Consider the following 72,089-nt stretch of genomic DNA (forward strand, 5'->3'; position numbering starts at 1 on the left):
CTTCTACCACAAACCACCAATCAACTCGCGCCACATCACCAACCAAATTGCCTCCCACGCCGGTGAAGAAACCCCCACCCCACACACAACGCCGTGGAAAACGCCAAGCATGGGGTTGTATGGTACCTTTTTAACATATGTAGATTTTATTTACATTTACAGAAAAGCTGACAATAATTTGCTTAATAAAACAAACTGCTGACTTAATATGTCATCGCTAATCCGTCGGCAACCCATCGGTGAATATGCCGTTGCTGATCTGATGGTAATACTGCCATGGTAAAACGTCAATAATAACTTCTGTTGGTAAATGGTCATTAAGACCGCCGTCACTGATCCTGCGGTAAACATTGTAGATGAACACATAACCCGTACCTTGATTTTCAACGGATTCTCGACGATTAAAAGCTTTATGACCGTGTGTGATATATTTGGCACTTCAAAATATAGCATTACAATGTCAATATAGCATTATAATGATTAATATTGGGCATTGTAAAAAGGGAAATTGCTAACCTAATCCTTTCGAAACATAATTCTTCTTCATGTTAGAAAAAAAAATCTTCATTTTCGTTGAATGAAAAAACGTTCCATATCAAATTATTGTTATTGAACGAAAATGATTTCACATCTAAAATATCTTTAGAATCAGTGGCGAAGCTTGACCGAAAGTTTCGCGGAGGCGCAAAGTCATAGGACCCAATTTTTTTTCTTATCGCTATGTTTCGGGTTATATGTTCAAGTCCGCTATTCTAGTCGAGTCGGGTCAAACAATAGTAACTCCAAACAAAACTAAATAATCTTCATTTATTCAAAGGACTCGTTCTTACACATATAAAAAAACTAAATATAGTTTAACAAACAAAATGTCACACCCCCCAAATCCACACGCGGAGTACTACCGCTTGGGAGCGTGACTGACCAGGATCAAACCACCAATCATATAGAACAATGTAAATAGTAAAAGTAAATGTAATTAAACCAAACCAATCCATATGAAAGGTGTTCAAACATAAGTATAAATTCAACGTTTAGCGGAAGCATATGAGTAAAAGCCCAACATAAATAAAGTATGTAATGTCATAATGTTTAATCAAGCATTCACGATCCTTGTCCACAACGACCGCACCTCCCAGTGCAAGCTCCATGTATACCTAACGACCTGCAAGGCATGTAACAGAGAGTCAACAACTAGTTGAGCGAGTTCACAGTAAGTAAGTTCGTAAAAGTAAGTTCGTTTCGTAACGTGTGGCTCTACTGGGCCGATAGTATGTTCTATTAGTGGGGGCTTCCCATGTTTGCATATACACTAGACTATTTGTAACCATAAGTGTTCTTTTTAACCTGAGAACAGTAGTACGTACAAGGTTTACGTAGGTTTTACGTAAGTGTCCTTCACAAACCGAGGACAGTGGTACGCGGGGGTTTACGTAGGTTTTACGTAAGTGCCTGACACAACCCGAGGCAGTAGTGAGTATAAGTTTACGTAGGTTTTACGTAAGTGTCCTTCGCAACCTGAGGACAGTGATGTGTACAAGTATACGTAGGTTTTACGTATGTATCCTGCGCATCCGAGGACGATGGTAGATAGTCTAGTAACAGTGTAAGTACAGATCTATTCCTTCAATCCCATTCCCAACCCCGGGAATCCCATGCCTTGGTAAGAGTGTGAACTCACCTTGGTTTGCTCGGTATGTTATTGCTTCTAGTATTAATTAATGGCTAGGTCCGTTACACACGACCTAAGGTACATTGCACATAAACTCGATGTAAGTGTTTACGTTCAATTAGGGTTTACAATTCCTTGATGTCCAAACAACTGTGATCCGTGTGATAATTGTGTACAGAATGACATGAGATAGATTGTTCATACATACAGTATCATCCAGTAACATTCAGAGACATGCAGTGATATATACAGAAACATACAGTAGGCTTTAACACTGATGTTTGCAATAAACTCAGACACTTATTCATTTATTCATACATGAAATTCGGACCACACGAACTCATATCAAACTCGGAACTTTCGTATTAACCAAAGCTCGGATCATGCATATCAACAAAGAACTCGGACCATATATGTATGCATTACAAAATTCGGACAAGCATCATAACCACAATTCGGACCTTATATCATTCAAAAGTCGGACTACACACCACCTCACAAAAGTCGGACCAATCATTCATTCTTTACTAAAATTCGGACAAGGCATATAAGCATTATGTGACAACCCGTACTCTAGACTTATCTTGTGCAACGTTATATGCTCACGTGAACTATGTTACTTGAACGAATACATGATATGTTATGTGTTACACGGTTGTGTGATTTCGTGATTATATTGAATGTTGCATGTTACGTGATTTAATGTGATTGCATATGTTATTACTTGAACCGATTAGTGAAACATTTACAAGAACCTACTCGGTCCATATGGTTGGACTCGAGACCATGAGAAAACCCATGTGGGGGTTTCGGCCCACTTCCCTTCACACGCATATATACACACATTACCTCTAGGGTTTTGGTTTTACAAAACTTAGCAATCAAGAACACACACAAACTCTCCCTCTCGTTCGCAAACACAAGACGGCCGGACATCAACCTCGAATTCGAATCACCTCTACCCGATCGGTTAGTGTTTAATTGTGACCTATTGATTGAATGATTATAAGATCGCATGCTTTGAATGATTCTGTGTTAAATTAAGCTTTGTTCGATCGGCCGAACGTATTATTAACCGGCCGGATATGTGTTAATCTGATATGTTGTTATTTGGATATGCATGTTAACTGGATTGTTAGGATGTTGTTGTTGATCGGCTAGTCAATCGGCCAAACTTGTTTGATTGATCGGTCGGATAGGTTAGTTAATCGGCCACCATGTTACGAAATCGGATTTATTGTTGATGATATTTAATGTTAATGTCTTGTGGATCGGCTGTGATGTTTTGCAAATCAGATTATTAACGTTCATGGAACCGGAACTTAATATGATTAAGTGGTATTATTGTTCATATGGTTAAATTTAGGGTTCATAAGAATTTATGTTGTTATTGCCTGTTTGATCGATAATACTTAGTAGGATTCATGAGAAACTGTTAGTTGATTTGAATTATGGAAATTGTTAATTGATTGGCATAACTGATTGCATGAAACATGGAAACTGTTACAAGTTGTTAGGCACACGGATTGCGAGTCGAAACCGAGATTGCGAGTCTTGTTGCGACCCGGAACCCCACACAACAGCATGAGCCGAAACCATGGTTGCGAGTCCCGGTTGCGACACGTAACCAAACCATGACGAGCCGAGACCAGTCGTTGCGACTCGTAACCCCGTTGCGACTCGAGACCTGACTCGAGACCACCTAGTCTCGAAGGATATGCATCTGTCGAGATCTCCCTTGTTGCGACTCGTAATCTCTGTTGCGAGTCGAGACCATGCACGGACTTGCACACTGACACGAGCCCAACTAATTGGGCCGGATAACTGGACTTGTTTACACCTCGGCTATTTGGACTACTTATCTGATTGGGCTGATAGGTTGGGTGAATATTATTTGGGCCGGGTTATGTTTGGGCCGAATACTTAGATTGTTTATCGGATTACTGATACGTGTACATGTTTACCATAAATCCTTGCATGCTTGCAACGTGTTAACCTATGTGATACAACATACGTGCTATATGCGAACCTGACTTATGTAATAACCCTGTTAGGACGTGGTTGACCACTGTTAGTTCAAGAACTCTCTTTCTCTCTTTGTGTATCTGCCGAGCAACCCAAGGTGAGTTCACACAGCCAAGGCATGGGGTTCCCAGGGTGGGAATGGGATTGAATAAACTATACGTACATACTTAGTTAACAGAACATAATGATATGAGTCCTCAGGGTGAGGGTGGTGAATGATAAGATACGGCTAGACTAGTATACCAATTGAACTGATCTTCGCATACACGCCAGGGGTTGGCCGCGATATTATGACTGATCTTCGCACACATGCCTTGGAAAGGCCGCGACTATATACTAAAACTTCGCACACATGCCAGGGTGGCCGCGATACAAATATACATAGTCTAGAATACTTGAGAACTTTCCCTAATCTTCGCATACATGCCGAAAGGGGCCCGCGATACGAACCGATACTATACATGAGCAATGAACGAACTAATACGATGCATGATTAGATAAACGAACGCAATGTTTGCTATACTATGCTATTACTGAACTTACTTTCTGTGAACTCGCTCAACTAGTTGTTGACTCGCTGCTGCATGCCTTGCAGGACCTTAGGTACATTATGGAGCTTGCACAGGGAGGAGCAGGTCGTTGTGGGCAAAGGATCGTGAATGATGTTTCAACACTTATGTTAAATCATACATACTATTGTTTGGGTTACTTAAATGCTTCCGCTATACTTAACTACTTTATACGTTCAATATGATTGGTGGTTAGGATCCTGGTCAGTCATGCCTCCAAGCGGTGATACTCCGCGTGTGGATTTTGGGGGTGTGACAGATTGGTATCAGAGCCATTGGTTATAGAGAACTTGGTTTTAATATGGGAAAACGTTTTTATTAAAACCGGACTATAACCAGAACAGTGCTCTCAACGATCCACAACGACGCTTCGCTCCACGTGCAAGACTCGACATCCTAGGTAATAAGGTTTATGTTTATTGCCTGTTTGCTAGAACTGCCTAGAACTTTGCTCGCATTACGCTTAGATACACATGCTTTGACTACATGAGAACACCTACGTGCTTACACTTTTCTGTCATCGCCCTACTCGCGAACCACTCTTATTTACGTTACTCTTACTATGAAGATCATGTCTGGAAGGATTAACATGACTCAAGCCCAGCTAGAGGCTCTCGTTCAAGCTCAAGTTGTTGCGGCACTTGCAGCTGCTCAAGCAGGTAGTATACCCTGTAGACATAACTTATGCTAGGATCTTTAGATCCTACATTCCTAAGCTAGCCTTTGTATTTAAACTTTGCCCTATTCGTACACAATAGGTCAACCAGCGCAGCAAGTTTGCACCTTTAAGAATTTCATGGACTGTCGTCCAAATTCCTTCAGCGGCACAGAGGGGGCAGTGGGACTCCTCCACTGGTTTGAGAAGCTAGAATCCGTATTCGAAATGTGCGAGTGCCCTGAGGCTCGCAAGGTCAAGTTTGCCACCGGCACCTTGGAGGGAATAGCACTAACTTGGTGGAACGCCCAAGTTCAAATCTTAGGGTTGGCAGCTGCTAACGCCACCCCATGGAACGATTTTAAGGAACTCATCAAGAGGGAGTATTGCTCGCGTGAAGACATTCACAAGCTGGAAGACGAGCTGTATAATCTGAAAATGATTGGGTCAGAGATCGAAGCATATACGAAACGGTCAAACGAGCTGGCAGTTCTGTGCCCTACTATGGTGGACCCTCCATACAAGCGCATTGAGTTGTATCTCAAGGGTTTGGCGCCAGAGATTCAGAGCCACGTGACGTCGGCTAACCTCGAAAACATCCAGGAAATCCAACGCCTCGCTCATCGCATCACTGATCAGGCAGTGGATCAGAATAAACTGCCAAAGCGTGTCAACGCTACTGCTACAGTCACTTCAGCTGCTACTTCTGCTACACCCAGCGACAACAAACGGAAATGGGATGGGGATTCCGAACAGTCTCAAGCACAGCAGCGCAGAACGAACGACTACCAGAACCCGGGTCAGCAATCATCTGGCAGTCAGGAGCAGGGTGGATACAGGGGAGTACACCCACTATGTAACAAGTGTAACAAGCACCACAGTGGAAGGTGTCGCAAGGAACGTTGCCAGAGATGTCTCAAGATAGGGCATGAAGCCAAAGATTGCAGGAGCTCACGACCTGCAAACCAGAATCAGCAACTTCCACCACCCGCTCCTCAGAACCCACAGCAGCAGCAGCCACAGCGTGGAAATCGGGGATGTTTCCAGTGTGGAGCAGAAGGTCATTACAAGCGCGATTGCCCACAGTTGAACCAGAATCAGAACAACAACAATAACCAGGGCAATGGGAACAACAACAACAACAATGGCAACGAGGCAAGGGGTCGAGCTTTCATGCTAGGACAAGGAGACGCTGTTTGAACTCATAACTCGTTTTGGGATTTCCTTTATTATGTCTCTGTTACTCAAACAAAGTTTGGTTTGAACATGAATCGTACTGGGTTTTATGGACTATTTTAATTTACTATACTTTATGTTTGATATGATGGATGGTTTGATATTATTTGAACGCTCCTGCCGTATTTAAGGACCTTATGAACAGGGTGTGCAGACCCTACCTAGACGAGTTCGTCATAGTATTCGTGAAGTCCACTTCTTAGGCCACGTAGTGAGCAAGGATGGAATCCGTGTCGATCCATCCAAGGTAGACTCAACCAGAAACTGGCCTGCATCACGTACTACGGACGGTTTACGCAGGGATTTCTCGAAGATTGCTCAGCCACTTACGCTACTGACACAGAAGGGTGTCACCTATTGCTGGGGAGAGCCCCAGGGGACTGCTTTTCAGCGCGACAAGGTTATCGCTTTCGCTACACGTCAACTTAAGATTCATGAACGCAACTACACGACGCACGATTTAGAGCTGGGAACTGTTGTTTTTGCGCTTAAGATATGGCGACACTACCTGTACGGTACCAGGTGCACCATTTACACCGATCACAGGAGTCTCGAGCATATTCTTAAGCAGGAGGACTTGAACCATGCGTCAACGGCGATGGGTTGAACTACTTCGCGACTGTGAATGCGCCATCAAGTACCATCCAGGCAAGCCAATGTTGTGGCTGATGCCCTCAGTCGAAAGGACACCTTACCAAAGCGCGTGCGAGCGCTACAGCTTACGATTCAGTCTAGCCTTCCAGCACAGATACGAAATGCTCAGGTAGAAGCATTGAAGCCCGAAAACGTCAAGGCTGAAGCCTTACGCGGCTCACGACAGCAAATGGAACGGAAGGCAGACGGCGCTTACTATGTAACGGGCCGGATTTGGGTCCCACTTTATGGCGGTCTACGCGAACTTGTGATGGATGAAGCTCACAAGTCTTACCACTCAGTACATCCAGGGTCGGATAGAACGTACTACGACATCAGCGCTATTTATTGGTGGCCTACCTCGATCCCAGCATGGGAACGATACCATATGGGTCATCGTGGATCGACTCACCAAGTCTGCACACTTCCTACCGATTAAGGAAACGGACAAGTTCTCCAACTCTCGCAGATGCCTATCTTAAAGAAGATTGTTTCGAGGCACGGGGTGCCCACGTCCATCAATTCGGATCGCGATGCACGATTCACGTCAGAACTTTGGCAAGCAAGGCACAAACCATTCGACTCACGATTAAACATGAGCACAATAGCATACAAGCCGCACCATTCGAGGCATTGTACGGGCGTAGATGCCGGTCACCTCTCTGTTGGGTAGAGGTGGGGGATAGTCAGATCACGGGTCCAGAGATTGTAATGGACGCCACAGAAAAGATTGCACAGATACGACAACGCACGGCGGCAGCACGCGACCGTCAGAAAGCCTACGCGGGCAAGCGTTGAAAGCCATTGGAATTTCAGGTCGGGGACCATTCGAGATCATAGAACGTACAGGCAGGGTAGCCTATAGATTGAACCTATCAGCTGAACTCGGGGCAGTTCACAATGTCTTTCATGTATCGAACTACCGACGAGCGGTTACAGTTCGTCGAGGAACCAGTAGAAATCACGGACCGGGAGGTGAAGGTCCTCAAACACAAGAGAATCCCTCTTGTTCGAGTTCGTTGGAACTCCAAACGTGGCCCAGAGTACACCTGGGAACGCAAAGACAGGATGACAGAAAAGTACCCCCAGTTATTCGAAACCAATGCTACCACTACTGAGGTTGAAGCTACTACTTCGGAATTTCGGGACGAAATTCCAGATCAACGGGGGGAGGATGTGACACCCCAGGAAAAACCAGTGAACGATTGAACTTACCTAGCTTCCTCAGTGAGTGCATACCAAATTTCGGGACGAAATTTCCAATTAGTTGGGGATAATGTGACAACCCGTACTCTAGACTTATCTTGTGCAACGTTATATGCTCACGTGAACTATGTTACTTGAACGAATACATGATATGTTATGTGTTACACGGTTGTGTGATTTCGTGATTATATTGAATGTTGCATGTTACGTGATTTAATGTGATTGCATATGTTATTACTTGAACCGATTAGTGAAACATTTACAAGAACCTACTCGGTCCATATGGTTGGACTCGAGACCATGAGAAAACCCATGTGGGGGTTTCGGCCCACTTCCCTTCACACGCATATATACACACATTACCTCTAGGGTTTTGGTTTTACAAAACTTAGCAATCAAGAACACACACAAACTCTCCCTCTCGTTCGCAAACACAAGACGGCCGGACATCAACCTCGAATTCGAATCACCTCTACCCGATCGGTTAGTGTTTAATTGTGACCTATTGATTGAATGATTATAAGATCGCATGCTTTGAATGATTCTGTGTTAAATTAAGCTTTGTTCGATCGGCCGAACGTATTATTAACCGGCCGGATATGTGTTAATCTGATATGTTGTTATTTGGATATGCATGTTAACTGGATTGTTAGGATGTTGTTGTTGATCGGCTAGTCAATCGGCCAAACTTGTTTGATTGATCGGTCGGATAGGTTAGTTAATCGGCCACCATGTTACGAAATCGGATTTATTGTTGATGATATTTAATGTTAATGTCTTGTGGATCGGCTGTGATGTTTTGCAAATCAGATTATTAACGTTCATGGAACCGGAACTTAATATGATTAAGTGGTATTATTGTTCATATGGTTAAATTTAGGGTTCATAAGAATTTATGTTGTTATTGCCTGTTTGATCGATAATACTTAGTAGGATTCATGAGAAACTGTTAGTTGATTTGAATTATGGAAATTGTTAATTGATTGGCATAACTGATTGCATGAAACATGGAAACTGTTACAAGTTGTTAGGCACACGGATTGCGAGTCGAAACCGAGATTGCGAGTCTTGTTGCGACCCGGAACCCCACACAACAGCATGAGCCGAAACCATGGTTGCGAGTCCCGGTTGCGACTCGTAACCAAACCATGACGAGCCGAGACCAGTCGTTGCGACTCGTAACCCCGTTGCGACTCGAGACCTGACTCGAGACCACCTAGTCTCGAAGGATATGCATCTGTCGAGATCTCCCTTGTTGCGACTCGTAATCTCTGTTGCGAGTCGAGACCATGCACGGACTTGCACACTGACACGAGCCCAACTAATTGGGCCGGATAACTGGACTTGTTTACACCTCGGCTATTTGGACTACTTATCTGATTGGGCTGATAGGTTGGGTGAATATTATTTGGGCCGGGTTATGTTTGGGCCGAATACTTAGATTGTTTATCGGATTACTGATACGTGTACATGTTTACCATAAATCCTTGCATGCTTGCAACGTGTTAACCTATGTGATACAACATACGTGCTATATGCGAACCTGACTTATGTAATAACCCTGTTAGGACGTGGTTGACCACTGTTAGTTCAAGAACTCTCTTTCTCTCTTTGTGTATCTGCCGAGCAACCCAAGGTGAGTTCACACAGCCAAGGCATGGGGTTCCCAGGGTGGGAATGGGATTGAATAAACTATACGTACATACTTAGTTAACAGAACATAATGATATGAGTCCTCAGGGTGAGGGTGGTGAATGATAAGATACGGCTAGACTAGTATACCAATTGAACTGATCTTCGCATACACGCCAGGGGTTGGCCGCGATATTATGACTGATCTTCGCACACATGCCTTGGAAAGGCCGCGACTATATACTAAAACTTCGCACACATGCCAGGGTGGCCGCGATACAAATATACATAGTCTAGAATACTTGAGAACTTTCCCTAATCTTCGCATACATGCCGAAAGGGGCCCGCGATACGAACCGATACTATACATGAGCAATGAACGAACTAATACGATGCATGATTAGATAAACGAACGCAATGTTTGCTATACTATGCTATTACTGAACTTACTTTCTGTGAACTCGCTCAACTAGTTGTTGACTCGCTGCTGCATGCCTTGCAGGACCTTAGGTACATTATGGAGCTTGCACAGGGAGGAGCAGGTCGTTGTGGGCAAAGGATCGTGAATGATGTTTCAACACTTATGTTAAATCATACATACTATTGTTTGGGTTACTTAAATGCTTCCGCTATACTTAACTACTTTATACGTTCAATATGATTGGTGGTTAGGATCCTGGTCAGTCATGCCTCCAAGCGGTGATACTCCGCGTGTGGATTTTGGGGGTGTGACACATTAAAACTCAGACAACATCCCTTATAACAAAACTCGGACCAACACATGCATATTGAAATTCGGACCCTATGCATTCTAATAAAAAAAATCGGACCAAACTCCCCTCTTAAAATTCGGACAGTAGGATGCTTGGAAAATTCGGACCCTCCCTTCTTAATGAAATTCGGACTCTAAGGGACATATGTGATAAAATTCGGACTCCTTCATATACATAAGAAACTCGGACTCCTTCATATACATAAAGTTCGGACTCTTTTTCCTTAATAAAGTTCGGACCCCTTGTTTAATTAATAAAGTTCGGATAGCATCAAGTAAACAAAGCTCGGACTTTACATGCAATCAAGAGTCGGGCCAACTATCAATCATGCGAACATTCAACTTCATTGTAACAGTTACGTTTTTTACGATCAAGAAACCCTAGTTTTCATACATTCAAAGTGCAGTAATCTAATCAGCAAATCAAACATCTCTATCTTACAAGCATTTCATTGTCAAGCATTTGATTACACCACTAATCACAAACCATTTCACAATAATCAGAATTGACCAAAACACAGAGCCATTATATGTAGAACTAGGGTTTTGCATGAATCACATAATCAAAGATTAACAACAAGAAATCATAAAACGATTACCTTGGATTGATTCTAGATAAAGAGAGGAATCAAGAGTGATGATTGAGAGCTTGTGCCAATGATGAAGAAGATGATTGTAGAGAGGATTGGAGGATGTGAAAGTACGTATGTTGATTTTTGTGAGATGATTAGTGAAGGAGGTTAGGGTTAAGGGTGATTAAGGTTTCACTAACTACTTTACTCACCCCCAAGTATCATCTTTTACATAAAACACCCATCACAATATAATTTACAGTTTCATCACCAAGTTAATGTATTTGTCAACACTTAACACATAACCATGCACAATCACAATACACTTTATTGAACCAAAACGTATACAGTTACAAAGCAAACCAATTGTGCAAGTAAACAACTAAACAAACAGTGCACGTGTAATAAATGCGAAAGTGGAATCTCGGAAACTCGAGTTGTCACATTATCCCCAACTTGAAAGAAATTTCGTCCCGAAATTTAGCATGCGGTTACTGAGGAAGCTAGGTAAGTTGCATCGTTTACTGGTTTTCCTGGGGTGTCACATCATCCCCCCGTTGATTTGGAATTTCGTCCCGAAATTCTGTAGTAGCTTCAGCCTCAGTAGTGGTTGCACGGTTTTCGAATAACTGGGGATACTTGAGTTTCATTTGGTCTTCTCGTTCCCAGGTGAACTCTGGGCCACGACGGGAGTTCCAACGGACTCGTACAAGAGGTATTCTAGTGTGCTTGAGGACCTTAACATCCCGGTCCGTGATTTCAACTGGTTCCTCGACGAACTGCAACCGCTCGTCGATAGTGAGTTCCTTCAAAGGAACTATGAGGGTCTCATCTGACAGACACTTCTTCAGATTCGACACGTGGAAAACATTGTGAACTGCACCGAGTTCAGCTGGTAGGTTCAGTTTGTAGGCCACCTTACCTATTTTCTCGATGATTTCGAACGGTCCAACATACCGCAGATTGAGTTTACCTCGTTTACCAAAACGAACCACACCCTTCCAGGTTGAGACTTTGAGTAGCACTCGATCCCCAACTTGGAACTCGAGCGGTTTCCTGCGCTTATCAGCGTAACTTTTCTGACGGTCGCGAACTGCCGCCATACGTTGTCGTATCTGTGCAATTCGTTCAGTAGCATCAACTACAAGTTCTGGGCCTGTGATTTGACTATCCCCCACCTCCGCCCAACAGAGAGGTGACCGGCATTTACGTCCGTACAATGCCTCGAATGGAGCGGCTTGAATGCTGGTGTGGTAACTGTTATTGTACGAAAACTCCACTAAAGGGAGATGTTTTTCCCAGCTGTTGCCGAAATCGATAACACACACCCGAAGCATGTCTTCTAGAGTTTGAATCGTGCGCTCAGACTGCCCATCCGTCTAAGGGTGATAAGCTGTGCTCATATCTAACCGAGAGCCAAAAGATTTGTGCATTGCTTGCCATAGTTCTGAAGTGAATCGTGCATCCCGATCCGAAATAATAGAAATTGGCACTCCGTGCCTCGAAACAACCTCTTTCAAGTAGACGTCTGCTAGGGTAGAGAACTTATCCGTTTCCTTAATAGCCAGGAAGTGTGCAGACTTTGTGAGTCGGTCTACGATCACCCAAATAGTATCATTCCCATGCTGGGATCTAGGCAGGCCAGTAACGAAATCCATGGAAATTTCCTCCCATTTCCACTGCGGTATCTTGGGTTGCTGAAGTAGGCCTGATGGTTTCTGATATTCAACTTTGACCCTTGCACAGGTCAAACATTTGCTGACGTAGGTTGCGATGAGGGCTTTCATGCTTGGCCACCAATACGTAGTTTTAAGATCGTGGTACATCTTATCCGAACCTGGATGTACCGAGTAGCGAGACTTGTGCGCTTCAACCATCACAAGTTCTCGTAAACCGCCACATAGTGGGACCTGTCACGGCCCTCGGCCCCGGTTTGACTCGGTTCCAGAGCCGCGGGGTAGGAAACCTGCGGTATCTATTTTATGCGACAGCGGAAGTCTTTTAATTCAGGATCGTTTAATACTGAAAATGCCCGTTTAATATTTTACATAAGGTTTTTAGGGATATAATCCCATAATTTACAATAAGATGATTTCACAAGGAAATCTTTATTTCTTAAAACATGTTTCTTTTATTTATTCACTTTGAGCCACTTCTCAGAGCTTGTAGTGCTTCACGGCACTTTTCTTGGATCACAACAGATCACCTGAAACATGTTGGAAAAAGGTTTTGTCAGCGGGGAAATACTGAGTGAGTTCATTCAGGTTTTATACAAAACAGATTTGTTATAATTTACAGTATTAAGAGCGAGTATAATGTTTCTGATATCAAACCAACTACCCACGGTACTTTACCACTCGACCCATTGGCCCACCTGTCCAATGGTGTCTGTGATTATGGTCATATCACCCAATGGCTGCCCCAATGGTGACGATTATCAAGTAATGTATACAAACCCCACATACCGACTGTAATATGGTGATTACAAAGACTTAATCCCTGTAATTATAACTTTGGAAAATAATTTGGAGTTTTGTAAAACAGCTGATAAAAAGAGAATGACTCACATTGCAGATTTAACGAGCAAGATATAAGCCTACTGATTAGCCTGGATTAACCTATTTTAACAAGAATGCACACACACAAACGGGTTAGTAACTAATACAGCGGTTACGACAATTCACGAGATTAAACCCTCACAACGATTAACAAGTGCAATACTTAACAATTCAACGGATTCACAACGAATAACAGAGCATAGTCCGAATTCGAACAACACTTAAATATTCAAGTCGAAATCACGACGGATAATAAAGTATAAGCTCAATTTGAGCAGCATTCGGACAATCGTTGGATAGTTATAATCGATCGGACGTTGAATCGTAATAGCGATCGAGTTATTACCCTGATTGCGGCAGCGTTTCGATACCCGTGTGTGTTAATTGTACTGCTATTGCTATAACTCGACGTAAACAGTGAGTTTGAACGTCGTTTTAAGAACAGAAATCAAGTCCCAAGGTCGGCTATTTATAGTAATTTTTGGACACGCTTACGGACCGTAAGCCACTTCCCTTACGGTCCGTAAGGGAAGCAGTCTAAATATAGGGTAGCTAGGTTCGGGACTAGGCTTGCTGATTTGACACTTTTCTCAAACGAATTTTAGACAACAAGTATTATAGATAATCGTCAACTAGGGTTTTACCCCCCCTGAGTTTTAGGAGCCCTGATCCTGATTCCGATTATTCTGAAAATTTTAGGGTTAATGCAGAATTACTCGGGCGTCCCAATTAGGGTTTTCTTAATAGATAATTACCATCCTAATTATTAATTTTCATGAGAGTTGTTACATCCTCCCCACCTTAAGAAAAATCTCGTCCTCGAGATTTATTGGAATAGATGAGGATATTTCGTTTCATTTCTGATTCCAGCTCCCAAGTGTATTCTGGTCCTCCCTTTGAATTCCATTTGACCTTGACCAGCACTAGTCGTTTGTGCTTGAGAAACTTGACTTTTCTATCTTCGATCTGTAGTGGTTTCTCTACGAACTTCAGCTTTTCGTTTACCTCTACGTCTTGAAGAGGTACTACCAGGGATTCGTCTGATAAACATTTCTTGAGATTGGATACATGAAATACATCATGTACTCCAGATAATTCTTCTGGTAGTTGTAGACGATAAGCAACTGGTCCTATTCGTTGGATTACTGGAAATGGCCCAACGTACCTTGGACTCAGTTTTCCTTTCTTACCGAATCGTATTACTCCTTTCCAAGGAGAAACTTTCAAAAGTACTTTATCTCCGACTTGAAATTCTAAAGGTTTGCGGCGATTGTCGGCATAGCTCTTCTGGCGATCTCGAGCTGTTTTCAATCTTTCCTTGATCTGAGTTATCTTGTCAGTAGTTTCTTGTACAATTTCAGGACCTGATAATTGACTTTCTCCTATTTCTGCCCAACAAACTGGTGTTCTGCACTTGCGTCCATACAGTGCCTCGAATGGAGCAGTTTCAATGCTTGAATGATAACTATTGTTATAGGAGAATTCAATTAAAGGTAGGTGGCTATCCCAATTTCCACCAAAATCTATTACACATGCTCGGAGCATGTCTTCCAAAGTTTGTATCGTCCTTTCACTTTGTCCGTCTGTTTGCGGATGATATGCTGTACTCAAGTTTAGTCGAGTTCCCATTGCTTTCTAGAAACTAGTCCAGAAATGGGAAGTGAAACGACTATCTCTATCCGATACAATGGAGAGTGGAACTCCATGTAAGGATACCACTTCGTCTACGTACAATTTTGCTAACTTTTCCATGCTAAAGGTTTCTTTCATTGGTAGAAAATGAGCTGATTTGGTTAATCGATCCACAATTACCCAAATCGCATCATTACCTTTTCTGGTTTTGGGTAACTTAGTAACAAAATCCATTGTTATGAGTTCCCATTTCCACACAGGCATCTCCAATTGTTGTAGTAGTCCTGAAGGTTTCTGATGTTCGGCTTTAACTTGTGAACAAGTTAAACACTTAGATACGTATTCAGCTATATCCTTCTTCATTCCTATCCACCAGAAATTGTTTCTTAAATCTTGGTACATCTTATTATTTCCTGGGTGCATAGTATACCTAGATTTATGGGCTTCTTCTAAAATCTTATTTCTTAATTCTCCTTGCTTAGGTACCCAAATTTGTTTCTTGTGGAATCTCCAAATTCCATCATTTCCTTGTTTAATTCTTTTATGTAACCTTTCATTCCTTCAGCATCGTCCTTGATTGCTGTTTCCTGAACTTTCTTGATTTGTTCCATTAAATCTACTTGTAAATTTAATCTAAGAGCACGGACTCGCTTCTGCTTCTCATGATATTTACGACTTAAGGCATTTGCAACTACATTTGCCTTTCCTTCGTGATATTGGATATCACAGTCGTAATCGCTTAAGATTTCCATCCACCTCCTTTGCCTCATATTCAACTCTTTTTTCCCAAATATGTACCTTAAACTTTTATGGTTTGTATAAACAGTAAACTTACTTTCCATACAGATAGTGTCTCCAGATTTTAAGGGCAAAAATTATGGCTCCTAATTCTAAGTCATGATTCGTATAATTCTCTTCGTGCTTTTTCAATTGCCTAGAGGCATATGCAATTACCTTCTTGCGTTGCATTAACACACATCCAAATCCAGATTTTGAAGCATCACAATATACTTCAAAATCTTCTGTTCCCTCGGGTAAAGCTAAAATTGGAGCATTCATCAATCGGTGTTTTAAAATCTTAAAAGCTTCTTCTTGTCTAGATCCCCATTCAAACTTAACGGTTTTACAAGTCAACTTAGTCAAAGGTACATCTATCTTAGAGAAATCCTTAATAAATCTTCTGTAGTATCCAGCTAAGCCTAGAAAACTTCTAATTTCCATTGCTGTTTGTGGGACCTTCCATTTAGTAATTGCTTCTATCTTAGCAGGATCTATATGAATTCCTTCGTGATTTACCACATGTCCTAAGAATTGCACTTCTTGTAGCCAAAATTCACACTTTGAGAATTTAGCATAAAGCTTTTCTTTTCTTAACAAAGTTAAGAGTGCGTGTAAGTGCTCACAATGTTCCTTTTGACTTTTGGAGTAAATAAGTATATCGTCGATGAACACGATCACAAATTTATCCAAGTATGGTTTACAGATTCGATTCATCATGTCCATAAATGCTGCTGGGGCATTTGTTAATCCGAAGGGCATGACTGTAAACTCATAATGACCATACCTAGTTCTGAAAGCAGTTTTAGGTATGTCTTCTTCTTGTACTTTCAATTGATGATATCCGGAGCGTAAGTCTATCTTAGAAAAATACCTAGCGCCTTGGAGTTGATCAAAAAGATCGTCGATCCTAGGTAATGGGTATCGATTCTTAATTGTAACCTTATTCAATTCTCTATAATCGACACGCATTCTCATTGATCCGTCTTTCTTTTTCACAAACAACACTGGTGCTCCCCAAGGGGATGAACTAGGTTGTATAAATCCTTTGTTTAGTAATTCATCTAATTGCTTTTTCAATTCTAGCATTTCGGTGGGTGCTAATCGATAAGGTGATTTAGCTATTGGTGCAGTACCTGGAATTAAATGAATTCTAAACTCTACTTCTCTGTCGGGTGGTAACCCGGGTAATTCTTCTGGAAAGACATCTGGGTATTCTGAGACTATCGGGATGTCCTGAAGTTCTCTACTTTTAGCGTTAATGATTATAGAAATCATATACACCATTTCTTGTTTTCTCGAATAACTAGCCAATTTCATTACTGAGATAAATTTCAGTGGCTTTCGAGGTCTATCCCCGGTAATCAAAATCACTTCACCGGTGGGGGTTCGAATTTCTACATAATTCTTATCACATAGGATTCGAGCATGGTTGGCTACTAACCAATCCATTCCTAATACCACATCGAATCCAGCTAAGTTCATAGGTAACAGATTTGCAGAAAATTTATGGCCTAATAGCTCTATCTTTTCTTCTTGCAAAACTTTATCTATGTGAACAGAATTTCCTTCTGCGGTTTCGACTGTAAAAATCTGCCTAAGGGTGGTTAAAGGTAGTTTGAGAGCTTGGCAGAATGAAGTATTAATAAAACTTTGGTTTGCACCAGAGTCAAATAATACTTTTGCAAATACATCGTGAACTAGGAACGTACCAGCGATCACGTCTGGGATGAGTTCGGCTTCTTGAGTGGTCAGCTGGAATGCTCGTGCATTCTTCTTATTAACTCCCTCAGCTGGCTTTCCTTTGTTGTCTGCGGTTTTAACCAGTTTGGGACATTCGGTTTTGTAATGTCCTGTTTCTCCACAATGAAAGCAGACTATAGTTTTCTTTTTACAGTTTTCTTCACTATGGCCTACAGATTTGCAAAAATTACAAGTTGCATTGCATCTTCCAAAATGTTTCCTTCTGCAATTCCTGCAAAATGGCGGGGTCGAAGATTGCCCTGTTCCTCTTCTTTTGGAATTGGTGTTATTACCTATACGAACTCCTTGGGTAATCTTCTGAACCAAGTCCTTCTTCCTATTTTCTTCTCTTGTGCGCACTGGTTCATCAGTTAGGGTATTAGCTAATTCCACAGCATCGTCAATAGTACGAGGTCTCGCAGCTTTAACGATGTTACGGTTTCACTAATTAAACCCCAGATGTAACGGGATATGAGTACCGGTTCTGGCGAGGCCAGTGTTGGTACTACTCTAGCGTATTCAAAGAATGTCGAAGTATAACCGCGACAATCTACTCCCGTCATACGATGATTTAGGAACTTATTTGCCATTTGATCTTTTTCATATTCGGGACAAAATTTTCTTTCTACAAGACTCTTAAATTCTTCCCAGCTCATGGCATAGGCTACTCTTCTTCCTTTCGCCTGTAATACTGTGTTCCACCATTCTAGTGCCCCTTCTTTGAACAGATTTGAAACATACATGACCTGATCTTCCTCGGCACATTTGCTTATTGCAATTACTGCTTCGGTTTTCTCTAACCAACGCAGTGTTGCAGTTGCCCCTTTGTTACCTGCAAACTCAGTGGTTTTGCAAGCAAGAAATTCTTTGTAAGTGCAACCAGGCGTTGCAGCTTTCATTTTCTTAGGAAGTGGGGCTTGTCGTGAATCATTATCATGATTGTCATGATTACCACCTCCGTTTACACTATGGCTAAAATTGTCTTCCTGAGTACGTTTACTAGGAATGATTTGTTGTGATTCAACAGGTTTCCTAGCAGCAGCCATAATTGCTGGAATAACATTGGCTATCTCTTGAGTAATGATATTTTCAATATCTTGTCTAGTCATATACTGGTTTTCCTGGTTTTGCTCAGATTGATTCTCTTCATTAACTGGCTCATTATTAGCATTTTCCATCTGCTCATTTTGATAAATATCATCCTATTAGTGTCAAGTAATTGCTAATTTACTAAAACAATTACATGTAATCACATAATTTTATCACGACACATCTATAGCCAAAATTGTCGATTTCTCGACTTCTATTTTGTTTTATAGATTATATATGCATCCATACAAACTTGTTATCTTACAAAGTTTTATTTCCCATTTTACAAAGTTCTAGTTTTACTACTATGGCTATTATACAAACCTACTTCCTTGACTCCACTCTCTTGGTTGTTTAACTGGCATTTCTAGTAACGATGCTCCCTTTCATCGTACTTCCAGGATAGTTGTTCCCCCATCTCCCTGATCCTATTCCCTGTACCTATCAGTTCTTCACCAAACTGACGAAGTTCGGCTAGGTTTTCATTGCTCATTGGAGGATTGGGGATAGGTTCTGGATCAAATTGAGGAAGGAAGGTGTAGGGATTATTAATCATGGTTTGGAATTGCCAATCATTTGTCCACCATTCTTCCATTTCGCAGAATGGTCGGGTGTGGATTAAAGGTTCCGGAATAGCTGGTTCTAAGTTTAAGGGAAATTGGACTGTGGCTGGGTAAGGGTACAGATTATTGTGGATAGGGCTTATAACATCACAATTTGCCAATAGACGGTCTATTTCGTCTTGGAATGTGATTTCTCCCGGTTGTTTCGAGCTTTCTCCGATTTCTACTCCTTTTTGCCTAAGGTCTTCCCTTATTTCTATTTCTGGCTGTTTAGAACTCTCTCCGGTCTCTATTTCTTTCCCTTTACTCACAGGATTTTCTATTTTAGGTAGTCTCTTTGTTGGTTTCCTCCTGCGCACTTTCCTCCATCCTACATATCTTCTTTTCTTTTTAGGTTTGGCTTTTTCCAGCGGTGGAGCTTGGAATTCCAGGGGTTCCTCTATGTCAGCAATATAACCAGTAAAGTCGTGGGAGACTTCAATCGGTACTGGGTAGAGGTTGAGATTCTGGAATGCTTCCGATATCTCATTCATGCTGCATAGCATATATGCAAAATGCACAAAAATGCTGAGTTAAAACTTTGGAACAAAGTTTTATAACTAAACACTGAAGTTTTATTGCATATTAATTTGTACAGTGGATAACAAGAAAAGAAACACACTAGGATTTATTTATTTACTGGGTAGTAATTTTCTGCTAGACTAATCTCATTAGAAATTTAGAGGTTCGCATTTTCTGCTACAGTGGCTAGCATATAAAGATTTGCCCATGTTTCATCTAACTTATCTTCCCAAGGTGGATTATTGCCTAATTCCTGGATTGAATCTCACTTTCTTGGCTTGGGGTTTCCGACTTTTCCTAATAATCGAATTTCTTTTCTCTGGGGTAAGAGGATTTTCATATTGTGCCTTTCGGACAAAAATCCCTTCTTCTAGGTTTGCTGGGTATTTAGAGGAAGAAGTTCCTTTTTCCTGGGGTGCAGTATCTAATTTGTGGTAGATAGAAGAAAGCTTTTGTTTACCCATACTGTACTAACAAATAATTAGTTAATAAACACATAATCACAAAATGGCAACTAATAGAATTAAGTATTTTGTTAAATACTTAATCAGTAATAGGCTTAAATCAGTGGCTCGATCAGTGGCTCTGATACCACCTTTTCCTGTCGCGGCCCTCGGCCCCGGTTTGACTCGGTTCCAGAGCCGCGGGGCAGGAAACCTGCGGTATCTATTTTATGCGACAGCGGAAGTCTTTTAATTCAGGATCGTTTAATACTGAAAATGCCCGTTTAATATTTTACATAAGGTTTTTAGGGATATAATCCCATAATTTACAATAAGATGATTTCACAAGGAAATCTTTATTTCTTAAAACATGTTTCTTTTATTTATTCACTTTGAGCCACTTCTCAGAGCTTGTAGTGCTTCACGGCACTTTTCTTGGATCACAACAGATCACCTGAAACATGTTGGAAAAAGGTTTTGTCAGCGGGGAAATACTGAGTGAGTTCATTCAGGTTTTATACAAAACAGATTTGTTATAATTTACAGTATTAAGAGCGAGTATAATGTTTCTGATATCAAACCAACTACCCACGGTACTTTACCACTCGACCCATTGGCCCACCTGTCCAATGGTGTCTGTGATTATGGTCATATCACCCAATGGCTGCCCCAATGGTGACGATTATCAAGTAATGTATACAAAACCCCACATACCGGCTGTAATATGGTGATTACAAAGACTTAATCCCTGTAATTTTAACTTTGGAAAATAATTTGGAGTTTTGTAAAACAGTTGATAAAAAGAGAATGACTCACATTGCAGATTTAACGAGCAAGATATAAGCCTACTGATTAGCCTGGATTAACCTATTTTAACAAGAATGCACACACACAAACGGGTTAGTAACTAATACAGCGGTTACGACAACTCACGAGATTAAACCCTCACAACGATTAACAAGTGCAATACTTAACAATTCAACGGATTCACAACGAATAACAGAGCATAGTCCGAATTCGAACAGCACTCAAATATTCAAGTCGAAATCACGACGAATAATAAAGTATAAGCTCAATTTGAGCAGCACTTGGACAATCGTTGGATAGTTATAATCGATCGGACGTTGAATCGTAATAGCGATCGAGTTATTACCCTGATTGCGGCAACGTTTCGATACCCGTGTGTGTTAATTGTACTGCTATTGCTATAACTCGACGTAAACAGTGAGTTTGAACGTCGTTTTAAGAACAGAAATCAAGTCCCAAGGTCGGCTATTTATAGTAATTTTTGGACACGCTTACGGACCGTAAGCCACTTCCCTTACGGTCCGTAAGGGAAGCAGTCTAAATATAGGGTAGCTAGGTTCGGGACTAGGCTTGCTGATTTGACACTTTTCTCAAACTAATTTTAGACAGCAAGTATTATAGATAATCGTCAACTAGGGTTTTACCCCCCCCCCCCCCCCTGAGTTTTAGGGGCCCTGATCCTGATTCCGATTATTCTGAAAATTTTAAGGTTAATGCAGAATTACTCGGGCGTCCCAATTAGGGTTTTCTTAATAGATAATTACCATCCTAATTATTAATTTTCATGAGAGTTGTTACAGGACCCAAATACGCCCCGTTACATAGTAGGTGCCGTTTTCCTTTTGTTCTAATCACTGCCTTGAACCGCGTAAGGCTTCAGCCTTGACATTTTCTGGTTTCAATGCTTCTACCTGAGCATCTCGTATTTGAGCAGGAAGAGTAGACTGAATAATAAGCTGCAAGGCTCGTACACGCCTAGGTGTAGTATCTTTCCGACTGAGGGCATCAGCCATAACATTGGCTTTGCCTGGATGGTACTTGATGGCGCATTCGTAATCGTTAAGTAGCTCGACCCATCGACGTTGATGTCACACCCCAACCAATGGCGGAAACATCGGGATGAGACGAAGTGTGAAGATTGCTCGAGACATCATAACGCTATTTGTGACAATAATTTAATAATCCAAATTTCATTTCCAAACTTCAAGTAGTCATCAATACAAGATTCCAAATAACAACAAGTTTAATCAAAATAACAAACCAACATAACCAAAATTCGATACAACATATTAAACCTAACGTCTAAAGTGTGTATCTAGGCCTCGTGCTACCTCTTTCATTTCATCATCATCAACCTGTAACATGTTTAAAATACAATTCAATGCAAAAGCAAAGGCGAGTATACAAGTTTGGTACATACATAGCATAAGATAAAAGTGTGAACAATCCCTCATAGCAAGCATGCGATTCAAGATAAACATTAAATATGGCATGTGTCTAACCTATCAAACCAAGAAAACGCAACTTGCTCATGACATAACCAAAGTTTCAGTAGAGGCGGGTCGTTAATCCTATAGCGCTACATATGTCAAGGTTTGGCTCGTACGAAGTTAATGATAAGTTCAACACATAAGAATCACCCAAATTTAAAGTATCAAGTCATCACATATACAAGCATGTTATAGGAATGTTCATGTGTTTAGACAAAAGTTCATGTGTAAGTTTCAATAGGTAAACATGTTACACCCCAAAAGTGGTAAAAATAAAAGGGGGAAATACGAGTATACTCACGGTTTACAAGTGGTGACTTGAAATTCCGAGAGCAAGTTTGTAGATGAATTAGTTCGGAGCACCTTGTCCTTCTACACGGGAAAGCAAAGGTGTGTGAGTTTGGCGTATAACGGAAGATTATAGATTCGGAGTTTTTAATATATAGAAAGTAACATAGGTGAAAATAATCATCTTGTACACATAACTCTTGTTCTTGACACTATTGAAACTCAAAAGAGTTGGTATGATTTCATGGATTCTAAGATCCATTAGAGTCGTAACAAGGGCATGGTCATAGATGATGTAACGTCCACTTAACAAATAACTATTTAGTCATCATCAAGTCTTAGTTACTTAGATGTATACATATAGAATAACTTAGATATTATATAGTTTACAAGTCTTATGATTCAAGCATGAGGTAGGAGATTAATGTCTCCATTTAGGTACCTCTTTGTGTCATAGAATACATACATGAGGTAGGAAGAACAAGCTTCCATTTAGGCACCTCTATTGTTCACCACTACACTTGTTGTTATAAACAACAAGGAGGGTCATGAACATACAAGTATTAAGGTAATAACAACAACTAATCTATAGAAAAACATCAAGTAATGAGTGGATTCTTATGAAGGATAGCCTAGGCTAAACCAACCATCACACATACATCAAGTTTCACACTTGAACACTACTTGTGGGTAAATCCCTAATTAAAACAGAAAGTTTGTGAGGTTTTAACCTCTGATTTAAGTGTCTCAAACATGTTTTTAAGCTTAACCAACCATAAGAGAGGTTGTAAGCATTAGGACATTGGTGTGAGATGTGTTAGACACAAGTTGGATAAGAAATAACATGTTGTTGATTAATAGTAAACAAAACAGAAAGTTTTATTCCATTTCAGGGCAAATCCAAGCATGATTCTTCCAAGGAAAAACCAAGGATTCAAACCCAAGGACATAACAAAGCAATAGGAAGAAGAACCAAGTGATTTGGTTAAGAAATGAGCAAGTTACACTCACTTTAGTGAAGTTACAAGAATCTGTCCAAAACTCAGATTTACTGCAGATTGAGAGTGAATTTGTGAAGATTAGAGAGTTGTGAAAGTGTCAAATGGGTTGGAGAAGGTGGGTATTTATAATGAATGAGTTAGAAGGTGATTGGAGGTGATTAGAGGTGGATTAAAGGTGATTGGGTGAGGTTGGAGAGTTGGATTTCGTGCATGCAGCTCAAAGAAACACACCTTCTGCCGAAACAAGGGCGTCGCGTGACGTCTAGGACCCTCGCGTCACGCGGCGGGTAGGGGTTGTCTGACTTTCGTTTTATTACACTTAGGCCCCTGTAGTTTATATTTGGTTCCTTTAGGTGCAAAGTTGAGAGTTTAGGGACTTGTTTTGATATAGAAGCATAGTATAAGGTGTAGTTAAGCATGATAATCAAAACCAAAGTATGTTTAAGCATATAAATGTCATAACCAAGTATCGTTCTCGTTCAAAACACGTTCAATGCATAAGTTTAGATTAATTACAAGTTTCGCACATAGTTTCCAAGAATAATGATTAAACATCGATTGATTCACCAAATCGAACATACGAGCATACATAGAGTGTGTATAACATAAATGTAACAAAATACAAGCTTCATTAATGATCCAAGTCTCGGTTTGATAATGATTACAATGAAAGGAGCGATTACAAGAATACAAGGTTTCCAAAAATAGAATTACGAACAAAGCTTTCTATAAATGGAAAGTACAAAAGAGCCGGGCGTTACAGTTGACGCATGTTCAATTCCTTCTGCTTGAAGATATGCTCGAGACTCCTGTGATCGGTGTAGATAGTGCACTTGGTACCGTACAGGTAGTGTCGCCATATCTTAAGCGCGAAAACAACAGCTCCCAGCTCTAAATCGTGCGTCGTGTAGTTCCGCTCGTGAATCTTGAGTTGACGTGACGCATAAGCAATGAATTTATCCCGCTGCATCAATACACAACCAAGCCCCTGTATCGATGCGTCACAATAGACCACAAAATCGTCCGTGCCCTCTGGCAATGAGAGGATAGGTGCACTGCAAAGTCTATCCTTTAAGTGCTGAAAAGCGGTTTCCTGGGAATTACCCCAACGATAAGTGACACCCTTCTGTGTCAGTAGAGTAAGTGGTTGTGCAATCTTTGAGAAGTCTTTGATGAATCGCCTGTAGTAACCCGCCAAACCCAAGAATTGGCGTATTTCCGTTGGTGTACGCGGTGCAGGCCAGTTCCTGATCGAATCTACCTTGGATGGATCAACATGAATCCCATCCTTGTTTACCACATGGCCTAGAAAGTGGACTTCACGAAGCCAGAAGTCGCATTTTGAAAACTTGGCGTACAATTGTTCCTTTCGAAGAAGTTCCAAGATAAGTCGTAAGTGCTGCTCGTGTTCTTCCTGACTCTTGGAGTAGATCAGGATGTCGTCGATAAAAACAATTACAAACTTGTCTAGATAGGGTTTGCACACCCTGTTCATAAGATCCATGAAAACTGCAGGCGCGTTCGTTAGCCCGAATGGCATGACTAGAAACTCGTAGTGGCCGTAGCGAGTTCTGAATGCTGTTTTGGAGACGTCCTCATCCCGGACTCTCAGCTGATGGTAACCTGACCTTAGATCAATCTTGGAGTAGTAGCTCGACCCTTGCAACTGGTCGAATAAGTCATCAATACGGGGAAGAGGGTAGCGGTTCTTCACTGTGACCTTGTTCAGTTCGCGGTAATCAATGCACATCCTGAAGGTTCCATCTTTCTTCTTCACAAATAGTACCGGAGCTCCCCAAGGCGAAGAGCTAGGACGAATGAAGCCCTTATCCAAGAGCTCTTGCAATTGCTTTGACAGCTCTTCCAGTTCAGTTGGAGCTAAATGATACGGTGCGCGGGCTATTGGTGCTGCTCCAGGAGCTAGTTCAATCTGGAACTCGACCTGGCGATGAGGCGGTAGACCAGGTAAATCTTCAGGAAACACTTGAGGAAAATCGCGTACAACTGGGATATCCTCTATTCTATTCTCTTATGTTGATGCATCAGTAACAAGTGCCAAAATGGCAGTGTGACCCTTTCGTAAACATTTCTGAGCCTTCAGGAAGGAGATGATGCCAACCACAGCACCACTCTTGTCGCCTTGAACTTCGAGAGGTTCTTAACCAGAACAGGGAATACGGATGATCTTCTCCTTACATAGGATCTCTGCTTGCTGTTTGGATAACCAGTCCATACCAATGACGATGTCGAAACTACCCAGAACTATAGGAATGAGGTCGATAGAGAAGGTCTGACCAGCGAGGATAAGATTACAACCCTGAACTACGTGCGTGGCCTCTAGACTCTTACCACCCAAAATCCACACGCGGAGTACTACCGCTTGGGAGCGTGACTGACCAGGATCAAGCCACCAATCATATAGAATAATGTAAATAGTAAAAGTAAATGTAATTAAACCAAACCAATCCATATGAAAGGTGTTCAAACATAAGTATAAATTCAACGTTTAGCGGAAGCATATGAGTAAAAGCCCAACATAAATAAAGTATGTAATGTCATAATGTTTAATCAAGCATTCACGATCCTTGTCCACAACGACCGCACCTCCCAGTGCAAGCTCCATGTATACCTAACGACCTGCAAGGCATGTAACAGAGAGTCAACAACTAGTTGAGCGAGTTCACAGTAAGTAAGTTCGTAAAAGTAAGTTCGTAAAAGTAAGTTCGTTTCGTAATGTGTGACTCTACTGGGCCGATAGTATGTTCTATTAGTGGGGGCTTCCCATGTTTGCATATACACTAGACTATTTGTAACCATAAGTGTTCTTCTTAACCTGAGAACAGTAGTACGTACAAGGTTTACGTAGGTTTTACGTAAGTGTCCTTCACAAACCGAGGACAGTGGTACGCGGGGGTTTACGTAGGTTTTACGTAAGTGCCTGACACAACCCCAGGCAGTAGTGAGTATAAGTTTACGTAGGTTTTACGTAAGTGTCCTTTGCAACCTGAGGACAGTGATGTGTACAAGTATACGTAGGTTTTACGTATGTATCCTGCGCATCCGAGGACGATGGTAGATAGTCTAGTAACAGTGTAAGTACAAATCTATTCCTTCAATCCCATTCCCAACCCCGGGAATCCCATGCCTTGGTAAGAGTGTGAACTCACCTTGGTTTGCTCGGTATGTTATTGCTTCTACTATTAATTAATGGCTAGGTCCGTTACACACGACCTAAGGTACATTGCACATAAACTCGATGTAAGTGTTTACGTTCAATTAGGGTTTACAATTCCTTGATGTCCAAACAACTGTGATCCGTGTGATAATTGTGTACAGAATGACATGAGATAGATTGTTCATACATACAGTATCATCCAGTAACATTCAGAGACATGCAGTGATATACAGAAACATACAGTAGGCTTTAACACTGATGTTTGCAATAAACTCAGACACTTATTCATTTATTCATACATGAAATTCGGACCACACAAACTCATATCAAACTCGGAACTTACGTATTAACCAAAGCTCGGATCATGCATATCAACAAAGAACTAGGACCATATATGTATGCATTACAGAATTCGGACAAGCATCATAACCACAATTCGGACCTTATATCATTCAAAAGTCGGACTACACACCACCTCACAAAAGTCGGACCAATCATTCATTCTTTACTAAAATTCGGACAAGGCATATAAGCATTAAAACTCAGACAACATCCCTTATAACAAAACTCGGACCAACACATGCATATTGAAATTCGGACCCTATGCATTCTAATAAAAAAAATCGGACCAAACTCCCCTCTTAAAATTCGGACAGTAGGATGCTTGGAAAATTCGGACCCCCCCTTCTTAATGAAATTCGGACTCCTTCATATACATAAGAAACTCGGACTCCTTCATATACATAAAGTTCAGACTCTTTTTCCTTAATAAAGTTCGGACCCCTTGTTTAATTAATAAAGTTCGGATAGCATCAAGTAAACAAAGCTCGGACTTTACATGCAATCAAGAGTCGGGCCAACTATCAATCATGCGAACATTCAACTTCATTGTAACAGTTACGTTTTTACGATCAAGAAACCCTAGTTTTCATACATTCAAAGTGCAGTAATCTAATCAGCAAATCAAACATCTCTATCTTACAAGCATTTCATTGTCAAGCATTTGATTACACTACTAATCACAAACCATTTCACAATAATCAGAATTGACCAAAACACAGAGCCATTATATGTAGAACTAGGGTTTTGCATGAATCACATAATCAAAGATTAACAACAAGAAATCATAAAACGATTACCTTGGATTGATTCTAGATAAAGAGAGGAATCAAGAGTGATGATTGAGAGCTTGTGCCAATGATGAAGAAGATGATTGTAGAGAGGATTGGAGGATGTGAAAGTACGTATGTTGATTTTGTGAGATGATTAGTGAAGGAGGTTAGGGTTAAGGGTGATTAAGGTTTCACTAACTACTCTACTCACCCCTAAGTATCATCTTTTACATAAAACACCCATCACAATATAATTTACAGTTTCATCACCAAGTTCATGTATTGTCAACACTTAACACATAACCATGCACAATCACAATACACTTTATTGAACTAAAACGTATACAGTTACAAAGCAAACCAATTGTGCAAGTAAACAACTAAACAAACAGTGAACGTGCAATAAATGCGAAAGTGGAATCTCGGAAACTCGAGTTGTCACACAAAAGACCAAAATATTTATTTATAATGATGCGATATAAACGGAAAGTACATGGACGAAGAATTACAAGTCACCCGATGACCTTTAAGATTTTTGAATTCATCAATTTAAATTCAGTTAAGACAAAAATGAACCCTCAAGTTTTATTTCATATAAAAAATGTTTCAAACTTTATTTAAACTCACTTCAAATTTAGAAACGAGTATAAAAATTTACTAATAGTCATGTTCTTCAGGCTTTTTTTAACTCAATTCGAAAATATGTATAAATTCTTTGGACAATAAACTTGGTAGGGGCAGTGAATTTTTTTAGGCAAAATAATCGGCGGGCCGACCTATATATTTTTTAAAAATTTCAGACAAAAAATAAGAAAAATTACACTATTAACCGAACGTTGACGGAGGCGGGTGCACCCTCTCGCCCCTTAAAAGGTGCGCCACTGTTTAGAACCATGACGGCATGCGGCATGACCTAGTTGTTTAGTCGTACGGTGTTTGCTCCCCAATTAGTGGTTCTGGTTCAAATTCTTGAAAATACAAAGTTATTTAATATTTGGGTGTAATAATTGATTATATATAAATATGCCCTTAAGAACATATGCTATGAAGAACATAAGAACCTTGCAAAGTTCTTATGGAATTAAACATGTAATAATAATAGTATATGCATGCATTCAACATTAAATGACTATTAGTAAACCCTATCCTATCCTAAATATTTTGTCAACATATGAGTTTCTTTGAATATTTTCTATCATTAACAGGTGATATATATATTCGTTACGTAAAGAAGATATATATAAATTATACAAAATTAGTTAATGATACCGTGGACGCATGATATTCAGTTGTCAACAAGCAAAAATTGATACGATCCAACTTCATTTTTACTCTTATGCTGCCCAATTTCAAGGGGACGGCTAACAACCCTATATTGCATCTGTAAATTAACTAAGCTTCCACGTAATATTTTGTATAATTTAATATTAATCTATTAGAGTTTCAGGCTTTTAGCACACACAAACTTGTATAAACTAGCTTGTATTTTCATACATATAATTAAAATCACCATGCATGCATTTCACATGTAATAATCAAATCAAGACTTGCCAAACATCTGGTTTCTATATATACACATAATTTCTTCATCTTTTATATTGTCATATCTATTTTGAAAAGAAAGAAAAAATGGGTGCAAAAGTAAAGGAGATGCCAGTAGTAAGCAAGATGTTTTGCTCATCAACTCAGGTGGTTCTAGAGGTTAGAACACGACCCCGTGTTGTTGGTGGCGGCGGCTTTGTTGTCACTGATTTGCATAGCCAAGCGGTCGTGTTCAGGGTGGATGGTTGTGGTGTTCTTGGCAAAAAGGATCAAATGACTGTCACGGATGCTGACCAAACGCCTTTGCTTCTCATCCGTCATAAGGTAACAATAATGTATAAGTTATAATGGTTATGTACTTATGTCTTAATTCTTTATCATGTAAGGTTTTTCACTTTATGAATCTTTTTTTATATACACAAGGGAGGTATAGTTGAAGCTTTAAGCCTATGTAAACAATGGGGAGGTTACACTCAAGATTATGTAGGAACACAAAAGTTGGTTTTCACATTGAAAGATCCAAAAGCATGCTTTGCAAATAACCGGCCTGTTAGGGTTTCAATCGAACAAAAGGATGAAAACATCTATTGCAAGAACTTTTGGATAAAGGGTTACTTCCAAGATAAAGAATGTAATATCATCGACTCGGGAGGCGATGTCATAGCCCAGGTATATCAAAATCAATAAAATAAGTAAATAAAAATGAAGCAGAAGAACTCAGATTCCAAATGAACATGCATGCATTTTTTTTTATTTTGTGCGAGTAGTTTTTGTCTTTTTGACGATAAAAAAATATTGATTTGATTGATGTAACGACAGGTCGGGGTAACTAAGGAGATGAAGAAAATGGAGAATAAGGATTTATATCATGTGGTGGTGAAACCTGGGATTGATCAAGCATTTGTGGTAGGTGTGATTGCGATTCTTGATTACATTCATAATGGATCTACTAGATGTTAATTAATTAAGGGAAGTAAGATAAAAAGTTAAGATTTGATTGCTTGCATGGAAGAAATTCAAAGGTATTTTGGTGTTTGAATAATAAGATTACGTAAGGCTGAAGAAAAGAATTTTGGTGATGGTGTTTGGTTAGAATTTTGATGTTTAGAATTTATTTGGACAAGTGTATAGGAAATTTGAACCTTCAACTTTGTGTATATCCACGTGTCGAATGTAAATGTTTGTGTACCACGTAATTAACGACACATGTCCGTTAAAGTTTGTGAATATAATTTGAAAGTAGTGGGATGAGTGAATTCTCAAGTATGTATATAAACAAGCAAGAATTACGATTTGCAATATAAAATTTGTACGAATTTTATTTACTACATTTATATTTGGGTCTAATTATATAGCTTAATTAAGTAAAATAATGATATGTGCCCATCTGTTGTGTGGTTCATGCAAATGTGGTCACATGGGGTTTAGTCACAAGTTTCAACGACTTTCTTAGTGGAAGACTTGGTCTTTTATTTTCATTAGATAAACTACTACAAAACAAGGCTTTTGCGATCGCATTTTAGGTCGCAAAATGGTGGCAATTGCCCTTTCGTGACCATTTTCCCACCAAAAACTCGGTGAGAAAAACACCCGTGTCAAATGCCCAATTACCACCGATTTGCCCGCTCCTAGCTTTTGCGACCTAATTGTTGTGACCACAGAAAGGGTCGGAGATATTGCGACCGTGAGCTTTTTGCCACCGTTTCCCCACAACATGTAGTTTTTGCTACCATTGCTCCATGGTTTTTACCATCGCTCCATGGTTTTTGCCACCAACCACAGCTTGTTGACACCATTTTGAGACCAGGTGGCAAATACTTTTTGCACCACTGTTTTGCTGCTACGTCTCACAACTAGTTAGCTTTTTATATCATTTCTATTCTAAACTTGCAAAACTTTAATAAACACCCAAATCCAAACGATCAAAATAAAGTGTTCATAGCTATCTTCAAGCCACATTTTTAACATAGCTTCAATGTTCGTTATCCTATTGAGCATAACATCTTTCTCCACTTCATCCTTTTTTTTTTCTGTTCAGCCATCGAACTCCGCTATAATTCCTTAAACCTGTCTTTCTCTTCTTCCTTTTCCCTAACGAGCTCCTTGATAACGTCGTTCGACCTTTCAATCTACAAAACAGCCAATTCAAAACTGAAATAATTGATAAAAAGATAACGGGTCAAGTTAGCTAATAACTGAAGGATGCAAGTATATACGATGGTTCTGTTTTACATTAACTAAACTATATCTTTGGTTATGTCTAAATCCTAATGGAGCTGAGATCTATATTCACACTTGATGGATCTTACCAAACATCTTTCATACGTTTAGATCTGCATAATACATTCATTGGCAACAAGCTTAAACCCCTAAATGCATGAAACAATTGATATGACCAAAGCCTAAAAATCAAGAACTGAAACAATTTTGCCCTAATTTGTGCATACCTTGTGAGATCGAGAGCGGAGCAAGAAGCAGCACTGGTCGTCGGCGAATCAGCGGGGGGGGGGGGGGGGGGGGGGTTTCCGGCCAGGTCAACAGGTCTGCAATGAAAGTGTCCGGTTTACTCTAGATGAAGATATAAAGTGGGTGAAAATAATTACCTTCAATCAACGGATATCAAAATAAGTAGAACCTCTAAAGTTTTATTTAGGCGATGGTAGTAATAGGTGTTCATCAAACATCATCGTCGTCGCCTGAAGAAGGCAGTTTCACGGTCATCCCCATCACCGATAGGCCCTCTCTCTTAATTCCTGATCTCAAATCTCAATCCTCCTATCTCTTTTGATTTCTCTCCTCGTGTCTCTCTTTGTCTCTTCACTTTCCTGGTCATTGAGTAGGATAAGTGAAAGGCACTTCAATGATTTCGACAATTAACACAGGAGATGATTTCTCGATTTTACCCCTAAGCGTCTTAAAAGTTTGTACACTTTACAATTCTAACCCTTCCCAAAAGGCTTTGGCTTGTTTATACATACTTCTTCATAACTTGTACCTATGGCAAAATTACAATTTTGTCCATCACATTTGCTTTATATAGTTATATATAGATATATAGATAATGTACTCGTTTAGGCTCGCGTGTCTGTTTGAACATGATAAGTGAAGCTCGGGCCCCTTTACTAAATAAGGTTATTTTTAGGCTCGGGCTTGAGCTAGGATCCTTTCGAGCTTTTTTTTCGAGCCATTCCTACCCCTACAATTAGACAAAACAATTGTATTCCAAATTGAGTAATTATCTGCTTTTGGTGGGGGGGGGGTGTACAAGGTTAGTACCCTTGCCCCGACCAATCAAATCCTACCATGTCAAAGTTCTTAGAAACTACACTTAAGCCACAAAACACTGGCGACACCTTATCCCTGCCATAAATCCCACTCTTTTACCCCACCCACCAATCACACACACACACGCCATTCAAGAAATGGAGCCTACCTAAAACCCCATCTCCCATACTCTTTCACGGGTTCCCCTTAATGGAGAAACAACCCGCCAGCCCTACCCTTGTGGGTGGCGGCGGTGTTGTGGCACAACAAACTACCCGGGGAGGGTACCCATGATAGTGCCCCGTCCCCCCTTATGGCGTTTGCTTGAAGATGATTAATGAACATCATAAGTGCAAAACATGCCTCGTTTAAGTCGATCAGATTGCCAATCGACAATCACCCGGACCGATCAAATTGCCAGCCAAATTATCAGAAATCTAGAAAATCGTCACCAGGGATTATCATATTAGAACATGCTGTTTAATTAGATTCAAACATGTCATCTTACTCGATGTCTTGTCGTCTCAATCGATCGCATCTTCATAAATTCAGAAATCACAAGTTCAAACCAAGGACGATTTGTTTTTCGCAACCTCGTTCTTTTCTTTTCCTTTGCCACCTTTTAGGGGTGTTAAAAAAACTCGTGGCTCACAGCTCGCTCGAAAAAAGCTCGAAGAAAGCTCGGCTCGAAATTGGCTCGGTTGTTAACGAGCCAGCTCGGCTCGTGAGCCGGCTCCATAAGGTTTACATCCTTCATTTTTTTGTCCCACATCGCTTAGAAAACAAAAACTAAGGGAGTATTCCCCCTATAAAAGAAGGTAAAGACAATGTACAAAGTGAATCAACTATTTATACTTGCATATTTAGCCATATGGTTAAATTAAATGGCAATTATGGCCCTTAGTCTATGAAGAAATTAATTTTTAAGGGCTTTTTAAGTAGTAAATTTTGCGGTTTTTTCTTAGTTCGAGCTAGTTCGAACCGAGCCGAGCTAGCTCGAATTCTAATCGAGTCGAGCTCGAGCCTCAAATCTCAGCTCGATTTGAAATTCGAGCTCGAGCCAAGCCAGCTTGAATCGAGTTCGAGCCAAGCTCGAGTTGGGTCTAGCTTGGCTCGACTCGGCTCGTTTACAGCCCTACCACCTTTGTATTTTTGTAATTGGGTTTAACATATTATTGAGTTTAGTTGGGTCATCATCATCATACTCAGTATAGTCGAGTAACTGAGTTAAATTAAACTCAGTATTGAGTTTTGTTGGGTAACTGAGTTAAATTAAAAACCAGTTTAATTGTTGAAAGAGGCAAAACTAAACAGGAAGGTTGACGAGTTTAAAAACGTATTGGGTTTTATATTTAATTGGTTTTTCTTAAAAAATTATAATTCATATATAAAAATTTTATAAAATCTTGGGCCCTTGAAAAAGTGAGCCCTGAGTAGTGCCCCAACCCCGCCTTTGACCCGGTTGGCCCTTATTGCTTGCATATTTGCTTTATAAGTTTGACTAGGTTAGTTCCCCGTGTGTTACACGGGTTGAACAATTTAAACTATATAATAAATATTTCTTGCAAAATCCAAATTAAAGACGGAGACATTTATATATATTTGATAAATAATGAAACTAATAATAATAGTAAAAAAATCTCATACATGTGTAAGAGTCGTCTGTAAGAATTCATGTACCCTGTTTGAGCTCGAAAAAATATGTTCTTTCGTAATGTTTTAATATTATTATTTAATTTTAAAATAAAATTGGTATTGGGCTTGGTAAGAGCATGTTTGGTTATGTTTTTTGAAAGTTGAAACAACTTATAGACTTATTGGGGTTTTGGAAAAGTCAGTATGGAGTGACTTATTGACTTATTGGTTTTTTCCTCTCACATACACCCATATTGTCAAACATCATTTTGTAGATGCCAATGGGTATTGGGCTCACTAAGAGCATGTTTGGTATGCTATTTAAAAAAAATTAACATAGATATCGGGTTTTTTTTTATAAAAACACGTGCCCCTCGAAATCAGTGCGGTGGTCCTCCCCGCACACCTTTATCACCGCCCATGCATGTGTATACTCATTTAAGTAATCGATATACACCCTGTGCGGTGGTCCTCCCCGCACACCTTTATCACCGCCCATGCATGTGTATACTCATTTAAGTAATCGATATACATTTGATGATATCCTATATTTTTTTTTGTATTCAATTAACATTTTTCTATTTAGTATTATTTGCAATTATTAACATTTTTCTAAATGTATATATAGAGTATGGATGTTACTGAATTTTTGAAGAATAATTTTTAATTTTGACATATATATTCAAACTTATAATTATATAATGTAGTCATGAATTTTAATAAAATCCAAAAAAACGTGAAACCCTTTTCAAATTTCAATAAAAGGGTTATAATTATCAGATAAGAGATTCTTTTGTTTATGATACTAGAAAATACAATAGGATCATTATAACATTTATTGTAAACGAACAAATTTTCGAACTTGTTTAGTTTATTTTTTTTCATTGAATTTTAAGAACAGATGGTCGGCTTATCGAGTTACAAGCCAGCTCGAGTTATAAATGAGGCAATTACTTAGCTTAAAATTCAGTTGTAGTTAAGAGATTTCGAGCTGAGCTGACTTGTATAGGTTCAAGCTCGAGTATGGGTTGAGCTTGACATAACTCTAAGTCAACTCGTGATCAAGCTTAAGCCCAAAAGATTAAGGAAACCAAAAGTAAATTCAAATTGGATCATAAAAAGTTAACCAAAGCAGAAAATCGATCCATTTTCAATGCACCATAAGGCATAAACTGAAATTTTTTGGTTTGATTTTAGTTTAAGATAGAACCCGATTTAAATTAAATAGTGAAAAGTGAAAAGTCCCTAAATTGAAACGAGTTAGCGATTCTTAAACTTAGGACTATTGTTTATAGATAATTAAATTCATATTCATTTTTTTCCATGGAAGGTTAAATTTTATTTTCTATAGAATTAACTCTCATTTTCGTTTCTGTGTTTTGTTCAATTAGGCCATTTCAGGTCAAATTTCAAATTTATACCATTTCCATCCCTAACATTCTTGAAACATGTTAGTTCCGTCCACAACTGATAAAGTTAACTGCCATTTTCGTCCTTGTGGTTTGTTCAAATTATGCCAGTTCAGGCCATATTTCAAAGTTTCATTGGATGAAATTGGCATGTTTCTAAAATTTCAGGGACGAAACTAGTACAAATTTGAAATTTGGTCTGGATTGGCATAATTGAACAAACAAAAAAAAAAAACGCTAACTCGTTATAGTGGACAATATCAGATAATTGTACCCAAAATTGCCTGAATAATTGTAACCAAAATTGCCTGAAAGGTTACAAGTCATTGTCTCTTGTCCCCTTGAAAATGTCCACTTTATTCGATGTGTTTTTTGAAGTATTAAATCTTGAAAACATACTCATGACTTTGTTCTAAGGACGTCATATTCGCACTCATATCATTGACTTCTTGACTTAAGGAAGAATCGATTTCTGCATGTGGAAATTACCAAAAGCCAAAAATGATGTTCAATGCATCTTATTTTTAGTTATCGAGTTTAAAAACGAGTTAAATTTGTTTTAGACTTTTAGTTAATCGAGTTAAGCTTGAATTTAGACAATTCTGATTTTGAGCTCACTTACTCCCCCTCTAGCAATAATACCTAGATTAACAAAATAAAAGGAAATCAGTTAAATTATGTAATATTTGTAAGGGGGATAATTCCTGATACAACACAATGATAATCAAGTTTAGAATGACTAATACAACTCGTTTATTAAATAGGTCAACCGAACACAACATATTTAATAAAAGGGTCAACAGGAACACGACTTCTTTTTAATAAATGGTTTAACTAGTTAAACTGTTTCAGTTTTTTTAAATTTTTTTTGAATGGTTAAATATTTCCCTCCCGAGTATTGAACCCATAACTTGTCCTATCCAAACACCTAGAAGGGTTTCGATTTAATAAGCGTGTTTTACGCATTAAACTTGATACTTTGATTTTTTTTTTTTTACTTTCTGATTTACTGTTTATTTTCAGAATTGAAATTAATTTTCAGCAGATTCATTCATTAATTTTCAGAAGTGAAATCAATTATTTGCTTATTATTTTCTATCTAGATATGTAATCTCAAGCTAAATATATTAAGCCAAGTTGAAGATATCACTTATAATAAATGTTCACTTAAGTTGAAGATATATGTTATTAGAATTGGTTTAAGTCATCACCTGTTATATTATATGAATATTAAATGGATCGACTAGAAATACAACACGCTTTTAAGTGTGTCACATTAAATTTGATATTGTTGACGCATAAGTAGTTATATTATATGGGTCGGATCAAGATCTATCTATTCAACTCGCCAATCCAAAATCCTTTAACCCACCACAATTATCCCGACATGATTGGCAATTATTTGCTTATTATTTTCTATAAATTGCTAAGAGTATTGTCGTTTAGATCCTATATTAAAGATAGTCAATAGATTAAAAGGACCACATTAATTGAGTACGTGTTTCTTAGTCTTTTAACAAAAAGAACAAGAAGAAAAGTAGAATAGGAACAACATGAATTGATGCTTGACAGACAACTATTCTTGTCGAGGTGGAATGGAATTCGCCTAACTAGTGTAAAGTTTACAAAATGTCGATAAGAATAAAGGTTTTTAGAGGTTTTGGTAATTTCAGTCTCATATTCGAGGTGGATTGAAATTCACCTCACTTTTGTAAACATGTTTTTTTTTTTTCTTTTCAAAAGCATAGAAATTACAACATGTCGGGTATGAGAGGAGTTTTGTTAATTTCAGTCTCATATTCAATTATTGAAACATCTCTCGTACATGTCACGTATCCGTTACACAATGCCCATCAGTCTCGCAAGTATACACGTGGGTCTCATCTTCATCCACTTATGATCTTATGTGGTGAAAATTAATCTCGGATGCCCATTAGACCATGTGTAGTGGTACACATGAATAAAGCCCCTACCTATGGGCATTTTACGAAACGTGTCATCCCAATCAGCAAAGGGGCATTATGAGCGTTTTTCACAAATGGGCGTAGTGGGATAATGCCCAATAATGCCCCATCAATGATAACCTAATTAATATTTTCTTGTTTTTTTAATTTAAATATAAAAGTATTTGAGTTGGAATTACATGATTGGCCAAGTAAGGTGAAGAAAGGCGTGGTTTGAAACACGCCTGGAAGCTTTTTTTTTTGAAAGAGAACGCCCAAAAAAACGCCCCCGGGGCGGGGCTACGGCGTGATAGGGCGTGTTTGAGCAAGAATTTTGAAAAAAAGGCCCGATTACGGGTAATATTACTGGAAATGGTGAAATCTGATCTGAAACACACACCCAAAAGCCCATTTGAAATGCTATTATATTAAACTATACTTCTATTAGTTCTACCATTTCTAATATCAATTTTATGACATATTCAACACATATATACTATTTATTATAATTGCTAATATCGTAGAGGTTCCTGTAAAAAAAAGGTTTTTTTTTGTGAGAAAGGTAACAAAGAATCTACACCATTAGATCTTTGATCTAATGGTTGAGATCATAATGACAAAATTGTAAATAACGTTTACTATTAGACATATTAATTTTCTAGATTAAGGGTATATAGGTAAATTTAACATTTTTAAATTAAGAAACTAACATTAATGGACATGTAACTCCCCCCCGTCTTTTTTAAACGCCAGTAACTTTTTATACGTAACTTTTAAAAAAAATTACACCATGATAACGAGCGTCTTTTATCTTTAATATGAGTACCATATTGCTATACTTATATAGAGAAAAAAATATGTTTCGATCAGATGTTTAGTCCATGAATGGTGTTATATACTTACTGAATGGTGTTATATGCTTACTGAATGGTGTTATATAATTGCAAAATGGTGTTATAGACTTACTGAATGGTGTTATATACTTGCTGAATGGTGTTTATAGAGATCTTTTAAAAAAATCCAGTTCCTATAATTAAGGTAGCGGTTATGGGAAGTTTTTAATTAATTGAATTAATGATAAAATTACTTGTTTACCCTTTTGAATTAATTTAGATTTAGGAGACATGTCATCTCCACAATATTTCTCACCTTTCTCACACTTTTAACCTTTTTACAATAACCTTACCCTTGCTAATATTATATATTGGGGTAAAGTTATTCTACAAAAACTCCTAATTGTTAGAAGAATTTATAGAGTGACAAGTGTCCAATAATTTAAAACCTAAACTCACTACACTACCACCAAAAACCTTAACACCCACCCTCACCCCACCCCACCACCACCCAAAAACCTAACCACCCCACCTCCCGCCAAAAAAAAAAAAAAAAAAAAAACCTATACCTCACCAAAAAACCCTCTAAAAAAACCTAACCTCCCTACCCCCAAAAACCTAACCCCTCCCCCCACCCTGAAAAACCTAAAAAATAAAATCCTAAACACCCACCGCCAACCAAAAACCTAAACCCCCACAACACCTCCCCCCGGCAATTTTTTTTTTTTTTTTTGGGTGGATAAGGGGGTGGTTGGGGGTTAGGTTTTTTTTTTTTTTTTTTTTTTTTTTTTTGTAGTGAGTTTTTTTAGGAGCCTTTGTACCCTTCTTACAATTAGGAGCCTTTATATTTGATCCTAATCCTTATATAGTGTATTAATATATTTGGGGTAATAGGACAAGTATCACCTCCCAAACCAAAAAAATAAAGAGAAAATTAAGAAAATGGCCAAGAAAAGCGTTGACTTACGAAAATAGCCACTTCATGCGTCCTTGGAGCAGGGATCTCACATTTTATGCGTCCGCCAATGGTGAATTGACACGTGGCAAAAGTAAGCTGATACCTCACCCGCCAGCGCATCCGGGCCAAAAAGTAGGCGGATGTGTCCGGCTCAGCTGCATCCCGAGGCAATTGGCTGGCTGGCTGTGGCTCGTTGAGTGGCTCGTTTGGAGGAGTTGTATGACGCATTAGAGGCATCAGTATGCGTGATTGATGTGCACAAAATGCAACATATAAATTACATCAATTGTGGCATAAAACTAACCCTTTTTTTAGTACTAATGTTGGAAAAAGTGTGTTTTTGTCTTTCTTTTGTATTTTCAGGATTAAATGAGCTCAAATGAACAAAAGAAGCAAAAGGCAGCTAAATCTAACATAAATACAAGAAAAGGAACAAATGTGGCATGCCCAACCATCCGACAGCATCTTCCCAAGCAAAAAAACAAGTAAACAGAAGGCTGAACACGCCTCGTGCTCAATGAGCACGGGGGCGTGCCCAAGTGTCAGTAGAAAAGACAAAGTTGTAGAAGCTTCTATCACCCACCACGGGGGCGTGCCCAGCGGACACGGGGCCGTGGTCAACTCTAAGATTCGCAGAATCTGAGGAAATCTTGATAGTACATATACGCTTCTTCACACGGGGTCGTGCTTAGCGGACACGGGGGCGTGGTCAACTAATGCAGACAAACTGCAATTAATGAAGAAAGAGAAGAGGGATGGACACGGGGCCGTGCCCGAGCTTCTTTTCAGGCTATAAATAGGGGTGCTTGGCTCACTTGCAAATCATCCCTTGGCACACCGCCTCTCTCACACTTTACCCACCACCCACCACCATCACAACACCATTATCCACCACCATCATTCATTGTCCATCATAGAGTGTGTGAGTCATCTCGGGATCCAAGATTGATCGTAAGAGTTCTTGACAATTAAAGGCCATGTTTGCCTAAGTCTCTTACATCACTTGGTGAAGACAAGCATTTAGTGTAATACTTTTTATTTTTAATCTTTTCGTACTTTTTATTTGGTTATGTATTAATGACTTTAATAACTAGTTTATATGTTGAAGGTTATTCTTCCTTATCATTTGTCCGTGGTGTTTTGGCATTATTTTACTGTCTATATAAAATAAAAGATTTTCACCATTCATATCTCCACGGTCTATATGGAGATATGTTGGCTACCTGGTCGGGGGTTAAGGGAATGGTTTGGTAAGAGTCTTGCCATTGTTCAGTGTATAGAACCTGCAAAGGACCTGGGTCAAATTTAGTAGGACCTCCTTCAATACCCAATGGTATTGGATGGCGGGGGTCCAAACTCTTTGATCCCCTCATATATACACTACTATTAAACTTTAACCGGCTACTTAGGACTGTATCCCTGCTGACTCAGACTACTTAGCCGAGGGTAACGTCACCTTCAAAAGAGGGGCCTACCACATTATGCATTAATAACTTAATTAATTATCTTTCAATAATCCGACCCTTTAGGATTGTATCCTTGCTAACTCAAACTACTGGGTTGAGGGTAACGTCACCTTCAAAAGAGGGGCCTACTACAATAACTAAGATAATCTCTTAAAAAGTGCAAAAGTGCAGAAATAATCAAAGGTTACACTAAAGGCGAGTCGGATCCAAGTGATTCATCTTGTGTATCTATTTTTTACTTTTTATTTTATTTTTCAACATTTTAGTTAGTTTTATTTTTCTAGTTTAAAAATATTTTTCTAACTTTTTGATTTGATTAGACGTTGAGGATAAACCGGTATTAAAAGCTCTTGTGTCCTTGGACGACCTCGGTATCTTACCAACACTATACTACGCTCACGATGGGTGCACTTGCCCATATGTGTGTTTAGTGTTAGTAAATATCGTGTTTTATAAATTTAAAACTTGGCTAAAAAGTGCTAAAGGGCTTAAAACATATACATTAAAAATATATAACACTTCACCCCCATCAAGTTTTTGGCGCCGCTGCCGGGGACACAAGGATTTTAAGAAAGCTTAAAATCGACGGCCTAATCAGTTTTTCAATTTTTTTTCAAAAACGCACGCACATTTTTCTGCATTTTAGTTTAGTTTTGCATTTACAGTAGGTTGAACACGGGCCGTGCTCACTGAACACGGGGCCGTGCTGCATATTTTTCATAAAAACACCCAGTTACAGAGTCTGAACACGGGGTTGTGCTCACTAAACACGCCCCCGTGCTGCACAAAACCAGTAACTTTTATTCAAACGCCCAGATACAGACCCTGAACACGGGCCGTGCTCACTGAACACGGGGCCGTGTCCAGCCTCTGTTTCCGTTTTTATTTTTGTTTTCTGGTCTCGAGACTCTGTTGTGGTCTGCTGAGTGGTTCTTATGGATCAATACTCAGGAGGCTACAACTACACCTATGATGAGGATGATTATAGGGAAGACTATTGTACTAATTGTGGTAACCCGCACTCGGTTCAATATTATAACTCATTTCAACCATCCACTTCATACACCTACTATGAGGAGCCCAGGTACGAGCCATCGACTTCATACACATCCTATGAAGACCAAAGGTATGAACCTTCTCCCTCATACTCATATTTTGATGAACCAAGGTATGAGCCTTTAGACTCATACTTTGAGGAATCAAGATATGAGCCACCACCTCCATATGCTTATTATGAGGAACCATGGCGTGAACGACCCACCTCATATGAGTATTATGAAGAACAAAATTACGACCCTTATCCATCATATACTTACAATGAAGAACAATGGTATGAACCATCAACTTCATATGAGTACTATGAGGAACCAAGGATCGAACATCCGGATTCAAGCTTTGAAAATCCCGATCCTTACTCTATCGCCGACGTGACCGATATGATATTAGAACACCTTAAAACTATTGAGCGACACATAAAAGAATCTCGCGCAAGGGAAGAGGAGTCCCGCGCAAAAGAAGAATTAAATAAAGAAGAGATAGTTGAAGAGGTAAAAATGGAAGAACAAATAAGTGAAAAACCGACACATGAGTTAAACAACGAAAAAGGTGAGTCCATAAACGTTAAAATTCAAGAAGAGTCTAATTTTAAAGAAATTAATCTCTTGCCACCTTCTTTTGAAAATCATTGTTTAGTACCCACTCATGCTAAGTTTTAAAAGAGTTAAACACTAACACTAAAATTGACGAAACGGTAAGTATTAAGTTAACAAATGATCAAACTTCGCTAATAAAAGAAGACCCATTTGAAATCAACATCACATCGGTTCCATGTTTTTTTCAAAATTCCTTTATTAGTAATGTCACGATTGATAAAGATCTTTGTGTTAACATAATGCCTAATTACATTTTCGAAAAATTAAGTATTAGTGATTTTTCTCCACTTCAAATACCCATTTTTCTATCCAATCGGAAAGTAATAAAATCAATCGGTGTAGTTGAGGATGTCTTGGTTCAAACAAATCAAATGGTAATCCCAACCGACTTTGTCATCCTTGATAACGCTCCTCTAGTGTTGGGACGACCTTTTGTAAAAACACACGAAGCTTTGAAAAACCGGAAGTACAACAATCTATCTCTTCAATTAGGGGCATTCAAAAGGAGCATCGATCTTGATCGTTCAATGAAATATCCTTTTGGCAATAATGACCCCCTAATTGAAGATAAAGATGAACCACCCGATACAAGTGAAAAGATTGACCACTTTGTTGAAGAAGAGGTGGCCATAGAACAAACTTTTAAAGTTCTTGATCAAGATGAGCAACCAAATAAGGAGTCTCCTAAAGACCCACCTCTTGAGCTCAAAGAACTTCCGAAAGGTTTGGAATATGCTTTTTTTAGACAAAGACGGTAAATCACCTGTAATTATTTCATCTAAATTAAGTAGTGTAGTAAAAAAAATTAATTAAACTTTTGAAAAAACACAAAAATGCGATTGCTTAGAAGCTTGTAGATATTTAAGGAATAAGTCCTTCCATGTGCACGCACAAAATTTTAATGAATGATGACTACAAATCGGTAATACAACCACAACGTCTGTTAGTGCATACATCTGTCGACTTCGTCTTGTATTGAGTCTTAGTCTTAGAATGCTAGATTAGGGCACTTTGTACGAGATTTCCCGATATGTCCGTATGTGGGAAACTACTATATTCGTATGTGGGAAACTACTATGTTCGTATGTGGGAAACTACTATGTTCGTATGTGGGAAACTACTAGTTCCGCTTATATGGACATGAGTAGTTCCGCTTACATGGACATGAGTAGTTCCGCTTATGTGTACATGTCCGTATGTGGGAAACCTTATAGATAGTTCCGCTTATATGGACATGAGTAGTTCCGCTTATATGTACGTGTACATAAAAGCGAAACTACCAACACTATATATAGGGTCTTGAGTGAAATCATTTGTAAGGTTCTTGTTTTCCATACCGAGGTGCTGCCGGTGTGAGATTTGGTTGTAAATGCTGTTATATCAATCAAAAGTGTGATTTAAGTGAAGATCTAGCTGTTTCTACATCAGGTACTTGTTTTCCGCACTTGTATCTGATCAAAATTTCTCTGATAGACTCGTTCGGGTCAAAATACGATCCTACAAGTGGTATCAGTGCTTCAGGAGGAGGAGTTCTACAGAGATTTGCTGGATTTCATCATAAATTCTTATTTCTACACATTCTTTTTTCATCAGAACGAGATTTTACGGTCGAAATTCGCTCAAAATTTCACAGATTGTGTGTTATTGATAATTGTCAAATCCCTGAAAGTTTGAGCTTAAAATTCACACTAAAAATGGTCCAAAATACCATCCGAATAGGTTTCGCTTTTTTGAATATTCATGAGGTTTCGCTCTTGTGATCAACATAGTTTCGCTCATACGGACACTTTGACACATAGTTTCGCTCATTCGGACACTCATACACAGGGTTTCGCTTATTTGACACAAAGTTTCGCTTATTTACATGGGGTTTCGCTCATAGGACCTCCAAGTGACATAGTTCCGCTTTTGTGTCAACCCAAGAGATCTAGTTCCGCTTTTGTGTCAACCCAAGAGATCTGGTTCCGCTTTTGTGATCCCTAAGCCCCTAGTTTCGCTCATAAGGACACTCAACATCCTGTTTTCACTTGAAATTTATTCGTTGATTTTGCATGAATATATTCTCGGTCCAATCATCAATTGAACTAACATCAAATCTTGTCGGCCAAATACACTTGTTGATATCCGGAATGCATGTGAATACTTATTAAAAATAAACCATAAAGTGAATTAAATCAAGTCTATGTCAGACTAGTGGATTGTGCATAAGTTGTCGGATAAGTGGTTGAATCAGAATTGAAGTACTATATTAAACAAATTGACCCATTCAAGAGTAACGGCCAATTAAATAATCTGTTTCATTTGCGGCCCAATCAAGTGGATGCATATCATGTGATTTCTATTTGGAAAATGCAATCTGTCATGTTTAAAAAATTAAATTGTTGGTTTAGTGATTTCAGCGGTCCAATGAGAGATTAGATAACACCATTCACAATTACAATTGTCGGCCATTGAGAAGTTCTTTGTGTTTGTATGCATGTCCAGCTAATTGCATGTGATCAGATACATCAAGTGTTGGTCCAATCATCTAATGCTTTTGTGATATTGCATCGGCCACTATCAAATTGAAAATTAAGTTTACAAGTGAAGCTATTGATATTGGTTGTCAGACTTTAAAAGGCACACTATTCACTATATCGGCTCAAATTATAAATTGAATAAAGTGCTCCAGCCCATGTTATTTCATCTCGTTTGCAGCCCAAAGTGTTGTCGGGTTATTGGAATTTGAGGCCCAATCATCATTGTTTGTTGTCAGCCCAAGTGAACTTCATTGTTTGCGATCCATTGGAAGTCCATATTTCGTGGCCCATTTGATCTAGTCTATTAATTCAGATTGCGGAATTCATTAAACAAGTCCACAAATCTTCGACACAAGTCCTAGATTGATTCAATCGTAAATACATTTTTACGTATTCTATCCGTTTAAACTGATTGTTTGTTTGTTTGTTTACGTCAGGTGATACAGGTGTTTTACGAGGAGAACCAGTTAGTTTGAAAGCTTGTTTGAAAAATTCTTCGATTCGAAATATGGATTCTGAATTCTACAATGCGTTTGCTACAACTCCGACTAGTCCATCCGACATTACTAAGACCATGACAATGGAGATTGAAACCGGAACAATGCAAAAACCTCCGAAACTTATGGGAATTGAGGATTATCACGGATGGAAGAAACGGTTTGAGAATTGGGTTCAGGTGAATCATCTAAAAGCTTGGGAGAGCATCGAAACTGAATACGAGAGGCCAAAGAATTCAATTGGAGTTGGTAAAATCATTTCAGAGTTCACTGAGCAAGAGAGAGAGAAAGTTACAAAGCCGAAAAAATGATGATCAATCTGTTACAACAAGCTGTTAAAGAGGATATTTTTGTGTTGCTTCAACATGATGAAAATGCTTATTCTATCTGGGAAGCTCTTAGAAAGAAAGTTGAGGGAAGTACTGAAATGTTACAGAGTAAAGCAGCTTTGTTGAAAAAGGAGTTTGAACTTTTTACGTGCATGCCTGGTGAAACAACAAAGACTCTTATTGAAAGATACTGTCATCTCGTACGCACCATGTCACAGTTGAAGATTACTAAAACTCCAGCAAAATGGGTTGAAAAACTTGCTGATGCGTTACCGCAACAGGAATGGGGTACATATCTGATGATATTAAAGAATTCCGGACAGTTTAGCAGGTTATCGATTGCAAAGTTTATAGAGAAGTTGGAGGCACAGGATCTGGAGCAGCAGAAAATTGCTAGAATGAACAGTTCTACTCATCAACAAGATATTAAATTGTACTATAAAGGAAATGTTCAAACTGCTGAAGCAAGTCCAAAGATACAAACTGCATTTAGTGCTGGAAATCAATCTACACCAAGCAGTCAAGGATTAGTCAACACTAGTGGGTTCTCAACGGTGAATCCTCCAAGTGTTCAAAGTTCATCTGCTGGAAATGGTCATCTAATTCAGTGCAATGTGGCTTTACATCTTCAAAATGGACAAAATTATTCTGAAGAGGTTGTAAAGAATCATATGGGACTATTGGTTACTGCATTAGAGTCTTATGAAGGGTTGATTGCCGGAAAAATTGGCAATCCAATGCTCACAAAGGAAGATTATGACCAAATCGATGCAGAAGAGCTGGAATTGATGGATATTAAATGGGCATTGGCGAGTGTTTTGAGGAGAGCAGAAAAGTTTAGATTGATTACAGGAAGAAATGACTTCTTGGATGCAAATCTTTCTAATCTAGGATTTGATAAATCTAAAGTTGTCTGTTTTCGTTGCAGGGAGAAAGGCCACTTTAAAAGAGAGTGCAAGAATCAGGAGCCGAGAGGAGCAAAGGAGTCGTCTGGGAAAGATGATTATTATAGGAAAACTATCTATCAGCAGATCACTCATCAACCGAATCAACAAAAAAGAAGCTCAAACGGCACATGGAAGAATGATCGAGGATGCAAACAGGAAAGCTTATTATAGCATCGTTGATCAAGATGATGAGAAAATGGCTGAAGGTTTTAGCTGGGACAAGTTTATTCCAGCTGATTCAAATGTTCAAGCGTTTATTGCACATATTATTCGAAAGCCAGAAATGTTGAAGGAATGGATGGAAGTGTTATCTGATGAAGAGAAAAGTGAAGATGAAGGATCTGTTTCATCTGAAAACAGTTCATCAGAAACAAGTGATAGTGATGAAGAGATGGAACAGATAAATCTTGGAAAAACACATTTATCTTCTGACACTTTTGAATTTTATTTTGCAGAAAAATTGAAGAAACTGAAAGAAAGGAAAGCTGCAAAAGAATTGAAAGAAGTCAAAGTGATTGAGAAGACAGTTGAAGTGGAAAAGATAATGGAAGTTGAGAAGATTGTGGAGTTAGAAAAGATAGTTGAAGTCACAAAACCCTGTCTTACTTGTTTAGAGTCTTGTAAACAATGTATAGAAAAAGATGAGAGGTTTAGTGAGTTAGAAAAGTTGAAAGAACAGTTGTTGTTTGATGTAAAGAATTTGAAAAAGTCATATGATGTATTGAACAGACATGTGAATAGTCTGGAGAAGACTAACTCTAAAAGAGAAAAAAGCTTTGAAGATGATGAATGCTACCATGATGACAAAGCAGAAAGAGATCAACTTGTACATAGAAGAATGTGCAAAATGGAAGAAAGAGTTGGATAGTGAAGCAGCTGAAAATGAAAGAATCAGAAGATTGCTGCAAAGTTACAAAGGTTGTGACTACATAATCGATTGAATTTATCCAATAGTTGAAGGTTTTGAAGCGTTTAAAGGTGAAGAAGCCACGTTAAAGAAGAAAAAGGATACTGGTAAGAAACAGGGTGTCTGTTATAATAAGTTTCCGCCTCCGATTTGGGAAGGGTACTCACCTAGAAAACCTAACGAGGAAGAACTAAAAAAGGCGGTCAATATTAAGCTAGAATCCGAGATAACCGATGTTTTTTACCAGACAATATTGACGTCACGTTCACAGTGTCCGACACAGATCATGAGTCCGAATTGATAAAAAGAGTGGTCGATCAGGTGTTGGATAAGGATGAGGAGTCAGAGTCAAAGTCCGAGTCCGAAAGTTCGTGTCAGTCAGTCGGGAGTTCGAGTTCGTCCAAAAAGAGTTCAAAATCGTCGGGAAAACGGGTTTATAGTAAAGAATTTTTGTTGTCAAAATCTAATTTGAATGATGAAACATTTGAAGTTGTATATACTTTGAATGATTCTGACAAATTATATTTTGATAAAGAGTTTCCAATAAGAGGTGTTAAACAAGAAATGATCAAAAAGGTTTTCAAACTAACAGAAATTAATATTTCTGAAATAAAAGATTTAAATCTTAATGGTAAACCTAAACTTTACACCTCAAGAGTACAACAAAGATTAAACAAAAAAAAAGGTTACAATTCTGGTTTTGGTTTTCAAAAGAAACCAAACCAAAATTGTAGCTACAAAAAGAAAGGACTTGGTTTTATTCCACCTGAAAACTATAAAAATGAAAAATTTTCTAAAAATACAAAATTTGTTTCAGGACCATCTGCTGAAGAGGAAAAGAAGAGCTCATTCTGGAGACAAACTAACCAAGAATTTCTTGCCGAGAAAAGAAAGAATGGAGCTTATGTGAAGAAAGAGACAAGAACCTGTTTCCGATGCAATGAAGCTGGTCACATTGCATGGAACTGTCCGAAAGCGACAAACACAAAACAGGGAGCGTCTGGAAAACTGAAAGAAGTTATTGTTGATAAAACCAAACCACCAACTGAACAATTTAAAGTTTTCAAAAATTCAACATTTGAAGTTGGTGAATGTTCGAAGAGATTTTATAGGTGAAGTGTGAAGCTTGACAACCAAAAATGGGTTGTTAAGAAATCTGAAGTAAAATCTGGCGATGAATCTGATTCCACAAAATCAGAGGAGCCACAGTTTGATGAGAGTGATGAAAACTCAGTTCCTTCAATGGATGACGAGAACTTTCCACCATTGAGGACTGAAAATTTTAAAAGGAAAGCTGGAAAGTCTGAAATCTCAAATCAGGGTTATTCTGAAAAGGATAATTTTGATGTTGAGAAAGCATTTAATGGGAAAGTAAAGAAGATTTTCGGAAAAATGGTTGATGGGAAGGTGAAAGGGGTAAAGGATTTCTACGCTAAAAAGAAAGCAACTTACACCCCAACAAAATCTGAATTGAAATTACCTAAGGCTGGTCAGGCTTGGGTGGACATTTTCTTTGCTTGAAAAACCTGACTTGCCGGATATCCCAAGTTTGTAATCGTGGATCAGGAATCGGCATCTTTCATGTTTAATAAGGTTGTTTTTGAAAATGCTTGAAAATTGTTAAAATTTTACAGGTTGAATGACTACGCCAGAGCTTCCAGGTTGGTAAGTGCGAAACAGGAATCGGCATTTTGAATATACATACAAGTGGTATTGTTTGGTTATTTTTACAAGTGGTACAGGTTGCTTAATTGCAAAACTGGTAAATCAGGGACATTAAGTTATACTTGATTTACTACATTTGATAAAACTAACAAGATGATGAACCATATCCCCGTACTTAAACAAGTGTTAAACTTACAAGTGGTAAAAACAAACTCATTTTCCGGAAAAATCATTTTGATTAAAACAAACTTAAGTGTTTTGAAATCTAAATGAGAAAATGGTTTGTGAAAGGGGGAGTTTAGATTGTTTCTGCCTAGTGAATGACGAATTGATGCGATTCGATGTCAGTTGTCGTGTTTCTGTACAGTTTGTTTTGAATTTTCTTAAAGTGGGTCAAGAGCTTAGATAGTTTTCAAATTTCTTTAATGTGTTTGCATTTTAGGGGGAGTAGAAAATTTCAGAATCCAAAAACATTAGAAAATTTGAAAAAGCCAAAAACATGATAAAATTCAAAAATGAGTTTCGTTGTGAAAAGAGGAAATGATAGTACATCAGTGGACTATCACAACATGCTAAAGAAATGGAAAGTTAAAATGTGATAAACAATCTCACTGCGGATATGCCAGTAGGTTTTTACACATTTAGTAGATTGTGACGAGATATAAACCTAAAAATTCAAACTTGAACTTATCCGTGTGTCCCGTCACTTGAATATACTCCCGTATCCAGATCCCAATATTCAGTCTTACAAGTGAGTATACCACAGATGATATCTGTTCAGGGGTTAAATGCGAGGGTCGTGAGAGCTCAGGTCGATACTTCCGTATACGCAGAGAGATGACGACTTCGACTTTTCGGTGTGTCCCCTTTAGAGGATCTTTTTTATTTCAAAAATTTCAGAAAATCCAAAAACATTAGAAAATTTGAAAAAGCCAAAAACATGATAAAATTCAAAAATGAGTTTCGTTGTGAAAAGAGGAAATGATAGTACATCAGTGGACTGTCACAACATGCTAAAGAAATGGAAAGTTAAAATGTGATAAACAATCTCACTGCGGATATGCCAGTAGGTTTTTACACATTTAGTAGATTGTGACGAGATATAAACCTAAAAATTCAAACTTGCTTATTCTGTGGGTAACAACATCTTGGATATATAGGTAACCCCTGAAATCTTGTTTGAAAGGTCCCTTATTCTGAGATACTAGGTCTTTATGCTCAGTGATATTTGGGGTATTATCCCGGGACTTCTGCTGTATGGAAATACTGACCTAGTCCCCGGATAATGCTTTCCGCAAATGCTTGAAACATAGCATCGCCCTCAGCATGCTGATGAAACAATAAAATTGATAGTCGCTGCTGTTGAAATCAAAAAGATCCTCTAAAGGGGACACACCAAAAAGTCGAAGCCGTCATCTCTCTGTGTATACGGAAGTATCGACCTGAGCTCCCACGGCCCTCGCATTTAACCCCTGAACAGATATCATCTGTGGTATACTCACCTTTAAGACTGAATATTGGGATCTGGATACGGGAGTATATTCAAGTGATGGGACACACGGATAAGTTCAAGTGCTTAAAACATAAATATCGTATCTCGGAACAGTTGAAATTTGTGTGAAAATTTAAGTGGACAAATATACTGACAATCTAGGTGAATTGTTTAAAACTTAAAATGAAATGAAGCTTAACGGTGTTGGTGACCTGTCTTAAAAAAAACTGATATGATCCTCTTACACGAACTCACAAAAATATTGTCTGTAAATATTTCTTTACTGCATTACATGTTTCTTTATTCCAAAATCCAAAAATATTTTCTGTGTCTTTTAGCATAAAGTTTCAGAAAATTCAAAAAGATTTTTGACAACTGGTATTGAAAAGCAGATGTTCAAAATTCCGAGTGCTAAACATGATGAGCAATATTTGAGGGGGAGTGTATGTTTGGAATTAAATGTTTTCATATTCTAACCTTTCAAGTGGTTCATCAAAATCTGTGTTTGTTCTGAAGGAGAGTCTGAATTAGTGCAAATTTATATGTTTGTAATATGTATGTGAGAGAAATTTACTTTGAGGTAGAGTTTTTGTAGGATAAGATGAGCAAGGTTATTTGTTCCTGAGATCTGAGCTAGATGAGAGTCAGGTTCCAATACATGAGGACTCTGATTGGAGATAGCCAGACAACGATCTTGGAACATGAAGAGCCAAGCTGATTGATATTGAGAAGCTGTTAGATGGAAAGCCAGACAACGATCCTAAAGCTGATGATGCTGATGAACTGAAGAAATGCCAGCATATCGCAAAGGGGAGTTTGAAGACTTGCGTGTAAAGATTGAGAGAGTAAAGCCCAGAGACAGATCAAGACTGAAGATGCGAAGACTCGACACTTAAGACTCGTCAACATCTGAGGGGGAGTCTGTTAGTGCATAAATCTGTCGACTTCGTCTTGTATCGAGTCTTAGTCTTAGAATGTAAGATTAGGGCACTGTGTACGAGATTTCCCGATATGTCCGTATGTGGGAAACTACTATGTTCGTATGTGGGAAACTACTATGTTCGTATGTGGGAAACTACTATGTTCGTATGTGGGAAACTACTATGTTCGTATGTGGGAAACTACTAGTTCCGCTTATATGGACATGAGTAGTTCCGCTTATATGGACATGAGTAGTTCCGCTTATGTGTACATGTCCGTATGTGGGAAACCTTATAGATAGTTCCGCTTATATGGACATGAGTAGTTCCGCTTATATGTACGTGTACATAAAAGCGAAACTACCAACACTATATATAGGGTCTTGAGCGAAATCATTTGTAAGGTTCTTGTTTTCCATACCGAGGTGCTGCCGGTGTGAGATTTGGTTGTAAACGCTGTTATATCAATCAAAAGTGTGATTTAAGTGAAGATCTAGCTGTTTCTACATCAGGTACTTGTTTTCCGCACCTGTATCTGATCAAAACTTCTCTGATAGACTCGTTCGGGTCAGAATACGATCCTACAACGTCGAGTAAATCCAAATGTTCAAGAAGTAGTTAAAAACGAGGTCATCAAATTACTTGACGCTGGACTTATTTACCCTATCTCTGATAGTCCGTGGGTAAGTCCCGTCCAAGTAGTTCCAAAGAAAAGAGGTATGACGGTAATAACTAACGAAAAGAATGAATTAATACCAACGAGAACCGTCACAGGATGGAGGGTATGTATAGATTATAGACGGTTAAATGAAGCAACAAGGAAAGATCACTTTCCTTTGCCCTTTTTTGACCAAATGTTAGAAAGATTATCCGGCCATAAATTTTATTGTTTCTTGGATGGTTTTTCAGGTTACTTTCAAATCCCGATAGCACCCGAAGACCAAGAAAAGACAACATTCACATGTCCCTATGTAACTTTTGCTTATCGACGCATGCCATTCGGTCTATGTAATGCCCCCGCAACCTTCCAACGTTGCATGGTGGCCATTTTCCATGACATGATAGAAAAGACAATGGAAGTCTTCATGGACGACTTTTCTATCTTTGTTGATTCATATGACCAATGCCTCGATAACCTTGAACGAATGCTATCCCGATGTGAGGAAACTAACCTTGCCCTTAATTGGGAAAAATGCCATTTCATGGTAATGGAGGGAATAGTAGTCGGTCACAAAATCTCAAGCGAGGGAATGGAGGTGGATCGAGCCAAAATAGACACTATTTCTCGATTACCACCCCCATCCTCCGTTAGAGCCATCAGAAGTTTCTTAGTTATAGGCGTTTTATCAAAGACTTTTCAAGGATTGCAATCAAGCATTTTTAACCCTAAAGGAAATGCTAGTCAATGCACTGTAACACCTCGAAAATTCATGTCCAATAAGGTATTGACACGTGTCATAAGCTTTGAACGTGTGAAAGATTACGTATGAAGGACTAAAGTTGACAAACAAGGAAAGTATGTGAATATAAGGGTTCAAAATGTCAACAATGAATAAATATACTTTAAAATAGCCCTACATGATGTTTATACTCTTAAACGAATAAATCATGGATCATACGAAGCTAATTGTGAAAGAAAGTGAGGAATAACAAACTACAGGGGCTAAATGTGTCAACATGTTTAAAGTATACCTCTGAGTGATCTTTTAGCAGACCCAAAGCTTCGTAATGGTTAATTATACTCACAAGAATGTGTGATAAAAATTTCACAAGATTTCGATTAAGTATGAGAAAGTTATGACAATATTCGTATACGAGGGGTTAAAAGCGTCAACATTGAAATTTAAGACTTTTTGGTGATCGTATGAATGAACGGGGACTTAACAAAGTTGGTTTATAACTTGGAGTCCTTAAAAGTCAAGTTTGGGGGTTTAAAGTGCATGAAATGAGTTTAAAATCAAGTTTGGAAGGACCAGGGGCCAAAATTGCAATTTTTGAAACTTGGTGACCGGATCAGACCCTCACACAGCCCGCGTAAACCCTCTATGGGATCTTACACGGCCCGCCTAAAGTCCCCAGATGCAGAAAATGTGCACAGCTGCCTGTTCCAGCCGGTTTAACCGACTTAGAAGCCTGGTTTTCAATACTTGGAGCTTGTTTGATGGTTTTAAAGAACCTAGGGACACTTGGAATGATCCCATAACAATCCTAGACTTGTTTGGCATGATTAAATTGATCTTAGAAACCTATATAAAGGCCATGATCTTGGGTCTTCATTGCTTATTCACTTGTTAACTCCACAACTCACTTCTTGGAGGTTCCTGGAGCTCAAGCATCTTTCTTAGTGATCATTAGTCGTGCTTAGGACTATTGTAAGTATGCTTAGCCTCCTTTAATTCAGTTTTGCTTAGTTTATTAGCATTTAGTCAAACCGTCGTAATTAAGGTTTGACTTCGTCATTAATCTTAATTGCTCCAGTCAAATTTCATTTTGAAAGTACATATGAGTTGGTAATTATGTGGGCATTAAACCCTTAAAAGGTCACCCTCTGATTCCCACTCTAATTAGGTCAATTGTCGAGTCAAACTTGATTATAAAATGTCAACAGAAAGCTAAATTTCAAATAAATGCCTAATTAGCAATGTAGAAGCTATGCAACCTGTTTTGACATTAATATAACTTGGTAATTAATGTAAGAACATGTATAAACATGTTCAACTCGACAATTTTCAGTTTAGGCTCGGTTCGGAACCGAAAGTCGCATAGTTAGACTTATGCTTTGACTTTCAGTTCTGACCCGTTTGAGCATGATTTAGGAATGCCTTAGAGCCTTATTAGGACCAAGTTACCTATAAGTATAACCCTCTGTGATTATACAACTTGGTTCATTAGTTATCCAATTTATATGCATGTTTCCGTTAATCGCCTAAATGTTGACTATTATGCCCATATGACCTTAAATCGAGAATTTTGAAAATGTAAAAGAGTAGAAACCTTAGGTACTGATTTATAAACTCGTACCTAGAATTTGACGTCAGTTTGAGGTCCAGATTAAGAGTTACGCTCAATAGCGTAATTAGAAAGCTTTTTAGTAATTAAAAGGCGTAATTAGCATATAACCTATCTAAACCCAATTTTTGATACCAAAATTTTTACCCACTAATGTAAAATAATATTTTGGGATTTTTGGAGATTTTTATTTATTTTTAGGCTGATCATAACTTAGAGTTCTAAGCTTGTTTCGGTAATTGTCGGTTTTACCCTTTTAAGCTATAAAATGAGTTTACCAAACCTTTTGCTACCAAACCTTTTTCTACTGATCTAATACGATAAATAGAGTATTTTAAGCCTCCTGGAATTATAAAAATATCAGCTTTCCTTTAAGAACCCGGAAATAGCTCAAAATCGTCATTTTAAGCGTTTTTAAGCGTTTTAAACGCATAGTATGCATTAAAACCATATTAGATATATATGACTTGATACCTACTGATGTTTTAAGTAAATTTCTATACTTTATCAGTAAGTAAAAGTTTTGAAGTCAGATTTCCAGTTTTGACCTTTAAACCTTAGGTGAAATTACCAAAATGCCCTTTCGGTGCATAGTATGGTTAGAAATGATAAATTTCACATATAAGTTATACCCTACTGATATAACTTAGTAAATTAAGTATTTTTACTGATTACATCAGACCCGAAACTTAGAATTATATTTAAACTCTTTTATAATGTTTTAAATGACCAAAATGCCCTTACGAGGCATAATTTGAGTTTAAATTCCTATGGGGCATAATAGAAGATATCTTTCTGATATCACAACATATTTAAGGCATATTAACTTAGGAAACTTGTATATGACTCTTATGGTTACTCGTTACGCACTTTTCGCGTTCGGATCGGCTTATGTAACTAGTTTGCATATATTAGCCGAAACGGGTCAAACCACATCCTTTTTGTCTCAAAATCCAGAATGTGTTTAAGTTACCCATATTAAACAAGTATACAAGCTTGTCGGGTCAAAACCACATTCTAAAACCGGTCTTCGTATTATCATGCGTTTGAACCGTGTCTTCCTTTTGAAAACTAACCGGTCTAAGTCTAGGCTTAATTAAAGACCCGTTTGGATTCTAATAGGTTATTAAAAACCTTCGTTCCAGATTAGGAGCCCAGTAAAATCTACGTGCACTTGCTGTATTTGATTTATACTTTGCTCAGGTAAATACCCTTAACTTATTTTCCCTATACAGGCTTGGGATACGGTACTATAAAAGTAACGCTTGGTCGGGTGTATGTAGTCATTTAAATCGTATTGTGATTGATGTATTTACATAACCTGTTTGATATGTATTATTTGGTGTATGGCCCTTGGGGGTTAAATGACCATGTCCCGGATATCCTTGGCATCATTCAAAGAAATGGCCACGACCTAAGCACGGGGTGTAGGCGTACACCTGACAGATGCATTATGTAAAAACTGGTATCCCACTATAAGGAATCGACCTTGTGGGCATTATACCTGTGGCGTGTCAGTTAACTTAAGTCCGGCCTTACAAACCGGCCCTAAAGGACGACAAATGAGTAAAACTGTATACAAGATTATTTTGAATAATTGTCCCAGTTATAAAATATTTTTGCCGAAGTGCATTCAAATCAATTTTCAAATTCTTTTCAAAATGAGTCAGTTAAGTTGTATTTACCAGTGCAAACTGACGTATTTTCCAAAAAGGCTAAGTGCAGGTACTAGACGAAATAGGCTGGCTACTCCAGGCATCATTACTCAAGTCTCGCAAGCTTTAGATGTCAAAGCCTGTTGAACAGTTTCCTTTTTATTTGATCCGCCTGTGGATCTGTTTCGACTGTTTTGTGATACTTAAACATTACAATTTATTCAGTTGAAATAAATCTATCTTTTGCTTCCGCTGTGCATTCATATGTTGTGTTGTTTGACTATGATGATATCAATTACGTCACGATACTCCCCACCGGGCCCACCGGTGACACGTGGAAAATAGGGGTGTGACATGCACTTATCATGATAGCGCCTGATTGGAAATTACCTTTCGAAATCATGTGTGATGCAGGTGACTTTGCAGTTGGAGCAGTCTTGGGACAAAGAAAAGAAAAGCATTTTCACCAAATTTATTATGCTAGTAAAACACTTAACGATGCACAAGAAAATTACACAACAACTGAAAAAGAGTTACTAGCTGTGGTATTTGCTTTTGATAAATTTCGTTCTTATCTTGTTCTTTCTAAAACAATAGTTTATACAGATCATGCAGCCATCCAATATCTCTTCAAGAAACAAGATGCTAAACCACGTTTGATTCGGTGGATTCTACTCCTCCAAGAATTTGATATTGAAATCAAAGACAAAAGAGGAGCAGAAAACACCGCAGCAGATCATCTTTCACGCTTAGAAGACCCAGCTTTGGAGGCAACCAGGGACGAGCAAATCAACGAAAAATTTCCAACAGAGTCCCTAGAAATGGTGGAATACAGAGAAGAACCATGGTATGCCGACTATGCTAACTACCTAGCTAGCGGTATAGTCGCCAAAGGATGGCCACATCACCAAAGAAAAAAATTCCTTGCTGATGTAAAGCATTACTTTTGGGAAGATCTTTATCTTTTCAAAATATGTGCCGACCAACTCATCCGACGGTGCGTACATGGTAGCGAGGCAAGAAGAATTCTCCGCCATTGTCATGAAGGTCCATACGGAGGACATCATGGTGCCCGCTAGTACCGCACGAAAGGTATTTGATTCAGGATTCTATTGGCCTACCATTTACAAAGATGCCCAAAGTCTTGTCAAGACATGTGACGCTTGCCAAAGATCAGGTAACATTTCTTCCAAAAACGAAATGCCACAAAATGGCATTCTTGTTTGTAAAATTTTTGATGTGTGGGGACTTGACTTTATGGGAACTTTCCCACTGTCAAAAGGAAACAAATATATACTTGTGGCGGTAGATTACTTGTCTAAATGGGCCGAGGCCGAGGCACTTCCAACAAACGATGGAAGAGTCGTGGTAAGATTTCTGAAAAGATTATTCTCTCGTTTTGGCACACCTAAAGCATTAATAAGTGATAGAGGTACCCATTTTTGTAATCATCAACTCGAGAAAATTTTAACAAGATATGGGGTCTATCACCGGGTCTCAACAGTATATCACCCTCAAACAAACGGACAAGCCAAAGTGACTAATAGAGGTTTAAAACGAATAACTGAAAAGACCGTAGGGTTAAATAAAAAGGAATATGCCGATAAATTAGATGATGCTTTATGGGCTGTTCGAACTGCTTATAAAACAACAATAGGTATAACCCCATATAAGCTCGTCTATGGAAAAAGTTGTCATTTGCCAGTAGAAAAAGCTCACAAGGCCTACTGGGCAATTAAGAATGTAAACTTAGATTTAGAATTTGCCAGTAAAAACCGATTTTGTCAATTAAATGAATTAGACGAATTAAGGAATTATTCATACTCTAACTCTGAAATTTATAAGGAAAGAATAAAAAAATTGCATGATAAACACATTAAACCTAATGAATTTCGAGTAGGAGATCAGGTTCTATTGTTTAATTCACGACTTCGATTGTTTCCAGGTAAACTAAAGTCTAGGTGGTCAGGACCTTTTTCCATCACCCATATTTTCCCCCACGGTGCAGTAGAAATTAAATCTCGGAATGGAATTCCATTCAAAGTCAATGGCCAACGGTAGAACATCATGCCTGGTAAGTTACGAACAAACAGGTTGACATCTAAATCGATAAGTCTTCTAACCAAGTTTTGGGAAAAACAGGGCACTCACACGAGCAATTAAAAAATAATAATAATAAAAATAAAAAATGATAAAAATCGCTCGGCACGAGGCCGTGTCCGCTGGAAACGGGGTCGTGTCCGCGCGACTGTCGGGATAAAACCCCTTTTTCATAACAGTTTCTTCATTCCACACGCCCCGTTTCCCCGAAAACTCTCTGGTTCAGGCGATTTTTCTGCAAGATTTCGATGTCTCCTATACTTCTAACAACATCAAGGTATGATTCTATCATCATTAGTAGTTAGATTAAGCACTTGCATGTAGTTAAAACATCAAAAATTTGGGGAAAAATCTAGGGTTCTTGAACTTCATCCGGATCTGTCACACCCCCAAAATTCCACCATGCGGAGTACCACCGCTTGGAGGCGTGACGTGACCAGGATCGAGCCACCAATCATACTGAACAACGTATTTAAGTAAATAAAGCCAACCACAATACGATTGGTGATTAAAAGCTAGTTAACCAAGTTTTTAATTTAAACAGCGGAAGCATAAACGTAAAGTCCAAAACATAAGTCCATAGTTTATAAGTTAAAGTTCAAAAATGCAAGTTTAATAAGTTCATAAGGATTTAAATATTAAGCACGGAACGTAACAGTCCGTACACCACAACGACTCCTTCCTCGTGCAAGCTCCAAGCATCTAGCGACCTGTAAGGCATGTAACAACGAGTCAACAACAAAGTTGAGTGAATTCACAGCTGGTTGTTTAGTTATAGCATTCGTTGCGTAAATCATTTGTTCGTTTTGTAAATCATGTATCGTATAAATTCGTATCGCGGTCTTTCTGACATGTTTGCGAAGATTGATGGGGGCTTCCCATGTGTTACTAGACCACGCGTATCGACTGCTACGAAAATGTAAGAGGTGCCCTAAGTCAATGTCTATCAGCATTGACCCTTTGCCCATAGTCCATTAGTACACGCCCGTCCGACTGGCACGGTGTGAGGTTTGTTAAACCTAATAGCGCTATTAACTAATGACCCGCTCGCCATAGGCCTCGGCGATTAAGTCGATAAATGAGGGACTTCAATTGATAGAGTTGATGGTCTTATGGTCGTGTACGTAGGCTTTACGTACGTGCCCTTCAATCCGAGGACAATAGTAAGTAGTTTAATAGTAATGATAGTTCGAGTAGCCATTCAATCCCATTCCCAACCCACCGGGAATCCCATGCCTTGGAAAGAGTGTGAACTCACCTTGGTTGCTCGGTTTGATTCTCAAATATAGCTAATAGTCAAGGTCGGTCAATCACGCCCTAGTATAATTATCACTTAGTTTATTAGTGATTTCAACTAGAACACAAAGTCCCTACACGTATCTATCACATAACATGCATCACTTTAACTGTTTATGCCCATATAAGTTTCCCATCTATTCCCCACTCATAGACAAACATACAACATTGCACATACAACTTTTATTGACATATAACTTGTTATATCATTTTCGGATAACCTACTCGACATTTAGACACGCAAATCACTACTTATGTCGTTTCAGCTTTATTAATCAAAACTGGACTGTTTTCGAGCATTTTAATAAAATAGTTAACCTTTTCAAAAAATTCTTAAATTTTTACAGAAGGTTCTATATGTTCCAGAATTTATTATGTAAAAATTTCAGAGTCCAGTTCGTTACCTATATTTTATAGAAAATCATTTACCCTACTGAAATCAGATTTGTTACTTTCTGATTGCAGTTTACGGAAATATTCACTAAAAATTAACCGTAAGTCCGTTTGATAAAATTCCAGTTGGAGGGTCGTCCTGACAACGGTGACCAACTACTGTAAAAATTCCATGAGTCGATTTTACCCAGGTTTCAATTTATGACTCCAAATATGACACACTTTTTCTGCAGTAAAAATGCAGCTTGAGCTGCTGTCCAAAAACAGTCTTTTAAAAATAGTAAACGGTTTCGAAAAATTACGATTCCAGTGCCATTTGTTTAGTTATTCCAAAATACACATTTTAGGCTTTAGAAAATCCGTTTTTCGGTTTAAAATGATCCCGTTACAGCCTGTTGAAGTTGGCTGAAAATTCAACTCAGCAAGCTGTTTACATTGTAGAAGTGACTAAACGTGCATAAACAAAGGTCCTAACCATGGTTTATCGATGATTTAATGTTCCAACCTCAATCATGCTTTAACCAACCCTAAACCACCCAGATTTCAACTTCACACAAACTTTTTATGTGGGGTTTTTATGCAGACTTTCATGTTCGTCTTTTTAGTGTTTTAGCTTTTGAGTGCCATGAACATTAAACAAAACATAACAAAGAAGAAGATGGAACAATGGTGTGAAGGAACTTACTACTAGCACAAGGCTAGGGTGAAAATCTTAGGGAAGATGATGGAAAATGATGAAGAAGAAGCAAGAGACAAGTTCCTTTGAAGTTCCACAAGTTGCAACTTCCTTGAATCACTTCCTAGGCTTGAATGGAACTCAAAGATGGATGAATGTGGTGGACTTGGGGTGGTGATGGTGGCGGTTATGGGGGTGTCCGAGAGAGGGAGAGAGAGTTGAGAGTGAGAGGGAGGTGATGATGAGGAGTAAGGTGTAGAGATCTTGGACATGATTTTATAAGATACTTCACATACTTTGTCTAGCTCTGCAAGTTACTAATCTTAATAAAATAATAGGATAAAATCTAAGACATGATTTCATAAGATACTTCACATATCTTGTCTAGCTCTACAGGTTACTAATCTTAGTAAAATAATAAGATAAAATCTAAGACATGATTTCATAAGATACTTCACATATCTTGTCTAGCTCTACAAGTTACTAATCTTAATAAAATAATAGGATAAAATCTAAGACAAGATTATGGCATGGTGTAAAAATATTGTGGGTCCCCTTGGGGTGACCGAATTCGGTTGGAGGGGGGGGGGGTAAATTGTAAAATTTGAGGATTAGTGGGTAAATAATTAGGTGGTTAAGGGTATTTTCTAGAATGGTGAGTGTATGACATATTTCTATAGTGTGTGGGAAATGTTTGAGACCATAATTATTTAAGAATAATAAAATAATATTTCTGACAAGATTTCGGTGTCCCGGGTAATGTCCGGTTGTTCGGTCGGATACTGTTTCGTTAATTTGTTTAATTGTTCCGTAAGGTGTCTTATAGGTATATTTTTGTAACATAATTAATTCCTAACACTTAGGAAAATATTCAGGACTATTTAGTCAAGTTTTCTGCATACTACTAGTATGCTAACACGCACATGTTAGTATGACACAGTAACAGGAAACAGTTAAGTAATTCAACACGGTCACTAAGCACTTTAATTATCATTAAATAATCGTACGGATACATGCAAATACGAGGGTTGTCACAGGATCGAACCTCAAATTTTTGCATAAATCGGTTAGCATTAGTTTAGATTAGTGTTATCGGAAGTAAATCCACTTGTATTGTTCATAGATTCGCCCGATTTCTCACAAAAACCCCAAACCCTTGTTTTTGAACCGAAAAAGATGAAATCGAAGGGGTAAACAGTTTGTTTTGGGAAAAACGGCACTTGGGGTTTCATTTTCGAGGAAAACCGCACCTACGGGACCAAAAGTTTTCAAGTTTTCGGGACCGGGTCGAAAAATGAAATTTTTGAGTAACAGACGTCTGGACACGGGGCCGTGTCCAGCTAACTGTTTTCAGTTTTCTCCGAAAATTTCACTGTTTCGTGCTAATTGTTTGGTGTATTCTTTCAGATGTCTAAGAAATTCACAAGGTTCAATGCAAATGAGTTGGATGCTAAGGCAAGATACGATGTGCTTCGAACCAGACCGTAGGAATACCCAAGACAAGCGTGCATGGAACTATTAGGAGCAGTGAACCAATGGGATCGTTTCAACAACCTAGTCACCGGGCCACTAAGGGTCGCCCTAACTACTCGCCTTCACTCGGTCCACGAATATAATCTGGAATTCTATAGCACATTCTTGTTCAATTCAAGGTGCGACCCATTTGATAGTGAAGGGGTAGAATTCAGATGTGGGGGGGACCAAATACTCAATTTCGATGGCGCAATTTGGGTCGATGGTGGGGTTGTATGCGGAGGAAGATGCGAGTAATGAAGAAAACACCGGAGGGTTACGCGAGCTAGGAGAAAACGAACGCCAAACCTCTTGGGCTCAAATAGGAGAAGGAATCTACAACCCAAGTAGCACTAAGAGCACTAAGTTGAGGGGCCCTCTTTACCGCTACATCCATAGGGTCCTCACTTACTCTCTTAGTCAAAGGCATGATAGCAGTGGCGTCGTAGGGTTAAGAGATCTGGTGGTCATTCATTGCATTCACAACCGCAGACATGGGAGGCTTTGATGGTGTGCGGGGAGGACCTCCGCACAGGCCCACAATTTCGAGGGGCATGCGATTTAAAAAAAATCCGATACATATATGTTATTTTTTTTTAAATAGTAAACACATACCACTTTTAATATAAGCCAATTTACAAATGATTTTTTATGATTTAGAATTTAGCCCACTTGGAATTAGGTTTATTGAGCCCAATATTGATTTAATCTTTTTTAAATAATAACAAAACATAATAGAAGGGCACATTTTTTCAATCTCGAACAGGGTACGTGAATTGTCAGAGACGCCTCTGACCGCAGACACCTGGATGTTCCATACTGCCTGCTTCGAAACATGCATTGGAACCAACTTGCTACTCCTCCAACCCCTATCTTCTTCGGGGGGTGGATATATCGTCACTTCAGGAACTTCGTGAACATGCCCAGATCTTTCCAAAAGAGTCCATGGTCGGGAAGAGTGGACACACACATCTGCCGCTCCATGAACTTGATTTATGAAGCCGAAGACTGGTCGGTTAGCTTCCAAAGAGTCCAAGGGCATGCATGGAACCCGCAAGAGGCACTCGTCCTTCACGCTCCACAGTTCCAACCACCTCCGCAATACCAATACCCGCCCCATGGTGATCCGGGCCAGTCCTCATCACAAGGAGGCGGTTTTCCTAACTTCCAAAGTTTACATGATTTATTGCAGGAAAACCTCATGTGCACCAGGAACACCTATAACATGGCGAGTAACACGTACACCCGGGTCAGAGCAATTGAGAGGAACATCTCCGACATTCAGGATGACATCGGGAACATCCGGGAGTACATGGCGGGGCACGGAGGAGGAGGTGATGATGAAGACGAGGACATGGACTAGGCGGAATGAGCAAAGGTAGGAGCAGCTGGTAGGAGGTCCCACAGGTTAACCCTCTTTTCTCTTGAACAATTTCCGGCCTGCGTGCCGTGTGTTGAACAATTTACTTTCCTTTAACTCTTTTTACTTTCTGTATTTGTTTTTCTTTTTAACTTTGTGACGTGGATGTTGAACTATGGTAATTTAGGATGTTTGCTATGGTTTGGTGTAGTGTTTATTGTTAAAACAGGTACATACGAGGCTTAGAGTACTAAATATTAGTACCACTAAAGCCGGGACAGCAAAACCGAAGCTAGAAACCTGTTTTTCACCTTTGCAGATTGTCTACACGGGGTCGTGTCCAGCCGACACGCCCTCGTGCCCACTTCCCCAGACCTGCTGTTTGTTTAATTCTGTAAATTTTTGCCAGACACGGGGTCGTGCCCAGCCAACACGCCCCCGTGTCCACCCTAAGTTTTTGTTACTGGCACTCTGAACACGGGGTCGTGTTCATTCAACACGGGGTCGTGTCACATCCAATCAACCTAAAAACTTATTTTTGGGACACATTGAGGACAATGTGTAATTTAAGTGTGGGGAGATGCTAAAACCTTGAATTTCTTGCAAGTCCTAATCACAAGCCTTACACAAAACTCTATTGGAACCGCTAATCACCCTAAATTTTTTTCAAAAATTTTCAATTTTTTTTTACTTGTCTAGGTTTAATTTGGGAATTTCAAGTTCTAAAAAGGTTATGTTTCTACAAATTTACAACCGATAGCGTTGTGATAAAAAGAACCAACATAAGAAAATTATGAAACGGCATGACAAGTCTATTTAAAATTTGATTATATATACTTGATCACATAAAAGCCCATTCCCACAAAAGTGAGTTTTGAGCCTTTATTGAGCATACAAATACATATCTGTAAACTAAATGCTCATTTTTCGTTTCTTGTGTGAATAGCCGCTTGGTTCTTAGGACTCTAGAACTTGCCACGATGATACATTCTCAGTCCTTACCAACTTAAAAACCGAGTAAGTAAATGATGGAGGCATTAGGACTAACCCTTTTTATTTCTACACCATTATTTTTTTTACCACCTACCCAAAATCCCCCTAGTTAACCCCTTTGAGCCTAAACCTTTTCATTTATTTACCCAAAACAAACACCCTTTTACCCACCAAAACCTTTTTATTTTAAACCCTTTATTTTAGTAACAAAACTCGATTTTTCTTATGACTTCCTTAAAAAAATTGATGACGATGAAGCCAAAAGAAATAAACAAACAAGTTTATTAAAAAGAACTTTGTTTGAAAGAAATGCTTCATCAAAATAAAAAGTTATGAAAAATAAAAAGTCTTACGAAAACCGGCGCTTTTTACGCCTTTCGCCCTTTTTCTACTAACCACTAACCCAACCACCTACTTTCAACCCAAGCCTAACCCTTCACCCCAAAAGGCCTCTTGATATTTACAAAGGTATATAGTTAAAAAAAAGGAGGATTGATTGCTTGGCAAGCTTATGGTAGGAGTAAGTTCCATGTCGCTCTCGAGTGATTCACTAAAATACATATTCGGCCGAGTGTTGAGTGATCCCCCATGGGGTATGTGAACTTGTATATAAATGGAATTTTAAAAAGGCATGTTATGCCCTAATAAGTAATTTATCTTATGTAATGTTTTTAATAAATCATGATGAATAGGATTGTAAATAAATAAAAATAAAACCTAATAAAGAATCTTGAAAATCCTGAGACTCTATGACAAGCCCAAAAACCTTCTCTTCTACCCATTCCATTTGGGAGTGTAAAGCCACATTATAAAGAGTTTTGCTTGAGGACAAGCAAAGATTCAAGTGTGGGGGTATTTGATGTGCACAAAATGCAACATATAAATTACATCAATTGTGGCATAAAACTAACCCTTTTTTTAGTACTAATGCTGGAAAAAGTGTGTTTTTGTCTTCCTTATGTATTTTCAGGATTAAACGAGCTCAAATGAACAAAAGAAGCAAAAAGGCAGCTAAATCTAACATAAATACAAGAAAAGGAACAAACGTGGCATGCCTAACCCTCCGACAGCATCTTTCCAAGCAAAAACAAGTAAACAGAAGGCTGAACACGCCCCGTGCTCAATGAGCACGGCGGCGTGCCCAAGTGTCAGCAGAAAAGACAAAGTTGTAGAAGCTTCTATCACCCACCATGGGGGCGTGCCCAGCGGACACGGGGCCGTGGTCAACTCTAAGATTCGCAGAATCTGAGGAAATCTTGATAGTACAGATACGCTTCTGCACACGGGGTCGTGCTAAGCGGACACGGGGGCGTGGTCAACTAATGAAGACAAACTGCATTTAATGAAGAAAGAGAAGAGGGATGGACACGAGGCCATGCTCGAGCTTTTGTTCAGGCTATAAATAGGGGTGCTTGGCTCACTTGCAAATCATCCTTTGGCACACCACCTCTCTCACACTTCACCCACCACCCACCACCATCACAACACCATCATCCACCACCATCATCCATTGTCTATCATAGAGTGTGTGAGTCGTCTCGGGATCCAAGATTGATTGTAAGAGTTCTTGACAATCAAAGGCCATGCTTGCCTAAGTCTCTTAAATCACTTGGTGAAGACAAGCATTTAGTGTAATACTTTTTATTTTTAATCTTTTCGCACTTTTTATTTGGTTATGTATTAATGACTTTAATAACTAGTTTTATATGTTGAAGGTGATTCTTCTTTATCATTTGTCTGTGGTGTTTTGGCATTATTTTACTGTCTATATAAAATAAAAGATTTTCACCATTCATATCTCCACGGTCTATATGGAGATATGTTGGCTATCTGGTCAGGGGTTAAGGGAATGGTTTGGTAAGAGTCTTGCCATTGTTCAATGTATAGATTCTGCAAAGGACCTGGGTCAAATTTAGTAGGACCTCCTTCAATACCCAATGGTATTGGATGGAGGGTGTCCAAACTCTTTGATCCCCTCATATATAAACTACTATTAAAACTTTAACCCGTCTACTTAGGACTGTATCCCTGCTGACTCAGACTACTTAGCCGAGGGTAACGTCACCTTCAAAAGAGGGGCCTACCACATTATGCATTAATAACTTAATTAATTATCTTTCAATAATCCGACCCTTTAGGATTGTATCCTTGCTGACTCAAACTACTAGGTTGAGGGTAACGTCACCTTCAAAAGAGGGGCCTACTACAATAACTAAGATAATCTCTTAAAAAGTGCAAAAGTGCGGAAATAATCAAAGGTTACACTAAAGGCGAGTCGGATCCAAGGGATTCATCTTGTCTATCTATTTTTTACTTTTTATTTTATTTTTTAGCATTTTAATTAGTTTTATTTTTCTAGTTTAAAAATATTTTTCTAACTTTTTGATTTGATTAGACATTGAGGATGAACCGGTATTAAAAGCTCTTGTGTCCTTGGACGACCTCGGTATCTTACCAACACTATACTACGCTCACGATGGGTGCACTTGCCCATATGTGTATTTAGTGTTAGTAAATATCGTGTTTTATAAATTTAAAACTTGGCTAAAAAGTGTTAAAGGGCTTAAAATATACATTAAAAATATATAACACTTCACACCCATTAGTGATTTTCTCATTTTTTTTTATATTTTACATATTCATTAAGGTTTTTGTTAATTGTAAATATATTTTCCCCATCTACTATATATAATGACCGAAAATCAGTTGATGGTTTTTAACATGTTCTCTCCAAACCAAAAATCAGTTGAAACTTTTTCCCAATATATGCAACAACCAATTTTTATAGAATGCCAATGTCAATGTATCCGCCTTTTGATAGTCTCCAAATAGAAATGAAGTTGTTTAACTGTGTTGAAGATGACGTTTTCCTGAGCTTTAGAAGTCCTAGTGTTTATGGGTGATGGGACCTGCCACTAGTGACGGAAGTGATCTGCGTTGCCATTTATGGTAGGTGGTTTAACGAAGAAATTCGAAGAACTCACCTACAAAGGGAACGTTGGATCACTTCGTGTTATCGGATTTCCCCGTCCACGTCCTCTAGCGGTCCTCCCATGCCGCCAAATTGTTCAAAAACAAAGACAAATTGGAGACCAAGCTTTGTGGAGGAATTGGAGACCGAGCTTTGTGAATCACATTGTGTTATCGCTTAAAAAATATCTTTTTTAGTCCGTATTTTTTTTGGTTTATTTTGGTTTGTTTTTTTATTAGGTTTAATTGTTGTATATAAAGATAAATAAAAAGTTGTATGTTATTTCTTTTTTTGTATTAGTAATAAATTTGACATTTCTATCCATATCTCCATCTATATATTTAAAATTTGGTCACTAGTATACCACTAAACAAATAATTAGAAGAGATGGGTGGTGGTGAATTTGGACTATCGGGTGATAGACCAGAGGCTGATTGGTTAACCCCTCCACCAGGGTACCGTGCACCGCCACCAGCCTACCGTGCACCGCCACCAGCCTACTGTGCACCGCCACCAGGCTGCCGTGCACCGCAACCAGCTTACCGTGCACCGCCACCAGGCTACCCTGCTTACCAAACACCGGTTATTAGACCTCGACGCTCACCCTGTTTAAATCCTAGTTTATTCAACCCGGCGCCTCAGAATACTTATGATGAGTGGGACGGTATCACCGATGAAGAAGCAAGCTTTGCTTACGACTGCACCACGGCAGAACTCCAGTTTTCCTTTTTGCGAGTTGGTGGTAGTCAGTCAAACCACATGGATTGTGGGGAGGCCAAGAAAAGTGACCAGCGTTAGGCTTGGTTATTAATTATTAATGTTATGTTTATGTTTAGGTGAATTAAAAACAAATTTTATATATAATTTAGTAATTTGTTATCAGGACACATAAATATATGAATCTGAATGTTAAAAGAAACAAGCCTCTATTTTCTAATTTTTTAATAGTAAAATGTTAATACATTATTAAAGAAATTCATATTTTAGGTGAAATTAATTTGTTATAAAAGAGAAATGAAAAACAAATTTTATATAAAATTTAGTAATTTGTAATTATCATTACACCCCCTATTATTACTGTTTACACATATTCTTTTACAAATTGTTAATTATACTATTAAAAAAAGTGAGCAAAATTTATATTTAGACTAACTTATTTAGGGATGACCATTTGTTAGTGGGTACTGGTACTGAACCGGTATCGGTACCGAATTTTTTCGTACCATATATTTAGTGATTTTGTTATTTTTATAGTATTAATTAAATTATAAAGGAATTATTACATAAAGAACACAAAGTAAAACGATTATGAAAGTAAATTAAAAATTCATATTAAACTACGTTAGGACGTGGTAAACAACGCCAGAAATACAAATTATCTGCCATGAACCTTCTATATGACTTCATTTTTTTATTGATGTCACCGGTGAGATTTATGGGTTTATCTGTAACGAGATGCTCCATCAGCATGCATAGATACACAACTTCGTTTCCAGTCAAGGAGCAGTTTGACACGACAAAGTCATCATTCATTTTGAATGAAATGATTTTTTCTGGTTTTCTAGTCATTCTCCAATAGCGCAAATTAACTAATACTGCTCCTAAGTATACGCATATTTTTGTCAGCCTAGGGATGACAACCTGTCTGTATTTTTCGCTTGCACAGATGTCTTGACCCGGGAACATTACCAGCTGTTGGGTTGCCAGCTCAAGACGTAGCATTAGCCACTCCTTATTTTCTAGCGGGATGGGGAAAAACATAACCAATGTCAAAAAAGGAAGGAAACGGGCTTAATTTACCGTTACAGTAAGTAGCCACGTTTTTCGAAACCGATTCCAATAAACACTCATAAAACTTTGGTGGTAGTATTGTCCAACGTAGATTTAACAAGGGGTCTTTTTGAAGCTTTCTCCTTCTCCAATTCATCAGTCTTCCAACCCAGGCTTCGATATGTTGTAAAAATTGTAGTGTTAGTAACATATTTTAACAAATTATAGTTTACGTAAAATTGTTGATATAATTTACTGTGTCGTTGAGATAGCCGTTGAAACGAAATCCCAATAAAGTTCCCCAAAAGTTTTTGTCAAGCTGTACTGATCTATTAAAAACAGCTGAATAACAGAATGGTGCGTCGCCTCTGTTGTAGAATTCGAGCACATCTTTCGACCAATTTTCTGTTTCATCGTCTCGTATCGCCCATCTACCGCGGTTGTGCTGATGTAGGCTATGTCTATTATGTAGACAGTCTTCTTCTCCCATTTTTGGGGGGTTGGATGATGTTCCGCTTTCTGTTGCATTCACCGGCTTCCTCCATCGATTAAGGATCCAACTTGAGGATTTTTTAGCTGGTTGAGAGAAGTATTCTTCACCCGCTAAGTCTTTTCCCCGCCGTTCAGACATGCTTTTTTATTAAATTAAGGGAACCACGGGATTTTTACGTGTTTTTGCACTTCTAAAAAAGGTTACTTATATAAAAAAATTAAATAAAAAATAAAAAAAATAACTTAAATGAGATGGGACGTTCCCGACGCATCCCATGCGTCTATGACTCCTAGAAAAATGGGCCTTGACTCATAAATTAATGTTCTCATTAATGGACCGTTTAAACTTATGGAAGACGCATCCGATGCGGCTACGCATTGTACGAGGAGTCCATAGGCGCTTCCGGGGTTAGACGTCTCCCATTGCAGGGACCACCACATGTGGTGGTTTCACTGTTCCTTTCGACGCTTCCGAAGCGGGTAACAGGGACCACCTTTGCCGGAGCTTCGACCCATCTTTCCTCACTAACTAACACGATCCGACCCGATTCGTTTTTGTTAAGGATTCAGTTACTCTCCGACCCGATTTGTAACGGAAACTCGCACAATGAATCAGAACTTTTGGGGGGATGACCCAATCCCAAACTTTAACATTGAATTCACGGTAGAAGACACGACTGCAATGCTGGACAACACTCTTCCGGCTACCACTAAACTGGTAATTCTTTAATCTTAATTCTTTTTGGTAGTGTTATAGGTTTTTTTGTTTTTGTTGTAGTGTTTACAATTCATTATCCCACTGATGTAGGCTAAGGCTCCTAGAATTAGAGTTAGAGCAGCTTGGACAGTTCTAGATAAAATCAAGAAGAAAATGACAGGTAATTTAGAACATAGGCTAAGGCAGACGGTCGTTGGTCACTATTTGGAGCTTGAGTCTGTGATTTGTGAAAGCCCACTTTTGCTCTGTGTTGCACGACATCAGGTTCCCAATACTAATCCTAGCGATGGAATAACTTATGTGTTTGGGAATGATTTTCTTCATTTTACTCCCATTCAGTTTTGTCTTATAATCGGGTTTAGATTTGGACCGTTTACAAATACGATATCTAGTGGATCGCCTAGTTCGTTCAGATCAAGAATTTTCCCGGGGACACGCGAAGTAAGGTTACGTCATGTAGAAGATGCATTTGATTCGGACTGGTCACAACTCAATGAAGACGATTGCCTTCGTCTCTGTCTGTTGATGTTACTAGAGTTAGGTTTTAAAGGTACCCAACGATTCAAATCCATTGACAAAATGGTTATGAATTTGGTTGATGATTTACAAGCATGGAACAACTTTCCGTGGGGTAGCTATCTTTGGCAGAGCACGTATTTGCATGTATATGATTTGAGTCATCGACACCAACAGGTTAACGTCGGGTTCTTGTTGCCTGGTTGCGTGTGGCCGTTCAAGGTACAAATTTTGATTTAATCTAATGTAACCTTGCGACCCCCTAATTAAAATAAATTTATGTATATGTGTAGATGTGGATTTATGAAGTGTTTCCAGAATTTAGGGAGATGGGTTCATTTTTTAAACGCGAAGCAATTCCAAGATTTTTAGGTTGGGGTCCTAGAAAAAGGGTTACAACTGCTACCGTTGAATGCATTTTTGAATCGGCACAAAAGGTAAT

The 72,089-nt window shown here is 38.7% G+C and overlaps 1 protein-coding gene and 1 long non-coding RNA gene across 2 annotated transcripts; one reads left to right on the plus strand and one right to left on the minus strand.

Moving 5' to 3' along the window:
• Positions 1-29,688: 29,688 nt before the first annotated feature.
• LOC110936683 (protein LURP-one-related 6) lies at positions 29,689-31,080 on the plus strand. The gene is made up of 3 exons (XM_022179101.2): positions 29,689-30,074; positions 30,174-30,419; positions 30,570-31,080. Exons 1-3 carry the CDS (start codon positions 29,838-29,840, stop codon positions 30,708-30,710), a joined length of 624 nt encoding a protein of 207 aa, XP_022034793.1. The 5' UTR covers positions 29,689-29,837; the 3' UTR covers positions 30,711-31,080.
• Positions 31,081-31,671: 591 nt separating this feature from the next.
• LOC118481660 lies at positions 31,672-32,533 on the minus strand. The gene is made up of 2 exons (XR_004865853.1): positions 32,198-32,533; positions 31,672-31,879 (listed from the first exon to the last, which is right to left on the minus strand). It is a non-coding gene; the product is annotated as an uncharacterized LOC118481660 (long non-coding RNA).
• Positions 32,534-72,089: the final 39,556 nt, after the last annotated feature.

Source organism: Helianthus annuus, chromosome 1, assembly GCF_002127325.2.
Source record: "Helianthus annuus cultivar XRQ/B chromosome 1, HanXRQr2.0-SUNRISE, whole genome shotgun sequence".
NCBI lineage: Eukaryota > Viridiplantae > Streptophyta > Magnoliopsida > Asterales > Asteraceae > Helianthus > Helianthus annuus.

Bases quoted from the DNA above. Each gene is read 5' to 3' on its own strand.
- LOC110936683 (XM_022179101.2), top strand. From the start codon at position 29,838: ATGGGTGCAAAAGTAAAGGAGATGCCAGTAGTAAGCAAGATGTTTTGC. The intron at 30,075-30,173 runs GTAACAATAATG...TATATACACAAG, and splicing joins TGCTTCTCATCCGTCATAAG to GGAGGTATAGTTGAAGCTTT. The intron at 30,420-30,569 runs GTATATCAAAAT...ATGTAACGACAG, and splicing joins GAGGCGATGTCATAGCCCAG to GTCGGGGTAACTAAGGAGAT.